Raw genomic sequence first — 69,055 nt, 5'->3', positions numbered from 1 at the left:
TTGACTCAGACGTCGGCGCTTGGAGGCTCGCTTAGCAATGCTAGGAGGGATGCCATCCGGAGAGCCGTCATCATCATCGTCTGCCTCACCGTGGTCGGATACTTCGTCTGCGTCATCATCCCCGTTGCCTCCGTCATATTCGTCGTCGACACCGTCATCCGGATCTTGCTGAGGGTTGTATTCTTCGTCCTTGTATTCAGCCTCGTCATCATCGTCGTCCTCGTCATCTTCGAGCTCGGCTGCGTCGGGATTGAGACTCGGGAGTGAGCCATCCCACTCTGGAACATTGTCGTCGACCTTGCGCAGACTGTCCAGAGCAACCGAGGCGACTGACAGGTAACGACGCGGCACATGCTTAGTCCACAGCGCAGTATCCAGACGGTGCCAGCGCATCATCGACACGAGCATGGCCACTAGGTGATACAAGGGGAACCTCGAGTGGAGACACTTGTCCTGATTGATCAAGTCCAGTACATCCGGGAATTCCAGACCATCCTTCATCAGGAGCTGGAGATCTGGACGCAAGTCCTTCCAGACGACCGGATAGTCCGCCAAGTGCGCCCGGGCCTTCGCGCTCGACAAAGGCAGAGGCGATTCCTCTGGACGGCACCGAGAGCTCGAGTCCGGAACCCAGTCTGTTGGGAACTCCTGCGCTTGGTCCGGAGCCACCTTGCTCGACTTGGACTTTGACTTGGGAAGGGACTCCGCTTGACCCGAACGCTTGCGCTTGGATCCGGACGCCTTGGACGGTGAACCCTGCGACAAGTCGATGACAGGACCCGGCGGAGGCGGCTCACTCTCCTTGGTCTCCTCGTCCTCGTCCGCAGGCGGGTCCAGCCGGACGAAGCTTGGTGCCTGGAAACCCAGGTTGTCGTTGGCCATGACCGTAATGACAGTCTGCCACTCTGGAGGGACTGGGGTTCCAGACTCCAGATGGTCCAGGAGATCGCGGAGCCTAGGCCAATTCATCATGACCGCCGCGTGCGCGTGGAGAAAGTTCATCACGTGAGCCGTTCGGAGACGCGGTCCTTGGGACCGTGGAGCCAGGGGCGGTCGAGACGCCCGCGCGACCTTCAACTCCGCTTCCAAAGTCTTGACTTGAGCGCGCAAGCCCCGGACGTCGCTCTCACGCTCCTCCATCAGAAGTAGGAAGTCAGCACGCGCTTGAGCCATGGCCGCGTTCTTCTCTTTCTGGAGCCCCGCCACTTTGGAAACCCAGTAGTCCGCTTGGAACTGCTGCGCGCGCTTGAGCCGAAGAACCTCCTCCTGAAGTTCGACCTCCGCCTTCACTGCTTCGTCCTGTCCCAGTCGACGCTTGATCATGTCGTACTTGGTTGTCACCTTCCGAAGGAGGGATACCGTTCCGAATGTGCGATAGGCCAGTTGCTTGGCGTCGAACTGAGACAGGATGCTCGCCAGCTCGCGCTTGACCCGGAAGCTCTTGAGTTGGGCCGTGAGCTCGGACTCCGAAAGCGGATCCTCGCGCGGAGTCAGGATGAAGTCGCTGATGACGTCGTCTTCCTCGAAGAAGTCGTAGAGGTGGGCCAACTCAGCAGCCCCCAGACTCTCCATCTGGACCAATGCCTCCAGACCGCCGAAGCCATCTTGCAGGAAGGTCCTGCCGTCGTTGTGTCTCTCGGTCGCCGGAATCCCGACAACCCGGACGGTGGTGTCTGGAGCCTCCCCTGGCGCGATGTCAAACGCCGCAGGCTGACTAGGCGAGGAGCCCTGCCCGGACGAAAGCCGACCCTGTCCTTGAAGAACCTTCGCTTGCTCTGTGTCGAGCGTTTGAAGGCTCTTGAGGACCGCGGCACCTGACCCTTGTGGCTGATTCGCCGGGCTCGAGGCTCTTCTGCTGGGTGGAGGCGTGGGCGTCTTGTTCTTGGATCCGGAGGCCGGAGTCCCCCCTTTCGGGGCGGGCGGCTGCCACTCCGTCTCCTCCTCCTCCTCTTCCTCCGCCTCGCTCTCATCGCTCGAGCTACGAGAGGCGCTCGGACGAGGTCCATCGCCTACGCCTGATGTGGCGGAGCCAGCCCCGGCTGGGGCGCTGCTCGCGGCGCTCGTTGCAGGCGCGACCACCATCGTCTTGTTTGGTTGATGGGAAATCGCGATTTGGCTGCGTTTCGACGAAAGAAGTTTCCGATTGATGTTTTGCGACCCGATTGGCTGACGCGACATGGGACAAAGAAAGGAGGCCACCTCTGCGAGCTGGGCTACCTTGCCGCCCTCCGGACCACTCCGACGTTTGGACATTTTCGTCCGCCTTGCTACGCGTGGTCTCATCGCAACCTATCAGTTCGGGAGTAAATTCCTCTATGAGAGATTGGGATGAGAGGGACGGTTGACGCGAAGCGGCTCCAGAAAATTTGCCCAAGTCTCTGCTCAGTGACCCGGCCAGCGACAGGCCCGTAAGACATGCGACGGAAGAGCACAAGAGAAGAGCGAAGACACAAGCGAGAAAGAAGACTCAAGCAAGTCCAGACAGAGAGCCGAAGAAGATTGTTCAAGATCGTCCAGACTCCCGCCATAGTGAAGTCAAGTCAAACTCCAGACTCATTGGTCTCCGGACCCCGGACGCAGGATTCCAGACACCAGGCTCCGGACGAAGATCTTCGATGGGCGACCGGTCGCGCCCTGCCCCAGCCTGATTTGTACCCAGAAAGGCCTTCCAAGTTTCAAGTATACTCCGACCAAGATGTTAACGACCGACCAAGACGACCGACCATGATATGTTATGCACTGACCAGATTCCTGCCCTATCCATGACCTGCTCGACATGCGACGTGATTACGCCACGCCCCGACTATAGTGAAACCAAGATAAAAGAGCTGATTCCAGAGAGAACAGTGGATACAGAAGCCTAAGAAAAGATAATCAGAGAGTTCAATTTGCCAAGAAGGGCGCAAGTGCTTCCCCGTCCCCAGGGACGAGGTGTGCTGTCAAGTAAGCGAGAGGAACAAGCCTCGACCGGAGGGATTAACCCTGCCGGCGGCCCTAAGCTACAAGACCTGCGTTTGGACGCGTCGTGACCGCGATACCGCCGTGGAACTCTCCCAAAGGCTAAGACCAAGTTAGGCGGTGATCGGGCGACGCGCGCTCCGAGGTGATCTGTCCTATTTCATATACCAGTTGTTGGTCCTTCGTTCGGAGGTCCCATTTCATATTAACTGCGTTTCTAGGAGGTTGTGTGTAGTCACCCCTAGATCCGATTGATTGACTACTGTGTGATAGGATTGTATATTGTCTGACCGGAGGTTGTTCTCCTTTTTTGGAGTTGAACATTTGGAAAGTCTTCCGCCTGGAGCTAATTATCTCCTTGCGGGAGCTGGTGCGCGTGAGTGAAGGGTGCTTTCGGACTCGACCGGTGGTCCGGAAGAAACTGCAGTAGACCGGTGTACGGGCCCCCCGCTCAAGGGCCCCCCAAAGAATAAGTAGCGGCTGTATATTTGTATATTTGCATATTAACTCTCTGATTTTGAAGGTTTGGCTGGAAGGATCTGCTTGTGATCTCAACCCCAGTCGTGGAGACCTACGTTTGAAGTAACGTAAGCGCTCTACACCCAAGACCTTATCATTGTGAAGACAACTCATCAGGTGAAGTTCGTTCTATCGAAGATAAACGACACCTACAGGGATTCACAAGGTCACACGCCACCTCCGTTGGGAGCACCTAGTGCTGCTATCGGAGTCTGACCCCATTGGGAAAATCCGTAAGGAGGAGTAATTCTCCGGACGGGCGGCCCCGTGGCATCGTGCTATACACCTGGGCGGCAAAAGGCGCTCACCCGCCTCGCCACACTGTGCTCGAGGGCTTTCAGTGCACGAGGTGCTTCCCAGGCGCGGTCCGCTTGAGCGACCGCGACCTGAACGGGTACACGTCGTTCCGTGTGCCCGAGAGTCTCAAAGAGCTCCGTGCTAAGTTCTTAGCACGTGAGGGTTCGGGCGCTAGCGATGATCGCAGCGCTCGCATTACTTCCGCTGCGCCAGCGCGTACTGCTCTTCGTACGCCCTCACCATATCCGGAACGTCCTCCAGCAAGACGTTCCGCGGCTCCCATGTATCTCGATGGGGAGGAAATCCTCTCCAACGAATACGAAAACGAGCCCCTTGAGGGTTCGTTTTCGGGATACTATGGTCAACAATCCGCTCAACCATCCAACGGGTTGAGCCGCGGGCGTCACGGATCGGCGGTGGCGGGGGTGGGAACACGCCCCGGGTATGATCAGCCCCGGGCTGATCAGTATGCGCCTCTCCACGACCGGGTGACCGCCGTGGAGCGTCTGCAGGGCGCTGAGTTCGCCGCCCTGAAACAGGAACTGGCGAACCAGAAGGCCCAAGTCGCGGCGGTCTCGCAGACCGCCTCGAATATCCAGGTCGAGCTGGGGACCCAGATGAAGGGGTTGCTCCAGCGCGTCCGCGCGCTAGAGGAGAGGCTGCTTGTCGCCGAGGCCAAGTCCTCCGCTTCTGCCTCGGCTCCTGCCGAGGCTTCGGGTCAGCCGAGCTAGATGGCTCGTGCTGCAGGTACGGCTTCAGCCGTCCGACGTAAAAGGTCGGATGGAGGCGCATGCTAGACGGTATGTCTAGCGTGTATGCGTTACCGTGCCGTGCCAACACAGTGAACGGCCCGATGAAGCGCGGAGCAAGCAAGCTTGCTCCGAAATCCGAAACTGCATGTTTAGGCAGGTTTTGTGTAGCTAACAAAACTAATGAACCAACTTTAAATTCATTTGTGTTGCCTCTGCCCACATTGTCTGCGTTCAGCTTCTGTTGATCAACAGAAGCTGCTATAGTGTCTTGGACAAACCGAATCACGGCTTGTCTTTTGGTGATGAAACTGATTGCATCCGAGCTGAAGTCATTCAGCTCGCTCTCCGCTAGAGGCCCGGCCTCTGCGTGGTTCTTTGCGGTGTCTGCGCCCTGCGCAGACCCGTGGTCGTTGACCTTGTTGGTGGAGGAGTCTGCGCCCTGCGCAGACTCATGTGGTTTGTTCATTGTTGCAGCCGACACTGTGCAAGTGTCAGCGGTTTTCTGCGGCTGCTGTATTGCAGTCGTAGATCCTCCCCCACTTAAAGTGGGAGCCATCACTCCGAGTAAACTCGGTAGACGTGGATGCCGCATGGCATTCACGTAGAACGGTGTATGCCCGGTCGAGGCATGCACTGAGTTATTGATGGCAAACTCTGCCATCGATAAGCACTCGCTCCAGTATTGGAACGAGTGAGCGTAGCTCTTCAACATATCGACGAGCACGCGATTCACGCGCTCGGTTTGACCGTCCGTCTGCTGATGATACGCAGTCGACATTGAAAGCTGGCTCCCAAGAAGTGTAAACACTTCTTGCCACAGGTGCGCTGTGAAGCGCGGGTCTCTGTCCGACACGATGTCGGACGGCATGCCATGGTGTTTAAACACCATATCGACGAACAGACGGGCCGTCTGTTTCGCGATCACTTCTGCCGGCACCGCAGCAAGATGTACCATCTTGCTGAAGCGGTCGATGAAGACCACAACACCGGTATTCCCTCCGCTGTCCGGGGGAAGACCAAAGATGAAGTCCAAAGACATGGACTTCCAACACTCCGACGGAGTCGGTAGTGATTGTAACGGAGCCTGCGCGAATGGCGCAGGCTTTATGCGTTGGCATACCTCGCAAGCACGGATGTACTTGCGCACCCACTTATACTGGTGGTGCCAGTAGAAGTCGCGCGTGAGAAGGACGTATGTCTTCTCACGTCCGAGATGTCCCGCAGTCGGGACATCATGATATTCGTACATGATCCTGAGTCGCAGATCATGGTCATTCGGCACGACAACGCGATCCGCGTTGTCGTCGACTGCATTATAAAGAAGCAGTCCGTCGTGCACCCGATATCGGTGTGCACGCGCACGAAGGTGTTTGGGCAACTTCTGACGAGCCTTGTCAGAAGGTGTTGTGCCATAGGCCAGCAAGAGCTTCGCGTCCGCGTCGTGCGCGTACGCGGCCTTCACGTCATCCAACAGGGACGATGTGGGTTTGCTCGATCGCATGGCGTCAATGGCATTGACGTCATCAGCTTCCGCGTAGTCCGGCCGACGTGATAACGCGTCGGCCACTACATTCAATCTTCCGGGTTTGTATTCGACCCGGAAGTTATACTCCGCAAAGAATTAGAGCCATCTCGCCATTCTTTGTGATATGTGTGGCGACTTCACTGCGGTGCGCAGTGAAGCATGGTCGGTGTAGACCACAAATGGTGTACTCCCAAGCAAATACACTCGGAACTTTGCGAGTGCGTACTTCATAGCAAGGCGTTCCTTGTCATGCACCGGACAGTTGCGCTCAGCTGGCTTCAGCTGACGCGATTGGTAGTAGACGACACGATCACGGCCCTCGTGATCGCGCTGCATCAACGCACATCCGATCGCAAAATCGGATGCGTCACACACTACGTGAAATGGACGATCTTGGTCAGCCACTGCCAAGATCAGTGCCTCAGTCAAGCCCCGCTTGACTGCATCGAATGTCTTTTGGCAATCAGTTGTCCAATTCCACACAGCTTCCTTCTTAAGAAGCTGTGACAGCGGGCGGATCTTGCCCGCGTAATCCTCAACGGACGTGCACAAGTACGTGACCAAGCCAAGGAACTGCCTCAGTTCCTTGACACTTGAAGGCGTTGACTATTCATTTATCACTCTAACATTTTCCGGGTCAGGGCGAACGCCATTCTTCCCTACGAGACACCCGAGGACGAGTATCTCGCTCGCCCCGAAGATACACTTCTTCAGGTTCGCGTAGAGCTTATGTTTTCGCATAAGCTCAAGTAGCTTCCGGAGATGCACCCTGTGCATCTCTACGTCGGTCCTCCCGTCCTCAGCCCGGCTGTATATGAACACATCATCGAAGTAGCTCGGTGCGAAATCGCGCACCGAGCGCAACAAGTGCGTCACGCACCTGTTGAAAGTCGCAGGGGCGTTCTTAAGCCCCTGCGGCATTACCAGCCATTCCCAGAGCATGCCGCTTGGCGTGCTCACTGCCGTGAGAGGGATATCGCTCTCACGCATTAGGATTTGATAAAATCCATCTCGCAAGTCGAGAGCACTGTAAACGGTGCTGCCGGCCATCGAATCGATGATAACATCTTTTCGTGGTATCGGCGTCTGCGCCGGTACCGTCGCATCGTCCAGCTTGTTGTAGGCATGAACGATGCGCCATCCGCCCTGTGGCTTCTTGACACAGAACGTCGGAGCACTGTGCGGGGACTTTGATTCCCGCACTTGTCCTGCTTTACGACGACTTTCAAAGAAGTCGTCGATCGCTTTCACTTGCTCTCGCGGCAGTGGCCACTGCCGCGTGACACAGTACTTCGTGCCCGGCACGAGATCAATCTCGTGCTGAATGCCCTTATCCTGCGGAAGCTCCGCAGGAATCTCTTCCGGGAGTACGTCTTTGTACTCCCTCAACAATTTGTAATAGGGACTCGACTTCAGCGAGTCCCAACCTTGTTCCTCGAAGCGCTCTCGCTTCGTCTTCGCACTGAGAGTGTCTTCACTCTCAGTGGTACTTCCCATGAAGAGCTGTCTCAGCTCTTCGCTCTCGCTCGCCGTTCTTTCGCTGTCCGAAAGAACGCAGACTTGCTCGATGCGTCCATCGTGCAAGTCGCGTGTGAAGCGCTTCCAGCTCATGGCTGGAAGCGAAGTCAACTCCGACGCCGTCGTCGGAGGACTAGCGAGTTCCATGTCGCGATGCTGGAATCCAGTATCGGTGCGCGTCAAGACGCTTAGCGTCTTGACATTCGGCGTCACGGCCGCAGTCTGCCCAGCAGACTGCTCTTGTTGCGTCTCGGTCCCGGACCGAGACTTGCGCAGCGTTTTCCGCTTGCGCCGTCTTCTTGTTGTGCGGAGCCCGGCTCCGCACAGTTGTTCTTCTGGTCCAGGCCCGGCCGTGGACTGTCGTTCGCCGGCGGACCCTGTCCGCGCGCCCGCGGTATCAAGCCTGGCTTGACCGCATGTTCCTTCGTGCAGCCCGACTGCACGGCAATGTGTCCTTTCGCCGGCAGACCCTGTCTGCGGGCGCGCGATATCAAGCCCGGCTTGATCGCATGGCGCTTCGTCGTGCAGCCCGGCTGCACGACAGCATGCAAATTGCGTCAGGGCGGTACGTTTGCAACCGTTCGCACTGTTTGCAGCGTCAACTCCCGGAGTTGACATGCCTTCGTCACCTCGACGCCATTCATTGGCGGAGCCCCTCATGACCGAGGGTGCGTCGGCTCCCGGAGCCGACGCGTCGTTGTCGACCTGACCTCTTCGGGTCAGGGACTGTCCCTTACACGCTTGAACGTGGGTGTTGGTTCCCGGAACCAACACATCTTTTTCTTCCGACGTCGGCAGCATTGCCGACGTGGGTCTCACTTTGTGCGCGCCCTCGCACACTCCTTGGGCACTCCGGGACAGCAGCATTAAGCGCTGTCTCGACTGGTGAGCCGCGCGCACCTGTTGGTGCGTGCGCTGCGGTAACAGGACCATCGCTCTCTGTTCCGCTGTCGCGGCCGAAGCGCACGAGCGTGCGCTTCTTCCAGTCTATCACCGGGTCATGCCGTGCAAGCCACGGCATACCCATTACCACTTATCGTCCAGGTCCAGGACGATAAAGTGTTCGACAAACACTCGTTGTTTGTACGAGAAGCGCGCGTTCACGACGCGCTTCTCGGTCTTTACGATGGCACCTGTTGCCAGTCGTACCTCCAGAAGACTTTGAGGTGTATCTACCTCCTCGAAGTCAAACTCGGCAGCTCCGTAGTCGAACAAAGTTGTTCGACGCGCCTGAATCTACCAAAGCCCGAAGAGAGTCACTCGCTCTCTTCGAGTAAACCTCAAGATGACTAGGTTTGGCCTGTCATCTTGTTTCTTACAGCGAGAGCTGGTCTCACTGGGGCTGCAGTCCTCAGTGTCGCGTGCCCGATGTCGGCACGCGCGACTGCATTACCAGTAGGGCGCCCAGCGCCTACTGGATGTTCGCGTTTTTGTTGGTCCGCGGCGATGCCTAGCATCGCCACGACGGCCACCTCCAGGGGGCATGGGAGCTGTGCACTCTCGTGCAAAGTGACCGATCCTTCCGCAACGGAAGCATCGCACGTTACCTCCCTGCTGCTGGTAACCAGCAGTTGTTGCGCTCGAGAGGTCCATTGGTTCCGGACCTCCCGTCCTCGCTACCGGGCGTGGTTGCGGCCTCGGCACGTTCACATGCAGTTTAGCCTGCCGCAGGCTAAACTCTTCTTGCATGGCAAGAGTGATCGCAGCTTCGAGAGTACTCGGGTACTCTCGGAAGAGATAGGTCTTCACGGGCCCATCTCTAAGTCCTTTCATGAACGTGACGACCTTGGTCGCCTCGTCAATCGGGTTAGTCACGAAATTTGAAACCAAATATCGTGCGCGCTGCGCGTAAGCATGGACATCATGCTTACCCTGCTGAAGGTCGAGAAACTCCGCCCTCGACCGGAATTCGTTTTGCGGGGGCTCAAACGCTTGTTTGAGCTCCTCCTTGAATACTTCGTACGTGCTGAAGCACGTAGGATCGGAGAGTCGGCGTCCATACGCCCAACTCCTTGCGCGTCCGCCAAGGCAGGACATGGCGAACGCGACCTTCGACAGCGGGTCGACGATGCGTCGAGCCGCTATGGCTGTCGAGTTCGACAAGCCATCGGAGGAGAGGCTCGCCCTGTCTTCCCACGTAATTGCTTACGCTCAACTTTAATGGTTGAGCACGCGGTGTCGTCCCTGACGACGCCGTCACTGAGGAAGCAGCATCACGTTGTTCCTTCATGATGAATCCCAGAGCAACACCATGTTGCTCCGTCGGCGATAGCGTACGCAGCATTGCAGCTATCGCCGCTTCTCCAATGACTGTTGACAGTCGTTGGAGGCCTCCACTCTGGGTCAGACAGGTGGGGGCAGTCAGCGCGTGCAACATGCGTTGCAGGCGTGTTGGAGCTCTCCATGGGCACCTCCATGCTCATGTGGTTCTCGGCTCCGCGTTCGTACACCGCGTACGAACGTCAACCAGTCGGTCGTCGGACGGACTACAAAGTGCTACCAGGTGTAGTAGGTCTAACTTGACTCACTACTTCAGCTTACACGTTGCGCAACGTGTATGAGGAAGCATAAGTACTTAGTAATTACTTAGGTTAATTATATTTGAATACATAAATATAAGTTAAGTAAGAAGAGGATTCCAAGTGACTTAGATTAGGTAAAATGAGAACTGTATTGTTTGTAAATTGATCTTCCTCTAAAATCTGCTAAAAACTGTTTATCATCTATGAAAGGGTTGGCAGCGGCTGGCTGTCAGAGCCCCGCTAATATGCATGTCTCTGATTGGTAGAAAGATGCTGCTTTCAACCAATAGGATCTTTGGGTAGGTGTGGACCACTCATTGTGGTGGCCCACTTCAATGTATCCATTGGTGTGTCTTACACCAAGGTGAGGAAGTATCCAAAACGTTTAACAGATAACCTATCTGTTAATTTCACAAGTGGCTTCCAGCCATTTGTACGTGTAACCCCGTTACATACTCAGAGTACCACTGATATTTCCACTCACCGTAAGACCAGTTAGCGCACCAACGGAAGTGATATTAGGTTGAGCCGATGTACTCAGAGTACCACTAATGTTTCCACTCACCCTAAGACCGGTTAGCGTACCAACGGAAGTGATATTAGGCTGAGATGATGTACTCAGAGTACCACTAATGTTTCCACTCACCGTAAGACCCGTTAGAGTACCTAACGACGTGATATTAGGCTGGGCTGCGGTTTGGATGGTTCCAGTAAGGTTTGCAGATGATAGCGAATTGATACCAGTGATATTGCCCGATGCATCAAGTACCAGTGATTTCTGTAACGGGGTTACACGTACAAGTGGCTGCAAGCCACTTGTGAATTTAACAGATAGGTTATCTGTTAAACGTTTTGGATACTTCCTCACATTGGTGTAAGACACACCGATGGATACATTGAAGTGGACCACCACAGTGAGTGGTCCACACATACCCAAAAGATCTTATTGGTAGACAGCAGCATCTTTCTACCAATCAGAGACATGCATATTAGCGGGGCCCTGCCAGCCAGCCGCTGCCAACCCTTTCATAGATGATAAACAGTTTTTAGCAGATTTTAGAGGAAGATCAATTTACAAACAATACAGTTCTCATTTTACCTAATCTAAGTCACTTGGAATCCTCTTCTTACTTAACTTATATTTGTGTATTCAAATATAATTAACCTAAGTAATTACTAAGTACTTACGCTTCCTCCTACACGTTGCGCAACGTGTAAGCTAAAGTAGTCAGTCAAGTTAGACCCACTACACCTGGTAGCACTTTGTAGTCCGTCTAACGACCGACTGCTTGACGTTCGTACGCGGCGTACGAACGCGGAGCCGAGAACCACATGAGCATGGAGGTGCCCATGGAGAGCTCCAACACGCCTGCAACGCATGTTGCACGCGCTGACTGCCCCCACCTGTCTGACCCAGAGTGGGAGGCCCTCCAACGACTGTCAACAGTCATTGGAGAAGCGGCGATAGCTGCAATGCTGCGTACGCTATCGCCGACGGAGCAACATGGTGTTGCTCTGGGATTCATCATGAAGGAACAACGTGATGCTGCTTCCTCAGTGACGGCGTCGTCAGGGACGACACCGCGTGCTCAACCATTAAAGTTGAGCGTAAGCAATTACGTGGGAAGACAGGGCGAGCCTCTCCTCCGATGGCTTGTCGAACTCGACACAGCCATAGCGGCTCGACGCATCGTCGACCCGCTGTCGAAGGTCGCGTTCGCCATGTCCTGCCTTGGCGGACGCGCAAGGAGTTGGGCGTATGGACGCCGACTCTCCGATCCTACGTGCTTCAGCACGTACGAAGTATTCAAGGAGGAGCTCAAACAAGCGTTTGAGCCCCCGCAAAACGAATTCCGGTCGAGGGCGGAGTTTCTCGACCTTCAGCAGGGTAAGCATGATGTCCATGCTTACGCGCAGCGCGCACGATATTTGGTTTCAAATTTCGTGACTAACCCGATTGACGAGGCGACCAAGGTCGTCACGTTCATGAAAGGACTTAGAGATGGGCCCGTGAAGACCTATCTCTTCCGAGAGTACCCGAGTACTCTCGAAGCTGCGATCACTCTTGCCATGCAAGAAGAGTTTAGCCTGCGGCAGGCTAAACTGCATGTGAACGTGCCGAGGCCGCAACCACGCCCGGTAGCGAGGACGGGAGGTCCGGAACCAATGGACCTCTCGAGCGCAACAACTGCTGGTTACCAGCAGCAGGGAGGTAACGTGCGATGCTTCCGTTGCGGAAGGATCGGTCACTTTGCACGAGAGTGCACAGCTCCCATGCCCCTGGAGGTGGCCGTCGTGGCGATGCTAGGCATCGCCGCGGACCAACAAAACGCGAACATCCAGTAGGCGCTGGGCGCCCTACTGGTAATGCAGTCGCGCGTGCCGACATCGGGCACGCGACACTGAGGACTGCAGCCCCAGTGAGACCAGCTCTCGCTGCAAGAAACAAGATGACAGGCCAAACCTAGTCATCTTGAGGTTTACTCGAAGAGAGCGAGTGACTCTCTTCGGGCTTTGGTAGATTCAGGCGCGTCGAACAACTTTGTTCGACTACGGAGCTGCCGAGTTTGACTTCGAGGAGGTAGATACACCTCAAAGTCTTCTGGAGGTACGACTGGCAACAGGTGCCATCGTAAAGACCGAGAAGCGCGTCGTGAACGCGCGCTTCTCGTACAAACAACGAGTGTTTGTCGAACACTTTATCGTCCTGGACCTGGACGATAATGGGTATGCCGTGGCTTGCACGGCATGACCCGGTGATAGACTGGAAGAAGCGTACGCTCGTGCGCTTCGGCCGCGACAGCGGAACAGAGAGCGATGGTCCTGTTACCGCAGCGCACGCACCAACAGGTGCGCGCGGCTCACCAGTCGAGACAGCGCTTAATGCTGCTGTCCCGGAGTGCCCAAGGGGTGTGCGAGGGCGCGCACAAGTGAGACCCACGTCGGCAATGCTGCCGACGTCGGAAGAAAAAGAGGTGCTGGTTCCGGGAACCAACACCCACGTTCAAGCGTGTAAGGGACAGTCCCTGACCCGAAGAGGTCAGGTCGACAACGACGCGTCGGCTCCGGGAGCCGACGCACCCTCGGTCATGAGGGGCTCCGCCAATGAATGGCGTCGAGGTGACGAAGGCATGTCAACTCCGGGAGTTGACGCTGCAAACAGTGCGAACGGTTGCAAACGTACCGCCCTGACGCAATTTGCATGCTGTCGTGCAGCCGGGCTGCACGACGAAGCGTCATGCGATCAAGCCGGGCTTGATATCGCGCGCCCGCAGACAGGGTCTGCCGGCGAAATTGCCGTGCAGTCGGGCTGCACGAAGGAACATGCGGTCAAGCCAGGCTTGATACCGCGGGCGCGCGGACAGGGTCCGCCGGCGAACGACAGTCCACGGCCGGGCCTGGACCAGAAGAACAACTGTGCGGAGCCGGGCTCCGCACAACAGAAGACGGCGCAAGCGGAAAACGCTGCGCAAGTCTCGGTCCGGGACCGAGACGCAGAGCAGTCTGCTGGGCAGACTGCGGCCGTGACGCCGAATGTCAAGACGCTAAGCGTCTTGACGCGCACCGATACTGGATTCCAGTATCGTGACATGGAACTCGCTAGTCCTCCGACGACGGCGTCGGAGTTGACTTCGCTTCCAGCCATGAGCTGGAAGCGCTACACGCGACTTGCACGATGGACGCATCGAGCAAGTCTGCGTTCTTCGGACAGCGAAAGAACGGCGAGCGAGAGCGAAGAGCTGAGACAGCTCTTCATGGAAGTACCACTGAGAGTGAAGACACTCTCAGTGCGAAGACGAAGCGAGAGCGCTTCGAGGAACAAGGTTGGGACTCGCTGAAGTCGAGTCCCTATTACAAATTGTTGAGGGAGTACAAAGACGTACTCCCGGAAGAGATTCCTGCGGAGCTTCCGCAGGATAAGGGCATTCAGCACGAGATTGATCTCGTGCCGGGCACGAAGTACTGTGTCACGCGGCAGTGGCCACTGCCGCGAGAGCAAGTGAAAGCGATCGACGACTTCTTTGAAAGTCGTCGTAAAGCAGGACAAGTGCGGGAATCAAAGTCCCCGCACAGTGCTCCGACGTTCTGTGTCAAGAAGCCACAGGGCGGATGGCGCATCGTTCATGCCTACAACAAGCTGGACGATGCGACGGTACCGGCGCAGACGCCGATACCACGAAAAGATGTTATCATCGATTCGATGGCCGGCAGCACCGTTTACAGTGCTCTCGACTTGCGAGATGGATTTTATCAAATCCTAATGCGTGAGAGCGATATCCCTCTCACGGCAGTGAGCACGCCAAGCGGCATGCTCTGGGAATGGCTGGTAATGCCGCAGGGGCTTAAGAACGCCCCTGCGACTTTCAACAGGTGCGTGACGCACTTGTTGCGCTCGGTGCGCGACTTCGCACCGAGCTACTTCGATGATGTGTTCATATACAGCCGGGCTGAGGACGGGAGGACCGACGTAGAGATGCACAGGGTGCATCTCCGGAAGCTACTTGAGCTTATGCGAAAACATAAGCTCTACGCGAACCTGAAGAAGTGTATCTTCGGGGCGAGCGAGATACTCGTCCTCGGGTGTCTCGTAGGGAAGAATGGCGTTCGCCCTGACCCGGAAAATGTTAGAGTGATAAATGAATGGTCAACGCCTTCAAGTGTCAAGGAACTGAGGCAGTTCCTTGGCTTGGTCACGTACTTGTGCACGTACGTTGAGGATTACGCGGGCAAGATCCGCCCGCTGTCACAGCTTCTTAAGAAGGAAGCTGTGTGGAATTGGACAACTGATTGCCAAAAGACATTCGATGCAGTCAAGCGGGGCTTGACTGAGGCACTAATCTTGGCAGTGGCTGACCAAGATCGTCCATTTCACGTAGTGTGTGACGCATCCGATTTTGCGATCGGATGTGCGTTGATGCAGCACGATCACGAGGGCCGTGATCGTGTCGTCTACTACCAATCGCGTCAGCTGAAGCCAGCTGAGCGCAACTGTCCGGTGCATGACAAGGAACGCCTTGCTATGAAGTACGCACTCGCAAAGTTCCGAGTGTATTTGCTTGGGAGTACACCATTTGTGGTCTACACCGACCATGCTTCACTGCGCACCGCAGTGAAGTCGCCACACATATCACAAAGAATGGCGAGATGGCTCTAATTCTTTGCGGAGTATAACTTCCGGGTCGAATACAAACCCGGAAGATTGAATGTAGTGGCCGACGCGTTATCACGTCGGCCGGACTACGCGGAAGCTGCTGACGTCAATGCCATTGACGTCATGCGATCAAGCAAACCCACATCGTCCCTGTTGGATGACGTGAAGGCCGCGTACGCGCACGACGCGGACGCGAAGCTCTTGCTGGCCTATGGCACAGCGCCTTCTGACAAGGCTCGTCAGAAGTTGCCCAAACACCTTCGTGCGCGTGCACACCGATATCGGGTGCACGACGGACTGCTTCTTTATAATGCAGTCGACGACAACGCGGACCGCGTTGTCGTGCCGAATGACCATGATCTGCGACTCAGGATCATGTACGAATATCATGATGTCCCGACTGCGGGACATCTCGGACGTGAGAAGACATACGTCCTTCTCACGCGCGACTTCTACTGGCACCACCAGTATAAGTGGGTGCGCAAGTACATCCGTGCTTGCGAGGTATGCCAACGCATAAAGCCTGCGCCATTCGCGCAGGCTCCGTTACAATCACTACCGACTCCGTCGGAGTGTTGGAAGTCCATGTCTTTGGACTTCATCTTTGGTCTTCCCCCGGACAGCGGAGGGAATACCGGTGTTGTGGTCTTCATCGACCGCTTCAGCAAGATGGTACATCTTGCTGCGGTGCCGGCAGAAGTGACCGCGAAACAGACGGCCCGTCTGTTCGTCGATATGGTGTTTAAACACCATGGCATGCCGTCCGACATCGTGTCGGACAGAGACCCGCGCTTCACAGCGCACCTGTGGCAAGAAGTGTTTACACTTCTTGGGAGCCAGCTTTCAATGTCGACTGCGTATCATCAGCAGACGGACGGTCAAACCGAGCGCGTGAATCGCGTGCTCGTCGATATGTTGAAGAGCTACGCTCACTCGTTCCAATACTGGAGCGAGTGCTTATCGATGGCAGAGTTTGCCATCAATAACTCAGTGCATGCCTCGACCGGGCATACACCGTTCTACGTGAATGCCATGCGGCATCCACGTCTACCGAGTTTACTCGGAGTGATGGCTCCCACTTTAAGTGGGGGAGGATCTACGACTGCAATACAGCAGCCGCAGAAAACCGCTGACACTTGCACAGTGTCGGCTGCAACAATGAACAAACCACATGAGTCTGCGCAGGGCGCAGACTCCTCCACCAACAAGGTCAACGACCACGGGTCTGCGCAGGGCGCAGACACCGCAAAGAACCACGCAGAGGCCGGGCCTCTAGCGGAGAGCGAGCTGAATGATTTCAGCTCGGATGCAATCAATTTCATCACAAAAAAACAAGCCGTAATTCGGTTTGTCCAAGACGCAATAGCAGCTTCTGTTGATCAACAGAAGCTGAACGCAGACAATGTGGGCAGAGGCAACACAAATGAATTCAAAGTTGGTTCATTAGTTTTGTTAGCTACACAAAACCTGCCTAAACGTGCAGTTTCGGATTTCGGAGCAAGCAAGCTTGCTCCGCGCTTCATCGGGCCGTTCACTGTGTTGGCACGGCACGGTAACGCATACACGCTAGACATACCGTCTAGCATGCGCCTCCATCCGACTTTTTACGTCGGACGGCTGAAGCCATACCTGCAGCACGAGCCATCTAGCTCGGCTGACCCGAAGCCTCGGCAGGAGCCGAGGCAGAAACGGAAGCCTTGGCCTCGGCAACGGGCAGCCTCTCCTCCAGCGCGTCCGCGCGCTGGAGCAACCCCTTCATCTGGGTCCCCAGCTCGACCTGGATATTCGAGGCGGTCTGCGAGACCACCGCGACTTGGGCCTTCTGGTTCGCCAGCTCCTGTTTTAGGGCGGCGAACTCAGCGCCCTGCAGACGCTCCACGGCGGTCACCCGGTTGTGGAGAGGCGCATACTGATCAGCCCGGGGCTGATCATACCCGGGGCGTGTTCCCACCCCCGCCACCGCCGATCCGTGACGCCCGCGGCTCAACCCGCTGGATTGTTGAGCGGATTGTTGACCATAGTATCCCGAAAACGAACCCTCAAGGGGCTCGTTTTCGTATTCGTTGGAGAGGATTTCCTCCCCATCGAGATACATGGGAGCCGCGGAACGTCTTGCTGGAGGACGTTCCGGAAATGGTGAGGGCGTACGAGGAGCAGTACGCGCTGGCGCAGCGGAAGTAATGCGAGCGCTGCGATCATCGCTAGCGCCCGAACCCTCACGTGCTAAGAACTTAGCACGGAGCTCTTTGAGACTCTCGGGCACACGGAACGACGTGTACCCATTCAGGTCGCGGTCGCTCAAGCGGACCGCGCCTGGAAAGCACTTCGTGCACTGAAAGCCCTCGGGCACAGCGCACGGCACATTTGCCTCCTCAGCAGCAACATGAAGTTGCTCCAGCTTTCCACGCTTCGAGTACGTCTCGAAGCGATCACGCGCTTGCTTAATCCGATCACGGTAAGCACTCGGCCTCTTGTTGAAGTTCTCAACAAATGCATTCCAGCTTTGACAAAGCGCCTGCCATTCGGGCACTTTGCTGCGAGAAGAGGTCTTCTTGCTCTGAAACCATCGGAGCTCATGAAAGAGTCCGATGTAGTAATCGCGCCTTTGATGCGTTTCCGCATCAAAGTGCAGCTCGGCAGCCACAGCGTCATCTTTGATGGCGCTGCATACGTACAGCGGCACCTCATTCGGAGGTACCGAGTTCCCAAACCGGTCCGCGATCTCGGACGCGGACGGCATCCATGGATCGCGCGCTGCAGGCGCAGCGCGCGGAGAGCCTTGAGCTTTAACATCACGCGCTGCAGCAGCAGCGCGCGGAGTACTGAGAGCCCCAGCTGAAGCGAGTGGGGTATCACTCTCAGTACGCGAACGCTTCGAACTCGAAGCGTCCGATTCGTCCCCTTCACGCGGGCGAACGTTCTTGGCGTGAGGGTCGAGCGATTCGCTCGACACTGAGTCTTTACGCTTTGAGGGCGAGTCCTCCTCGCCCTCCATGTCTTCATCGTCGTCGTCGACTTCGACGACGTCGCCATACTTCGCCTTCTGGCGTTCGAAGTAGTCGTCGATGGAGAGATGACTCCCCACCGACTTCGAGGTCTTCTTCTGAGGCGCGCTCATCATTGAATGAGCGCGGATTCCTTCTCCAAACGCGGAGAATTGACGAATGGTCAATTCCGAAAGATTGACGTGCGGGGACCCCGCGCGTCTAACCTTAAGGGGGGGATGGTGTAACGGGGTTACACGTACAAGTGGCTGCAAGCCACTTGTGAATTTAACAGATAGGTTATCTGTTAAACGTTTTGGATACTTCCTCACATTGGTGTAAGACACACCGATGGATACATTGAAGTGGACCACCACAGTGAGTGGTCCACACATACCCAAAAGATCTTATTGGTAGAAAGCAGCATCTTTCTACCAATCAGAGACATGCATATTAGCGGGGCCCTGCCAGCCAGCCGCTGCCAACCCTTTCATAGATGATAAACAGTTTTTAGCAGATTTTAGAGGAAGATCAATTTACAAACAATACAGTTCTCATTTTACCTAATCTAAGTCACTTGGAATCCTCTTCTTACTTAACTTATATTTGTGTATTCAAATATAATTAACCTAAGTAATTACTAAGTACTTACGCTTCCTCCTACACGTTGCGCAACGTGTAAGCTAAAGTAGTGAGTCAAGTTAGACCCACTACACCTGGTAGCACTTTGTAGTCCGTCCAACGACCGACTGCTTGACGTTCGTACGCGGTGTACGAACGCGGAGCCGAGAACCACATGAGCACGGAGGTGCCCATGGAGAGCTCCAACACGCCTGCAACGCATGTTGCACGCGCTGACTGCCCCCACCTGTCTGACCCAGAGTGGGAGGCCCTCCAACGACTGTCAACAGTCATTGGAGAAGCGGCGATAGCTGCAATGCTGCGTACGCTATCGCCGACGGAGCAACATGGTGTTGCTCTGGGATTCATCATGAAGGAACAACGTGATGCTGCTTCCTCAGTGACGGCGTCGTCAGGGACGACACCGCGTGCTCAACCATTAAAGTTGAGCGTAAGCAACTACGTGGGAAGACAGGGCGAGCCTCTCCTCCGATGGCTTGTCGAGCTCGACACAGCCATAGCGGTTCGACGCATCGTCGACCCGCTGTCGAAGGTCGCGTTCGCCATGTCCTGCCTTGGCGGACGCGCAAGGAGTTGGGCGTATGGGCGCCGACTCTCCGATCCTACGAGCTTCAGCACGTACGAAGTATTCAAAGAGGAGCTCAGACAAGCGTTTGAGCCCCCGCAAAACGAGTTCCGGTCGAGGGCGGAGTTCCTCGACCTTCAACAGGGTAAGCGTGACGTTCATGCTTACGCGCAGCGCGCACGATACTTGGTTTCAAATATCGTGACCAATCCAATTGACGAGGCGACTAAGGTCGCCACGTTCATGAAAGGACTTAGAGATGGGCCCGTGAAGACCTATCTCTTCCGAGAGTACCCGAATACTCTCGAAGCTGCAATCACCCTTGCCGTGCAAGAAGGGTTTAGCCTGCGGCAGGCTAAATTCCATGTAAATGTACCGAGGCCGCAATCGCGCCCGGTAGCGAGGACGGGAGGTCCAGAACCAATGGACCTCTCGAACGCAACAACTGCTGGTTACCAGCAGCAGGGAGGCAACGTGCGATGCTTCCGTTGCGGAAGGATCGGTCACTTTGCACGGGAGTGCACAGCTCCCATGCCCCCTGGAGGTGGCCGTCGTGGCGATGCTAGGCATCGCCGCGGACCAACAAAAACGCGAACATCCAGTAGGCGCTGGGCGCCCTACTGGTAATGCAGTCGCGCGTGCCGACATCGGGCACGCGACACTGAGGACTGCAGCCCCCAGTGAGACCAGCTCTCGCTGCAAGAAACAAGATGACAGGCCAAACCTAGTCATCTTGAAGGTTTACTCGAAGAGAGCGAGTGACTCTCTTCGGGCTTTGGTAGATTCAGGCGCGTCGAACAACTTTGTTCGACTACGGAGCTGCCGAGTTTGACTTCGAGGAGGTAGATACACCTCAAAGTCTTCTGGAGGTACGACTGGCAACAGGTGCCATCGTAAAGACCGAGAAGCGCGTCGTGAACGCGCGCTTCTCGTACAAACAACGAGTGTTTGTCGAACACTTTATCGTCCTGGACCTGGACGATAAGTGGTAATGGGTATGCCGTGGCTTGCACGGCATGACCCGGTGATAGACTGGAAGAAGCGTACGCTCGTGCGCTTCGGCCGCGACAGCGGAACAGAGAGCGATGGTCCTGTTACCGCAGCGCACGCACCAACAGGTGCGCGCGGCTCACCAGTCGAGACAGCGCTTAATGCTGCTGTCCCGGAGTGCCCAAGGAGTGTGCGAGGGCGCGCACAAGTGAGACCCACGTCGGCAATGCTGCCGACGTCGGAAGAAAAAGATGTGTTGGTTCCGGGAACCAACACCCACGTTCAAGCGTGTAAGGGACAGTCCCTGACCCGAAGAGGTCAGGTCGACAACGACGCGTCGGCTCCGGGAGCCGACGCACCCTCGGTCATGAGGGGCTCCGCCAATGAATGGCGTCGAGGTGACGAAGGCATGTCAACTCCGGGAGTTGACGCTGCAAACAGTGCGAACGGTTGCAAACGTACCGCACTGACGCAATTTGCATGCTGTCGTGCAGCCGGGCTGCACGACGAAGCGCCATGCGATCAAGCCGGGCTTGATATCGCGCGCCCGCAGACAGGGTCTGCCGGCGAAAGGACACATTGCCGTGCAGTCGGGCTGCACGAAGGAACATGCGGTCAAGCCAGGCTTGATACCGCGCGCCCGCGGACAGGGTCCGCCGGCGAACAACTGTCCACGGCCGGGCCTGGACCAGAAGAACAACTGTGCGGAGCCCGGCTGCGGAGCCCGGCTCCGCACAACAAGAAGACGGCGCAAGCGGAGAACGCTGCGCAAGTCTCGGTCCGGGAACGAGACGCATCAAGAGCAGTCTGCTGGGCAGACTGAGGCGGTGACGCCGGATGTCGAGACGCTAAGCGTCTTGACGCGCACCGATACTGGATTCCAGTATGAGAGATGGAACTCGCTAATCCTCCGACGTCGGCGTCGGAGTTGACTTCGCTTCCAGCCATGAGCTGGAATCGCTTCACACGCGACTTGCACGATGGACGCATCGAGCAGGTCTGCGTTCTTTCGAACAGCGAAAGAACGGAGAGCGAGAGCGAAGAGCTGAGGCAGCTCTTCATGGGAAATACCACTGAGAGTGAAGACACTCTCAGTGCGAAGACGAAGCGAGAGCGCTTCGAGGAACAAGGTTGGGACTCGTTAAGGTCGAGTCCCTATTACGAATTGTTGAGGGAGTACAAAGACGTACTCCCGGAAGAGATTCCTGCGGAGCTTCCGCAGGATAAGGGCATTCAGCACGAGATTGATCTCGTGCCAGGCACGAAGTACTGTGTCACGCGGCAGTGGCCACTGGCGCGAGAGCAAGTAAAAGCAATCGACGACTGCTTTGAAAGTCGTCGCAAAGCAGGACAAGTGCGGGAATCAAAGTCCCCGCACAGTGCTCCGACGTTCTGTGTCAAAAAGCCACAGGGCGGATGGCGCATCGTTCATGCGTATAACAAGCTGAACGATGCGACGGTACCGGCGCAGACGCCGATACCGCGAAAAGATGTTATCATCGATTCGATGGCCGGGAGCACCGTTTACAGTGCTCTCGACTTGCGAGATGGATTTTATCAAATCCTAATGCGTGAGAGCGATATCCCTCTCACGGCAGTGAGCACGCCAAGCGGCATGCTCTGGGAATGGCTGGTAATGCCGCAGGGGCTTAAGAACGCCCCTGCGACCTTCAACAGGTGCGTGACGCACTTGTTGCGCTCGGTGCGCGACTTCGCACCGAGCTACTTCGATGATGTGTTCATATACAGCCGGGCTGTGGACGGGAAGACCGACGTAGAGATGCACAGGGTGCATCTCCGGAAGCTACTTGAGCTTATGCGAAAGCATAAGCTCTACGCGAACCTGAAGAAGTGTATCTTCGGGGTGAGCGAGATACCCGTCCTCGGGTGTCTCGTAGGGAAGAATGGCGTTCGCCCTGACCCGGAAAAGGTTAGAGTGATAAATGAATGGTCAACGCCTTCAAGTGTCAAGGAACTGAGGCAGTTCCTTGGCTTGGTCACGTACTTGTGCAAGTACGTTGAGGATTACGCGGGCAAGATCCGCCCGCTGTCACAGCTTCTTAAGAAGGAAGCTGTGTGGAATTGGACAACGGATTGCCAAAAGACATTCGATGCAGTCAAGCGGAGCTTGACTGAGGCACTAATCTTGGCAGTGGCTGACCAAGATCGTCCATTTCACGTAGTGTGTGACGCATCCGATTTTGCGATCGGATGTGCGTTGATGCAGCACGATCACGAGGGCCGTGATCGTGTCGTCTACTACCAATCGCGTCAGCTGAAGCCAGCTGAGCGCAACTGTCCGGTGCATGACAAGGAACGCCTTGCTATGAAGTACGCACTCGCAAAGTTCCGAGTGTATTTGCTTGGGAGTACACCATTTGTGGTCTACACCGACCATGTTTCACTGCGCACCGCAGTGAAGTCGCCACACATATCACAAAGAATGGCGAGATGGCTCTGATTCTTTGCGGAGTATAACTTCCGGGTCGAATACAAACCCGGAAGATTGAATGTAGTGGCCGACGCGTTATCACGTCGGCCGGACTACGCGGAAGCTGCTGACGTCAATGCCATTGACGTCATGCGATCAAGCAAACCCACATCGTCCCTGTTGGATGACGTGAAGGCCGCGTACGCGCACGACACGGACGCGAAACTCTTGTTGGCCTATGGCACAACACCTTCTGACAAGGCTCGTCAGAAGTTGCCCAAACACCTTCGTGCGCGTGCACACCGATATCGGGTGCACGACGGACTGCTTCTTTATAATGCAGTCGACGACAACGCGGACCGCGTTGTCGTGCCGAATGACCATGATCTGCGACTCAGGATCATGTACGAATATCATGATGTCCCGACTGCGGGACATCTCGGACGTGAGAAGACATACGTCCTTCTCACGCGCGACTTCTACTGGCACCACCAGTATAAGTGGGTGCGCAAGTACATCCGTGCTTGCGAGGTATGCCAACGCATAAAGCCTGCGCCATTCGCGCAGGCTCCGTTACAATCACTACCGACTCCGTCGGAGTGTTGGAAGTCCATGTCTTTGGACTTCATCTTTGGTCTTCCCCCGGACAGCGGAGGGAATACCGGTGTTGTGGTCTTCATCGACCGCTTCAGCAAGATGGTACATCTTGCTGCGGTGCCGGCAGAAGTGACCGCGAAACAGACGGCCCGTCTGTTCGTCGATATGGTGTTTAAACACCATGGCATGCCGACCGGCATCGTATCGGACAGAGACCCGCGCTTCACAGCGCACCTGTGGCAAGAAGTGTTTACACTTCTTGGGAGCCAGCTTTCAATGTCGACTGCGGATCATCCGCAGACGGACGATCAAACCGAGCGCGTGAATCGCGTGCTCGTCGACATTTTGAAGAGCTACGCCCACTCGTTCCAATACTGGAGCGAGTGCTTACCGATGGCAGAGTTTGCCATCAATAACTCAGTGCATGCCTCGACGGGGCATACACCGTTCTACGTGAATGCCATGCGACATCCACGTCTACCGAGTTTACTCGGAGTGATGGCTCCCACTTTAAGTGGGGGAGGATCTACGACTGCAATACAGCAGCCGCAGAAAACCGCTGACAATTACACAGTGTCAGCTGCAACAATGGACAAACCACATGAGTCTGCGAAGGGCGCAGACTCCCCCAACAACAAGGCCAACGACCACGGGTCTGCGCAGGGCGCAGACACCGCAAAGAACCACGCAGAGGCCGGGCCTCTAGCGGAGAGCGAGCTGAATGATTTCAGCTCGGATGCAATCAATTTCATCACCAAAAAACAAGCCGTAATTCGGTTTGTCCAAGACGCAATAGCAGCTTCTGTTGATCAACAGAAGCTGAACGCAGACAATGTGGGCAGAGGCAACACAAATGAATTCAAAGTTAGTTCATTGGTCTTGTTAGCTACACAAAACCTGCCTAAACATGCAGTTTCGAACTTCGGAGCAAGCAAGCTTGCTCCGCGCTTCATCGGGCCGTTCACTGTGTTGGCACGGCATGGCAACGCATACACGCTAGACATACCGTCTAGCATGCGCCTCCATCCGACTTTTTACGTCGGACGGCTGAAGCCATACCTGCAGCACGAGCCATCTAGCTCGGCTGACCCGAAGCCTCGGCAGGAGCCGAGGCAGAAACGGAAGCCTTGGCCTCGGCAACGGGCAGCCTCTCCTCCAGCGCGCGGACGCGCTGGAGCAACCCCTTCATCTGGGTCCCCAGCTCGACCTGGATATTCGAGGCGGTCTGCGAGACCACCGCGACTTGGGCCTTCTGGTTCGCCAGCTCCTGTTTTAGGGCGGCGAACTCAGCGCCCTGCAGACGCTCCACGGCGGTCACCCGGTCGTGGAGAGGCGCATACTGATCAGCCCGGGGCTGATCATACCCGGGGCGTGTTCCCACCCCCGCCACCGCCGATCCGTGACGCCCGCGGCTCAACCCGCTGGATTGTTGAGCGGATTGTTGACCATAGTATCCCGAAAACGAACCCTCAAGGGGCTCGTTTTCGTATTCGTTGGAGAGGATTTCCTCCCCATCGAGATACATGGGAGCCGCGGAACGTCTTGCTGGAGGACGTTCCGGAAATGGTGAGGGCGTACGAGGAGCAGTACGCGCTGGCGCAGCGGAAGTAATGCGAGCGCTGCGATCATCGCAGCGCCCGAACCCTCACGTGCTAAGTTCTTAGCACGGAGCTCTTTGAGACTCTCGGGCACACGGAACGACGTGTACCCGTTCAGGTCGCGGTCGCTCAAGCGGACCGCGCCTGGGAAGCACCTCGTGCACTGAAAGCCCTCGAGCACAGCGCACGGCACATTTGCCTCCTCCGCAGCAACGTGGAGTTGCTCCAACTTTCCACGCTTCGAGCACGTCTCGAAGCGACCATGCGCTTGCTTAATCCGATCACGGTAAGCACTCGGCCTCTTGTTGAAGTTTTCAACAAAGGTGTTCCAACTTTGACAAAGTGCCTGCCACTCGGGCACTTTGCTGCGAGAAGATGTCTTCTTGCTTTGAAACCATCGGAGCTCATGAAAGAGTCCGATGTAGTAATCGCGCCTTTGATGCGTCTCCGCATCAAAGTGCAGCTCGACAGCCACAGCGTCATCTTTGATGGCGCTGCATACGTACAGCGGAACCTCATTCGGAGGTACCGAGTTCCCATACCGGTTCGCGATCTCGAACGCGGACGGCATCCACGGATCGCGCGCTGCACCTGCAGCGCGCGGAGAGCCTTGAGCTTTGAAACCACGCGCTGCAGCAACAGCGCGCGGAGTACTGAGAGCCCCAGCGGAAGCGAGTGGGGGTATCGCTCTCAGTTCGCGAACGCTTCGAGCTCGAAGCGTCCCCTTCACGCGGGCGAATGTTCTTCGCATGAGGGTCGAGCGATTCGCTCGACACTGAGTCTTTACGCTTTGAGGGCGAGTCATCCTCGCCCTCCATATCTTCATCGTCGTCGTCGACTTCGACGACGTCGCCATACTTCGCCTTCTGGCGTTCGAAGTAGTCGTCGATGGAGAGATGACTCCCCACCGACTTCGAGGTCTTCTTCTGAGGCGCGCTCATCGTTGAATGAGCGCGGATTTCTTCTCCAAACGCGGAGAATTGACGAATGGTCGATTCCGAAGATTGACGTGCGGAGACCCCGCGCGTCTAACCTTAAGGGGGGGATGGTGTAACGGGGTTACACGTACAAGTGGCTGCAAGCCACTTGTGAAATTAACAGATAGGTTATCTGTTAAAAGTTTTAGATACTTCCTCACCTTGGTGTAAGACACACCAATGGATACATTGAAGTGGGCCACCACAATGAGTGGTCCACACATACCCAAAGATCCTATTGGTAGAAAGCAGCATCTTTCTACCAATCAGAGACATGCATATTAGCGGGGCTCTGACAGCCAGCCGCTGCCAACCCCTTTCATAGATGATAAACAGTTTTAGCAGTTCTAGGAGGAAGATCAATTTACAAACAAATACAGTTCTCATTTTACCTAATCTAAGTCACTTGGAATCCTATCTTACTTAAATTATATTTGTGTATTCAAATATAATTAACCTAAGTAGTTACTAAGTACTTATGCTTCCTCATACACGTTGCGCAACGTGTAAGCTAAAGTAGTGAGTCAAGTTAGACCCACTACAGATGGCGCTGGAGGAAACGGTGAATGCCAGCTAGACGTCTCGTCACCACGACGCAAACGCGAGCTTTGTTTCGTCGGTTTGTCCTCTTCATCGTCGCTGTCATCGAAGAGACCCGTACCAGCATCTGGAGAAGCCTGATTGTCAGCCACAGGTTCAGCGGTGGAAGTCGAACCGTCTTCACCCGTAGCAGCAGCCGTCATCTCGTCACCACTCCATCCTTCAACCTCAAGTTCGAAAATCAACTCCTGAAGGCGCGATACCGGAGAGAGGCCACCTGAAGCAGCAGGAACCGCAGTAACAGCACCACCAGGAATCGCAGACGACGCTGGAGGAGACGCTAGAGGCGAGGAAGCCGGGCTTAATGGAACTGGGCTTTAAACAGCGAAATCAGGCTGTTGAGTGTCGCGGACGATCGCTTCCCACATTCGCTCGTCTTCTTCACCGAACTCGGAGTTGAGATCACTGGGGGCACGGGCAGGACTAGCAGGTCCACGGTTGGCGCAGCCGGAGTGACGCCCAAGGAGGCAGCGGGTGCTGCCGGCGAAGCAGCACCAAGCGAGGCGTCGAGATTTGCCGTCGCCAGAGGCGAGGCAAGCAGCGCGGCCGAAGCGTCAGGCAGGGGCGTCGCCGGGGGCGACGCGGACCGAGCAGGAGCAAGCGGCGACATGCTAGCAACAGGAGCAGCCACGGGAGGCACCACCGTCACCATCAGAGACCTACCCAAGCCTCCGCCAACCAGGCCGCAGCGTGGGGGACGAGAGGTCGGACGAATCCCTGAGGCAGCAGCGGGACACCAGCTCTCGCTCTTTTTCGGGAATGACACCCATGTTGCGCACACGGATCTACAATCCCAAGTAAGCCAGGTATTCTAGGTTGGAGCTGCTCGAGATTTCATTGAGTGTAACCGAGACTGGAGGAGTCCAAAGCTGGTTGTCAACTGGGCATGCAGTGCTTATGAGCTAGCGATTTCTTACCATGCGGCATGGCGTGCGTTGAAACAGTTACAGGAGGGATCGGTTCTCGGCCTACAACACAGCTATCCTTCAAAGTTACTTGGATATGTTTGTCGTAAATAACCCCGGAACGATTGCAGATTTCGAGCGAACCCACAACAACAAGTTCAAACGATTGTGTCTCGGTGGCCGTGATGCGTATGAGGTTTCCGGTAGCTCCATGACTTCCATGCTATATGTTGTGGAGTGGTGGATGGGCGTTGTATTACTGCAGGTTGGCTATTCTAATTTTAGGAGTGCCATAATTCTAAGTTTTGCGAGTCCTGACTGATCTGACCGAATTGCAAATTCCCAGTCAAACACCTGACCAAAATTGCAAATTCCCCTTATCCGGATTTTAATCTTTACTCCCCACAGAGCCCACGCGTGGGCTGTGGAGCCCACGCGTGGGCCCACCTATAAATATTTGTTTAGAAGCTACTGCAAATACCTAGTGTACGTAGTTCGTTTAAAAATAGAGAGGTAGGTCTGAGCTATCCAGCGCTTTTTTCGGTCACAAACGAAGCTGTCTTCATGGTAAAACTCGCTGTGGGAAATCGTGTTCAAGGAAAGTCTAAAGGGACACTGGGCAAGGAGGGTGTCGTTCTGTCGATCGACAACAGCATACGCCAGCCATGGTACAGCGTTCAGTGGAGCGATGGATCAGTACAGGCAGTGTCGGCGCGTGCAATACAGCTACTACAGCCCCTCAATAACGATGCAGCCACGCGAAACCAGCCTACGGCGTCTCTAGAGTCGATGACCGCTTTACTGTTAGCTGGTGCTGATTCGGGGCTTGGCTCGGGTGACTGGTCATCTTCTGAGTCGGAATCGTCTTCAGAGGAGGAGGAAGATGAAGAAGATAGCGTAGATGTTACGTCTACGATGGTCTCTGGTATTTCTAACGACGGAAAAGTACTTGCCCACAACCGCATCTGGGAATTTGCTCCGACCTTCTTGTCGACCCTGCAACGCTGCAACGCAAGCGCAAAACTTTTTTTCGTTGGCCATCGACGCTAGCGTTAGGAGAAAAAACCTTCGCCAAATATTTCTACTTGATGTACCCGTGGTCAACTATACAAACAACTCTACAGCAGGTTGGTGGAGCGTAAGCAGCGCCCAATTGCTGAAGGCGACTTGTTTCGCTTTCTAGGAGTTCGTCTTGCGATGACAGTCGAGCCTCGACGCGGTCCCTTGCGGACCTACTGGGAAAAAGCAGTCCCTGAGGGCATGGTTGGCATAGCCGCTAACTTTGGCGAGCGCTACTGCATTACCCGACATGCCTTTGAAAATATTTCGGCCGCGCTCTCTTTTTCCGATGATGTACCGTCAGATGACCCATGGAAATCTATTAGGCCGCTGAAAGATGGATTTAATTCACGCCGTCACGATGTAGTATCACCCGGGGAGATTATTTGTGTGGACGAGTGCATGAGCGCCTGGCACGGAAAAGAGGGGAAATACTGCCACGATGGCATACCTCACAAAACAAAAATCCCAAGAAAGCCAGAAGGCGTGGGTGCTGAACTCAAAGCTATAGCTGATGGTGATTCGGGCGTGCTATTGGGACTAGATTTGATGGAGGGAGCTGAGCACCAACGTCAGAAGCCATACCACGCGTTGTTTGGCGAGGGCACAGCGATTGTACTTCGGCTTTCTGAAGTTTACAAAGGTAGCGGGCGTACCGTTGTTGCAGACAGTGCGTTTGCTTCGGTTAAAACCCTTGTGCAACTTGAAAATCTTTGCGGCATTTACTTCATGGGAGTGGTAAAAACAGCATCTCGGGAGTATCCGAAAAAATATATGACGGAGTGGTTTGGCACTGAGCTCGCTCGCGGGTCATTTAAGATGCTACAGAGCAAAACTCCTAAAGGCACCACGATGTATGCTCTCTGCTGGGCTGACCGCAAAGCGAAGTGCCTCATCTCAAACCGCGGAACGTCACTTCCTGGCAATGACAGCGTTCGCCGTCGACACAAGCTCATCCTAGACAACGACCAGCTGAAAACTATACAGTACGATCGACGTATCCAGCGCCCGCAAATGGTGGAGCTCTTTTTCTCGAAGTTCTCGGTGATTGATGTTCACGATCATCTTCGACAGGGTAGCCTCGAGATGGAACGAACTTGGCACACAATGCAGTGGTAGCACCGTTTGCTCGCTACTGTGTTTGGCATGGTGGTAGTGGATGCTTTCCGTGCCTATCAGTATGAAGCAGTCGAATCTGGGTTCTTAGAATCGGCTATTGTCGACTTCAACACCTTCATCTCTCGATTGGCCTATCAACTGGTCTTCAATGACTTTGTGATGCACCGCTCGACGAGGGTCACTACTGCTGCTGATTTCCGTGACGACGTAGCGCCACCAACTCACACACTCTATGCATTCAGCACGCTCCCCCAGTACAAGCGTCTTAGCAGAACAATCTTGCGTGCTCAGCGCAAATGCAGTATTTGCGGGCGGAAGGCCTCGTTTTACTGCTCTGGGTGCTCGGACCCACTGCAGAACAATTTCTGTGGTGTTTGTGGCCTGAAGACAGGTCGGGACTGCCACTTGCTCCATTTAAACACTACATTGGGCTAACTAGTAGCCTTTAAACACTCTCTCTAATACATTTTCTTTTGCATTTAACTAATCCGCTAAAGCCCACGCGTGGGATATTTGCCGATCCCACGCGTGGGCTTTCAAGCTGGGTAGTAAAGGTTAAGTCGCTCCAACTCCAGAAACTACGTTCTCTCTTGGCTACGCGAACACGTAAATCATCATCATCATCTTGTGTTTCATATAGTTCTCTAATAATTATCGTCCATCGTCCGAAACAGTATCCAAAACTATAGCTCCTCGTACTGGAAGATCCTTTAGCAAAAGCTTTGACGGCTGGTAGTGAAGTATGGGTCAACTCTTACTCACTCTTTTCAAAAACAAAAGAACAAAATCGCGAAAATAAACAATTTATTCGCACACAACATAGCTACAGAAGACGACTTCCGTGGACGTCTTCGTAGCTAAATCAACATACTCCTATCCGATTCCGTTTACTGCTCGCGGCGCGAGTCGTACTCGGCCTGGATCTCCTCGGCCGACTTGCCCGACGTCTCCGGCACCAGCTTCAGCGCCAGCAGGTAGAAGATCGCCAGCAGCACCACGAACGGGACGTACGCGTAGTCATTCAGAGCGTCCGACACGTACGGGTACGACACACCCACGATGAGGTTGCACAGCCAGTTGATGCCGATGCACAGCGACGACGCACTGGCGCGGATCGAGTCCGGGAAAATGTCGGCCGTCATCACCCACACGAGCGGGCCCAGCGTCACGCCGAACACGATCACGTACAGCGCAGTGAACACGATGGACAGCGCAGACACGTCCACGATGAACGCCACCGTCATACCGATGGACATCACCACCATGCCCGACAGGCCCCACAGGATCATGTTGCGCGCGCCGAAGCGGTTGGCCAGCACACCCGTGAAGAAGGCGGGCCAGATGTTGATGAAGTCGATGATGAGCGTGCCCACGCGCGAGTCCGAGATACCGGCGTCCGAGAAGATGCTGCCCGAGTAGTAGAACACGGCGTTGATGCCGGACAGCTGCTGCGCCATCGACAGCATGATGCCGCCCAGAAGCTGCAGGCGGTAGCGAGGGTTGAACATCGACTCCTTCTTGGGCGCAGAGTCGATCAGACCCTCCTCGGCGCTCGCCTTGTTCACCTCCAGCCACGACAGAGCCGTCTGCACGTGCTCCTCGCCGTACAGACGAGCGATCACCTGCTTGGCCTCCTCCTTGCGGCCCTTGGTCAGCAGCCACGCGGGGCTCTCCACGCACATGGACGGCGCCAGGAGCAGGTAGATCACGGCCAGCACCACCGGGAACGCAGCCAGGTAGCGCCATCCAGAGCTCGTGTTGGCGAAGAAGAAGCAAATGGCCGGCACCAAAATACCGATGGTCGTGAAGATCTGCAGGCCCAGGCCCAGCGTGTTGCGCATGTGCGGCGGCGACAGCTCGTTGATGTAGCCGCCGATCGTGGCCGTGGCCGTACCCGACGACAGACCGGCGATGAGACGGCCCAGGGAGAACAGCCAAATGTTGGACACGGACGCCTGCACGACGCCGCCCACGATCATGAAGATACAGTTGCCCATGAGGGCCTTCTTGCGGCCGTACTTGTCGCTGAAGTGGCCGCAGCACAACGAGCCCACCATGGCGCCGAAGATCCACGCGTTCACGGCGAACGTCCACTCCAGCTTCGAGTGGCCCGGGAACATGAGGCACGTGTCCTCGGCCACGGGGCGCGCATTGCACTCGTCCGTGTCGTTGTATTGGGACAGGTTCATCTGCGAGGTGGACCAACCGCTCTGGAACGGCTGCATCCACGACAGGAGCGCGCTCGTGTACAGGATGGCCTTGGGCTTGATGAGGCGCGCCGCAGCCTTGTTGGCCTCGTCGAAAGCCGTGACGGGCTTGGGCGACACAGCCTCGGCGTAGGTGTTCGGGGTGCTTTCAGCCATGCTAATTAATGACTTGTTTGTCGGACCGACGCTTGCCTAGATTGAGGATTTGTCGGTGGAGCTTGTCCAAATGAAAACTGAGGGTCCAGTTGCGGTGAGACTTGCCGTGCCGATGCCCGTGCGGGTTCTTTGCCGAACCGCGACGAACCCTGTACAGCACTTGATTGAATTGACCGGCTTTTGCGGTGCTGCGTTTTTCATTGGAGTGTGTACTTACCTACGTTTTGTATTGAACGATTTGACGAAATCCCGATGTGTGCTTGAAGTTTGGGCAGTAGGGTTCTGGAAAAAGCGACTTATTGGGCTGTGTTAACAAGAGACATGGATGGTTGGGCCGGGCCAAAGGTCCCAAAGCGGCAGTAAACGAACCCCAAAGGATCGATCCAGAATCGATCTCTCGCCTGGTTGTCCTTTGTATTTGTCACCCCGGGACTTTCTCTTCTGCTTGCTCGAGGATGTTTTCTATCTCCTTCAACACTTGTGGGGACTCCCTATTGTAGAGTCATTCCACCAGAGTCTTCGAAGCAGGGCAGCTCGATGAGCACTCATCCACTTCACGCCCCTTGCAGCTAAGGAGGCACCTTTAAAAAACGACGAAGTGAATGGGGGGGCAAGGAAACTTTAATGCATGTTGCCAGATTGACAACCCTCGATTGTGTGGTTTCTGGGGGCTTATTTAAACATGCAAATGGGGACGGACTTGACTCCATTACGAGCGTATCGATGATATCTACATGTATTATTGATGCGAAGTAAATGCCGAGTGCTTCCTGCACTTTGCGTCAACTGTCGATGTGGCAATGTTGCATAGCGTAAGTGCTCCTTCGTCGAAGTCATACGCCAATTCGTGTGGCAAGCAGGTGTCAGTGCAATACAATTGCCGTGTTACGCCATTTGCTTCAATCAAACTAAAAAAATGGTAGTACAATTTGACCGTGAAGGTACAAAATATTACTAGTTAGGAATGCTCATAATGCGTACTATACTACGCTTTATATAGTAATAACAGTTGTAGCCGTATAAAAATACGACTTCTTTACATTTTTGTATGTAATATGCTTTATTAGATATGCAATATGTATTAATGCATGTATCTAGCATGTACGGCACTAACCGTAGTACTACGAGCAAACATAGTATTATTATAATGCAGTCTAATACTATAACCGAAGATTATACTGAGTACACTCCCAACCTCGTCTCTCTTCGCATACAAGCACAAACTACTCTTTTGCCTTCAAATTTGCCAAAATCGCGGCAAAACACATGAAACCATGCTACCTTGTAGTTTTATCTTTCTCAATGGCCGCTCGAAGTCCCATCATCCTCTTATCGAATAGACCTTTCAACTACTAGCAGCATTAGACTATGCAAAGTAAAGTAGTAGGGATGGATGCACCCGTCAAACAACTCATATTTCAAAAACAAAGAACAAAATCGCGAAAATAAACAATTTATTCGCACACAACATAGCTACAGAAGACGACTTCCGTGGACGTCTTCGTAGCTAAATCAACATACTCCTATCCGATTCCGTTTACTGCTCGCGGCGCGAGTCGTACTCGGCCTGGATCTCCTCGGCCGACTTGCCCGACGTCTCCGGCACCAGCTTCAGCGCCAGCAGGTAGAAGATCGCCAGCAGCACCACGAACGGGACGTACGCGTAGTCATTCAGAGCGTCCGACACGTACGGGTACGACACACCCACGATGAGGTTGCACAGCCAGTTGATGCCGATGCACAGCGACGACGCACTGGCGCGGATCGAGTCCGGGAAAATGTCGGCCGTCATCACCCACACGAGCGGGCCCAGCGTCACGCCGAACACGATCACGTACAGCGCAGTGAACACGATGGACAGCGCAGACACGTCCACGATGAACGCCACCGTCATACCGATGGACATCACCACCATGCCCGACAGGCCCCACAGGATCATGTTGCGCGCGCCGAAGCGGTTGGCCAGCACACCCGTGAAGAAGGCGGGCCAGATGTTGATGAAGTCGATGATGAGCGTGCCCACGCGCGAGTCCGAGATACCGGCGTCCGAGAAGATGCTGCCCGAGTAGTAGAACACGGCGTTGATGCCGGACAGCTGCTGCGCCATCGACAGCATGATGCCGCCCAGAAGCTGCAGGCGGTAGCGAGGGTTGAACATCGACTCCTTCTTGGGCGCAGAGTCGATCAGACCCTCCTCGGCGCTCGCCTTGTTCACCTCCAGCCACGACAGAGCCGTCTGCACGTGCTCCTCGCCGTACAGACGAGCGATCACCTGCTTGGCCTCCTCCTTGCGGCCCTTGGTCAGCAGCCACGCGGGGCTCTCCACGCACATGGACGGCGCCAGGAGCAGGTAGATCACGGCCAGCACCACCGGGAACGCAGCCAGGTAGCGCCATCCAGAGCTCGTGTTGGCGAAGAAGAAGCAAATGGCCGGCACCAAAATACCGATGGTCGTGAAGATCTGCAGGCCCAGGCCCAGCGTGTTGCGCATGTGCGGCGGCGACAGCTCGTTGATGTAGCCGCCGATCGTGGCCGTGGCCGTACCCGACGACAGACCGGCGATGAGACGGCCCAGGGAGAACAGCCAAATGTTGGACACGGACGCCTGCACGACGCCGCCCACGATCATGAAGATACAGTTGCCCATGAGGGCCTTCTTGCGGCCGTACTTGTCGCTGAAGTGGCCGCAGCACAGCGAGCCCACCATGGCGCCGAAGATCCACGCGTTCACGGCGAACGTCCACTCCAGCTTCGAGTGGCCCGGGAACATGAGGCACGTGTCCTCGGCCACGGGGCGCGCATTGCACTCGTCCGTGTCGTTGTATTGGGACAGGTTCATCTGCGAGGTGGACCAACCGCTCTGGAACGGCTGCATCCACGACAGGAGCGCGCTCGTGTACAGGATGGCCTTGGGCTTGATGAGGCGCGCCGCAGCCTTGTTGGCCTCGTCGAAAGCCGTGACGGGCTTGGGCGACACAGCCTCGGCGTAGGTGTTCGGGGTGCTTTCAGCCATGCTAATTAATGACTTGTTTGTCGGACCGACGCTTGCCTAGATTGAGGATTTGTCGGTGGAGCTTGTCCAAATGAAAACTGAGGGTCCAGTTGCGGTGAGACTTGCCGTGCCGATGCCCGTGCGGGTTCTTTGCCGAACCGCGACGAACCCTGTACAGCACTTGATTGAATTGACCGGCTTTTGCGGTGCTGCGTTTTTCATTGGAGTGTGTACTTACCTACGTTTTGTATTGAACGATTTGACGAAATCCCGATGTGTGCTTGAAGTTTGGGCAGTAGGGTTCTGGAAAAAGCGACTTATTGGGCTGTGTTAACAAGAGACATGGATGGTTGGGCCGGGCCAAAGGTCCCAAAGCGGCAGTAAACGAACCCCAAAGGATCGATCCAGAATCGATCTCTCGCCTGGTTGTCCTTTGTATTTGTCACCCCGGGACTTTCTCTTCTGCTTGCTCGAGGATGTTTTCTATCTCCTTCAACACTTGTGGGGACTCCCTATTGTAGAGTCATTCCACCAGAGTCTTCGAAGCAGGGCAGCTCGATGAGCACTCATCCACTTCACGCCCCTTTGCAGCTAAGGAGGCACCTTTAAAAAACGACGAAGTGAATGGGGGGGCAAGGAAACTTTAATGCATGTTGCCAGATTGACAACCCTCGATTGTGTGGTTTCTGGGGGCTTATTTAAACATGCAAATGGGGACGGACTTGACTCCATTACGAGCGTATCGATGATATCTACATGTATTATTGATGCGAAGTAAATGCCGAGTGCTTCCTGCACTTTGCGTCAACTGTCGATGTGGCAATGTTGCATAGCGTAAGTGCTCCTTCGTCGAAGTCATACGCCAATTCGTGTGGCAAGCAGGTGTCAGTGCAATACAATTGCCGTGTTACGCCATTTGCTTCAATCAAACTAAAAAAATGGTAGTACAATTTGACCGTGAAGGTACAAAATATTACTAGTTAGGAATGCTCATAATGCGTACTATACTACGCTTTATATAGTAATAACAGTTGTAGCCGTATAAAAATACGACTTCTTTACATTTTTGTATGTAATATGCTTTATTAGATATGCAATATGTATTAATGCATGTATCTAGCATGTACGGCACTAACCGTAGTACTACGAGCAAACATAGTATTATTATAATGCAGTCTAATACTATAACCGAAGATTATACTGAGTACACTCCCAACCTCGTCTCTCTTCGCATACAAGCACAAACTACTCTTTTGCCTTCAAATTTGCCAAAATCGCGGCAAAACACATGAAACCATGCTACCTTGTAGTTTTATCTTTCTCAATGGCCGCTCGAAGTCCCATCATCCTCTTATCGAATAGACCTTTCAACTACTAGCAGCATTAGACTATGCAAAGTAAAGTAGTAGGGATGGATGCACCCGTCAAACAACTCATATTTCAAAAACAAAGAACAAAATCGCGAAAATAAACAATTTATTCGCACACAACATAGCTACAGAAGACGACTTCCGTGGACGTCTTCGTAGCTAAATCAACATACTCCTATCCGATTCCGTTTACTGCTCGCGGCGCGAGTCGTACTCGGCCTGGATCTCCTCGGCCGACTTGCCCGACGTCTCCGGCACCAGCTTCAGCGCCAGCAGGTAGAAGATCGCCAGCAGCACCACGAACGGGACGTACGCGTAGTCATTCAGAGCGTCCGACACGTACGGGTACGACACACCCACGATGAGGTTGCACAGCCAGTTGATGCCGATGCACAGCGACGACGCACTGGCGCGGATCGAGTCCGGGAAAATGTCGGCCGTCATCACCCACACGAGCGGGCCCAGCGTCACGCCGAACACGATCACGTACAGCGCAGTGAACACGATGGACAGCGCAGACACGTCCACGATGAACGCCACCGTCATACCGATGGACATCACCACCATGCCCGACAGGCCCCACAGGATCATGTTGCGCGCGCCGAAGCGGTTGGCCAGCACACCCGTGAAGAAGGCGGGCCAGATGTTGATGAAGTCGATGATGAGCGTGCCCACGCGCGAGTCCGAGATACCGGCGTCCGAGAAGATGCTGCCCGAGTAGTAGAACACGGCGTTGATGCCGGACAGCTGCTGCGCCATCGACAGCATGATGCCGCCCAGAAGCTGCAGGCGGTAGCGAGGGTTGAACATCGACTCCTTCTTGGGCGCAGAGTCGATCAGACCCTCCTCGGCGCTCGCCTTGTTCACCTCCAGCCACGACAGAGCCGTCTGCACGTGCTCCTCGCCGTACAGACGAGCGATCACCTGCTTGGCCTCCTCCTTGCGGCCCTTGGTCAGCAGCCACGCGGGGCTCTCCACGCACATGGACGGCGCCAGGAGCAGGTAGATCACGGCCAGCACCACCGGGAACGCAGCCAGGTAGCGCCATCCAGAGCTCGTGTTGGCGAAGAAGAAGCAAATGGCCGGCACCAAAATACCGATGGTCGTGAAGATCTGCAGGCCCAGGCCCAGCGTGTTGCGCATGTGCGGCGGCGACAGCTCGTTGATGTAGCCGCCGATCGTGGCCGTGGCCGTACCCGACGACAGACCGGCGATGAGACGGCCCAGGGAGAACAGCCAAATGTTGGACACGGACGCCTGCACGACGCCGCCCACGATCATGAAGATACAGTTGCCCATGAGGGCCTTCTTGCGGCCGTACTTGTCGCTGAAGTGGCCGCAGCACAACGAGCCCACCATGGCGCCGAAGATCCACGCGTTCACGGCGAACGTCCACTCCAGCTTCGAGTGGCCCGGGAACATGAGGCACGTGTCCTCGGCCACGGGGCGCGCATTGCACTCGTCCGTGTCGTTGTATTGGGACAGGTTCATCTGCGAGGTGGACCAACCGCTCTGGAACGGCTGCATCCACGACAGGAGCGCGCTCGTGTACAGGATGGCCTTGGGCTTGATGAGGCGCGCCGCAGCCTTGTTGGCCTCGTCGAAAGCCGTGACGGGCTTGGGCGACACAGCCTCGGCGTAGGTGTTCGGGGTGCTTTCAGCCATGCTAATTAATGACTTGTTTGTCGGACCGACGCTTGCCTAGATTGAGGATTTGTCGGTGGAGCTTGTCCAAATGAAAACTGAGGGTCCAGTTGCGGTGAGACTTGCCGTGCCGATGCCCGTGCGGGTTCTTTGCCGAACCGCGACGAACCCTGTACAGCACTTGATTGAATTGACCGGCTTTTGCGGTGCTGCGTTTTTCATTGGAGTGTGTACTTACCTACGTTTTGTATTGAACGATTTGACGAAATCCCGATGTGTGCTTGAAGTTTGGGCAGTAGGGTTCTGGAAAAGCGACTTATTGGGCTGTGTTAACAAGAGACATGGATGGTTGGGCCGGGCCAAAGGTCCCAAAGCGGCAGTAAACGAACCCCAAAGGATCGATCCAGAATCGATCTCTCGCCTGGTTGTCCTTTGTATTTGTCACCCCGGGACTTTCTCTTCTGCTTGCTCGAGGATGTTTTCTATCTCCTTCAACACTTGTGGGGACTCCCTATTGTAGAGTCATTCCACCAGAGTCTTCGAAGCAGGGCAGCTCGATGAGCACTCATCCACTTCACGCCCCTTTGCAGCTAAGGAGGCACCTTTAAAAAACGACGAAGTGAATGGGGGGGCAAGGAAACTTTAATGCATGTTGCCAGATTGACAACCCTCGATTGTGTGGCTTCTGGGGGCTTATTTAAACATGCAAATGGGGACGGACTTGACTCCATTACGAGCGTATCGATGATATCTACATGTATTATTGATGCGAAGTAAATGCCGAGTGCTTCCTGCACTTTGCGTCAACTGTCGATGTGGCAATGTTGCATAGCGTAAGTGCTCCTTCGTCGAAGTCATACGCCAATTCGTGTGGCAAGCAGGTGTCAGTGCAATACAATTGCCGTGTTACGCCATTTGCTTCAATCAAACTAAAAAAATGGTAGTACAATTTGACCGTGAAGGTACAAAATATTACTAGTTAGGAATGCTCATAATGCGTACTATACTACGCTTTATATAGTAATAACAGTTGTAGCCGTATAAAAATACGACTTCTTTACATTTTTGTATGTAATATGCTTTATTAGATATGCAATATGTATTAATGCATGTATCTAGCATGTACGGCACTAACCGTAGTACTACGAGCAAACATAGTATTATTATAATGCAGTCTAATACTATAACCGAAGATTATACTGAGTACACTCCCAACCTCGTCTCTCTTCGCATACAAGCACAAACTACTCTTTTGCCTTCAAATTTGCCAAAATCGCGGCAAAACACATGAAACCATGCTACCTTGTAGTTTTATCTTTCTCAATGGCCGCTCGAAGTCCCATCATCCTCTTATCGAATAGACCTTTCAACTACTAGCAGCATTAGACTATGCAAAGTAAAGTAGTAGGGATGGATGCACCCGTCAAACAACTCATATTTCAAAAACAAAGAACAAAATCGCGAAAATAAACAATTTATTCGCACACAACATAGCTACAGAAGACGACTTCCGTGGACGTCTTCGTAGCTAAATCAACATACTCCTATCCGATTCCGTTTACTGCTCGCGGCGCGAGTCGTACTCGGCCTGGATCTCCTCGGCCGACTTGCCCGACGTCTCCGGCACCAGCTTCAGCGCCAGCAGGTAGAAGATCGCCAGCAGCACCACGAACGGGACGTACGCGTAGTCATTCAGAGCGTCCGACACGTACGGGTACGACACACCCACGATGAGGTTGCACAGCCAGTTGATGCCGATGCACAGCGACGACGCACTGGCGCGGATCGAGTCCGGGAAAATGTCGGCCGTCATCACCCACACGAGCGGGCCCAGCGTCACGCCGAACACGATCACGTACAGCGCAGTGAACACGATGGACAGCGCAGACACGTCCACGATGAACGCCACCGTCATACCGATGGACATCACCACCATGCCCGACAGGCCCCACAGGATCATGTTGCGCGCGCCGAAGCGGTTGGCCAGCACACCCGTGAAGAAGGCGGGCCAGATGTTGATGAAGTCGATGATGAGCGTGCCCACGCGCGAGTCCGAGATACCGGCGTCCGAGAAGATGCTGCCCGAGTAGTAGAACACGGCGTTGATGCCGGACAGCTGCTGCGCCATCGACAGCATGATGCCGCCCAGAAGCTGCAGGCGGTAGCGAGGGTTGAACATCGACTCCTTCTTGGGCGCAGAGTCGATCAGACCCTCCTCGGCGCTCGCCTTGTTCACCTCCAGCCACGACAGAGCCGTCTGCACGTGCTCCTCGCCGTACAGACGAGCGATCACCTGCTTGGCCTCCTCCTTGCGGCCCTTGGTCAGCAGCCACGCGGGGCTCTCCACGCACATGGACGGCGCCAGGAGCAGGTAGATCACGGCCAGCACCACCGGGAACGCAGCCAGGTAGCGCCATCCAGAGCTCGTGTTGGCGAAGAAGAAGCAAATGGCCGGCACCAAAATACCGATGGTCGTGAAGATCTGCAGGCCCAGGCCCAGCGTGTTGCGCATGTGCGGCGGCGACAGCTCGTTGATGTAGCCGCCGATCGTGGCCGTGGCCGTACCCGACGACAGACCGGCGATGAGACGGCCCAGGGAGAACAGCCAAATGTTGGACACGGACGCCTGCACGACGCCGCCCACGATCATGAAGATACAGTTGCCCATGAGGGCCTTCTTGCGGCCGTACTTGTCGCTGAAGTGGCCGCAGCACAGCGAGCCCACCATGGCGCCGAAGATCCACGCGTTCACGGCGAACGTCCACTCCAGCTTCGAGTGGCCCGGGAACATGAGGCACGTGTCCTCGGCCACGGGGCGCGCATTGCACTCGTCCGTGTCGTTGTATTGCGACAGGTTCATCTGCGAGGTGGACCAACCGCTCTGGAACGGCTGCATCCACGACAGGAGCGCGCTCGTGTACAGGATGGTCTTGGGCTTGATGAGGCGCGCCGCGGCCTTGTTGGCCTCGTCGAACGCTGTGGCGTTGCCAGCCTTGGGGGTGCTGGCCTCTGCGTAGTCAGCCATGGTTACTTGACTTGGTTGACTGTCGGCTTGGGGGTTGCTTGGTCAATTGGGAAGTGAGCCGATCCAGCATTCGTTACCTGCCCGAGGGCAGCCTCACGAGCGACGGCATGTGTTGTGAATTGTGTCGCCCTGCTAGGTTGAACTTGGGCAGGTATCCTGCTCGTGCTCTTGGCCCCGTGAGGAATTGGTTGCGGTGCTGGCAGTGCCTGCAAAGGTACTGCGCCGCTTGCCGCGACTCTTGTTGACAGGAATGGGACCAGCCTGCCCCAGAGAAGGGCGCAACTTCAGAATCGAACAGTTGTTGAGGAAGTCTCGCATCCGTCGGGATGGGAGGTCTCACCATTAGACTTGGTCAAACTAAAGGAGTGCTGCTTGGTGCACGAGTACCATCGCGGTGGGATCGAGATCAAGTAGAGTTCGGATCCCGCGTGGGCAGGGACGAGCCGGGACTCAAAGACTGTGTTAACACGAATTAACTCTAATAATGCCAGCTCAAATGCAGCGGCACTTGATTTCTGGGGAGATTCAGCGGCCGTCGCCATAGAGGTCTTGCATTTTGTAGGATTGTTTGGAGAGGGTTCGCCTGGATGGGATTCCTGAGCCCGGGCGTGACTTGCCGCGCCTGCCAGGCTGAGGCCGTCAGCGTGCCAGTGTGTCAAACAGATCCGACCGAGAGCTGCGAGGACAAGCCTGCTGCACACGTAGGATAACGTTACATGTACTGTACTAACGTTAACATTAGGTAGCTGAACCGAATACACGTGCTGTAACGTAACGTTTTATACAGCAATTCTTAAATATTTTACTGTACCGAGTGGCCGACACTATTGCTCTCAACCGAGCCACCTTGCCAGGGGGCCTGCCTCATCTTGACCGGTACAGTACCTAATGCTGTGGGGATGTACACTCATAAGAGCGAAATGGGTTACTCCGGAAGCATGTTCTGGAACCTACTCTGCTTTTTAAAAGGTACCGGTACAGTGTACTACGTGTATGTACATTTACATGCAAGACGTAGGCGCATGTACAGGTACAGTCAGGCCTCTCAAAATTAGGTAGTGTGTGAAGGGAAAGTGCAAAATGCCTAATCCTATTTTTTCAAAATACCTAATTGCGGACATGCCTAGCTCGCAGTCTATTTGCGTCGATGCCTGTGCATTCCACCTTTCGGTGCTCTCCACCTCCCAACACGAATGGGGAAGACAAAAGGATCAAGGCGAGGGTCTAAGAAGTGTGCTCGTGGAGACCGCACCACAGTCTAAAGTCACTGGTGCAAACCGCTGTGTCAACACTGCCCTTGTGCAAACTAAAATCACCCCTCTACAGCAGCGACAAAAATGGATCCCCATCAAGAACCCGCAGATAACAGCTCTAACCAACTATGTAATGAAAGGCCAACTCCAGTCGCTGCAGTACTTCTTTTTGCTCGATCTAGCTGAACGCGTCGCTAGGACTCCATGTAGCTAAGACAATTCACTTGAATAAAGTATACCACCTGCATGCCTAACTTGGATTTTGAGCCATTTGTATCAAACTACAATTCACTTGAATAAATTATACCACCTGCATTCCTAATTTGGATTTTGAGCCATTTGTATCGAACTACTTAAGAACCACCTATTCAGACTTTTCCCAAAATGCCTAATCGAGATCAAATTAGGTAGGTAGGTATTTCTGCCTAATTTTGAGAGGCCTGGGTACAGTAGCTCCGCTCAGGGTGTTTGTTGTCTGGCTCTTGCTCGGTTCGGATGTCAATTGTAAGGTTCTACTTCGAACGCACAAGAAATCGCACGATCGTGTAGTGTCTCTATTTTTTCTAACGTCTGCACTAGGGATGAGAGGAAATCCTACAAACACTTGTAGATTCAGTGCTGATCACTGCAAATCGTGCATTACCACCTTGCAAATCGAACACACCCTCTCCGAGCAAGCACACCAGAAGCCCCCCCCCCCCCCAAAGACATACGTATTCGTTTAGAAAGGGCAAACCGTGGCTGGCTCTGATTCTGCCCACATCTCCCCCTTCGTCAAAGCAGATAACCGCGAGACACGCTCCAGCTGAAGTCAAGGGCGACGACACCATGAAGGCGAAGGTGCTGGGCGGCGACACGACGGCGAGCTGGAGGAGGTGAGGACATGAAGCATGCGGACCGCTTCCACGCCCTCCACGGCCAACTGGACGACGCCAAGGGGGAAGCACCTGGAACGTCCGCGACTTGCTGGACATCGGCGCCGCCCTCTCGGCCCAGAAACCTGCTCGGACTTGCTTGGCGGTAACGCTGCCGGCCAGGAGCGCCGTAGCGCCAGGGCAGCGGGACCAGCCACAACACAAAGGCGGCGGGGCGCAGGATGACTACACGAAGCAGTGGACCGCGGCCATGCCCACCCCGACTGGCGCGACCTGGAGGACCGCGGCCACGCCCACCCCGACCGGCGTGATCTGGGGCACCGCGGCCAGTATCAGCCAGCGTCGCGCAACCGCTTTAGGCCCACGCCGTCTCTCCCTTCGCGTGCAGGTGCAGAAGGGTGGTGCGGTCTTCGATCCTGCCCAAGACTTGCTTGATGCTGGAGTCTAGCGATCAAACAAACACGTGCGTAAAGCAAAGGTAATGGTAGCTGTTATTGTTTTGTTATCTACCGTTCTCGCATTCATCTACTATTATCTCACTCCATCGATAGTGCAGGTCCGTTGTGCGTAGGCGGACCAGCACCTGGACCAAGGCGCGCGCGCTTCCGCTTGCTCGGTCCTCGGTAGACCAGCGTCTCACGACCGGAGGTGTCGACGCCACCAACAACCCCTAACGCGTAGAGGAAATGCACGCAGCTGCCTCCCTTGAAGAACGCGCGGCAGGGGCACGTTCGCGCAACAATGTCGACTTCCCACCCAGTGACAGGCATGTTGAGGTGCTCCATCCGCGCAGTTTCGACGCCAAGCTGGGCTGTCACAGGAAGGTCCTCGCGTGAGCGCTTGTCATGTACGTCGTAAATTCTCGGTGCTGGTAGCGCAACCACGTTAATAACTTCCCTCGTTCCCTCGTCTGCTGTGTTACCAAGTAGGTATGCGATGCTATTGCGGTCTGGACGACATTCACGCAATAGGCCAGCTTGCGCAAGAGCATTGGCACGCCTCACGAGGCGATCGTCGAACGCCGGAGCGGTCAGGATAGGTAGCGTGCGCACACTCTCAGCTCGGCAAAGGATCAGCAGGCGGTCCATTAGCATTCCCACCTTTAGCTTGCGCCGCAGCGTGACGTCACGCTTTAGTGCTGCATTGTAGGTTTCGCAAGGGTTGTTGGTGGTGGCGAAACCACTCGGCGTGTGGTAGCACTGCCACCGCCACGTCCTTTCGTTTAGCCATACCTTCTTGAAGTAGGCAGCAAATTTTGATAGCTGCGGCCATTTTCCCCACTCTTCTTGCACCTCAGCTAGTTGGCCATTGTAAGCCCTCTCATCGCGAGCAAAGTGTAGCTCGTGTAGATGACGGAGAACCATCGCACCTGACTCAGAGTCTAGCGCCCTTGTCTTCTCGAACACCTTTTTGGCTACATGGAAATAGCACATCAGGACACGGAGCGAGCTGGCTTCGCCACCAAACACAGCCTGTAGCGCATTCCATTGCGCACTATCGGCATCGCCCATGGCCCACTTGATGCTAAGAGAGTTCCCAGTCACAGATGCAAAGACCCGAGAAAGGAGGGATAACACCTCCGAATATTGCTCTTCTTGTTGTTGCGACACGATGAAAATAGCCAGCAAGTGAAAGCGGCGTGCTTGATCTGAAATTCCGATGACAATGACAGGGTAGCCAGCCTGCGTTAGCTTGTAGGTGGCGTCCAGATGTAGCACAAACGAGCTAGGGTCACGATGCGCTTGGCGCAGTAGCTTCTTCGTACTGATGCCAACCACGAATGGGTTGGCATCGCTACCGTTCCCGACCACCGGCTTGCCTTCTCTATCCGTGCGCCAAGAGAAGGTAAACGCTTCGTTTTCCTCCTCTTGGCCCGTAAAACCTGCGCTCCGCGCTTTGGCGCGAACAGCCGCCATCAGATCGCTGCCCCCTAGTTGCTTCGCGACGTAGTGGTGCACAAAGCGCTGCACCACCGACAGCGACGGCGCGCTGGTTTCGTCGAGGTTGTAGCGCTGTAGGAGTGAGTGCCAAATTCGTGCTGGTCGTAGCCCTTGTCGCGCCCAGTCGCGCGCAGCTTGCTTCATCGGTTGCGTCAAGCGAGCTGGTGCTGGCGCACGGACTGGTGTCACATGCGCGTGGAGCTCGTCCAGGTTCACCACATCCAGCAGCTGGCACGACCGAACTCGGCCGCGCCAAGGGCATGGCAAGGCGGGCGAGGAAGCGGCACAAGCAGCGCAACCACATTGCAGTCGCTGCGTGCGCATGGCGTGCGAGGAGGCGTCACTGCAAATGCAGCACTGCCCCACGTCGCTCCTGGCCACGGTGAATCTCTTGAGCGTCTCGAGCAGCATGTCCGCATCGGCGCGGGACAGCCCGACGGCGAGGTTGTTCCAGAGGAGGTGACGAGGCATGGGGGGCAAAGGCGGTGGGGAGCGGGGGACTGCGAACTAGGTGGTAGATTCGATTCTGCCAGATTTTTCGAGGGAGTAGTGTATCTATTGGTTAAAAGTAGGTCCTCAGCCATCATTTGATTGGTTCAAAGTGGTTTGCCGTGTGAATGAGGACTTAGTGGTGGAGGCGGCAAATTAATGGCTGCTGTGGGTTTGTTGTAGTGCAAATCGTCAGTTTATCGTCTGGGCGGAGGACTTTGTGGTGTTAATGTACTGTTTCAGTGCTCGTGGCATAAATTGTTGTGGAAAAGGCAGGTCCTCTAGGGATGACCGAAATGATGCTTAGAGCGACTTGGATGTTAGCAGAATCCAACGCGCGCGGAGGTGCAACCTGAGTGTCTATAATAGGGGTAGTCAATGTCCGCAGCAGCAGCTCAGTTTTTTTTCGATTCAGCAAGTCGGATTTTTCCTGGGCTGTGATTGGTCAGAAAAAAAAATCCGCTAAGGGAACGAAAAGTCGTTCCCAGCAGCAGCTCACGTTTTTTTTCTAGCAGCCCCAAGGTCCAACAGGGCCGCAATGGCCACGTGCAAGGTGAAGACATGCCGCCGCGTGGAGAAGACCACCGCTGAAGACTCCTGCGATGTCAGCAATTGTGAGCAGAGCATTCATAAGGTCTGTCTATCCATTCTACTCGTGTCATTCGACGCCGAGGGCTCGTTTAATCGGGTTGTATGCAGCTAACGTTGCTACAACGCGACTCTAAAGGCGCACCGCAAGGCCTCAGCGCAAGCAGTCGGAAAGAGTCCCCTAGCACAAAGACTAAAGCTGCGCGCAGCTCTCGCAGCACCTCTGTCGGGCGTGGCATCCGAAATCTTGATCTGCTGCTGCGCAGATCAAAAAGGGGGTGGTCAAAGCTCTCTGCTCGCGATTGGTCAATAAACATTTTGACAAAAAAAAATTTCGTTGCTGCTGCGGGCATTGACTACCCCTAATAACTACGTACGGTAGGCACCGGTACATATTCACAACATGCTATGAATGATTTAGGTATTACATGTTTTACGTGAAACTCACACGGAACGCGCGAGTGCCCTCTCTCTCTCGTTACGGACATGTACGTGTACAGACACAGTACTGTATTGTACAATTCAAAAGGTTAGATTAAAGGTTGGTGTTGCAGCGTGCAGCTACTCGCGCCGTGACGTTTCGAATGTCGTCCTAGTCAGAGTTCGATTTACATGAACAGTACGTGGCGTCTTAGAGATCTATCAACTTATGACCTGTAAATCAAATGATTATAAAGTATTCGAAGTATATGTGAAATTACTGATTCTAGTTAGACGGTTTTATGGTTTCTCTGTTCACATATCGCTTTCTGCTTTATGGACCGATACAAATCTCGCACTGACTCAGTACATAGCCGTCTAAACTAGCCTTTCAGAACGCAATCCCCGCCAAACTCGGATATATCGGCTCAAGCCGCCACGTACTGTACCACGATTTTTCCCACTTTGTACAGTGCAGCACGCGAGCGGTCCAATCATGAGAATGCGTGACCCGGACCAGGCTTCCCCTGGGTGGATACGTACACGAAATCAGCGAGGTTTCTTGACAGGAATGCTGTTACCATTACTACATGTATTAATACTTGTACATGTATACAGTAATATAATATCTGTACCGGTAAGAGGTTCTCACCATCAGCACAGCTGCAAGGCAGGTAATGATGTCATGGTCTCTCCATTCGATCAAACATCCATGGTATTAATACATGTACCATGGTAGGTGTACCTTATTGCTGTCTGTATTTATGTTTGTGCGCGAGGCAACTAGCGCGCTCAACTTGAAGTGAACTCTCTTTCTATTGCTCGAAATGTTCTCAACGGTCCACCATTGGCCCAAGAGGAACATCATTGAAAAATGTATTAATACACGTTCGAGTTGTGTAAAAAAAAATTTGGTCTACACAGTAGCCATTAAAATCCTAAAGCAGATTTTATCATCGCCACTAACTAATGGTTATGAACTTGAGCATATATAAATTACAATTTGGCAAGGAGCAATAACACATATTCCCGTAATTTAAATATATTGGAGGTCGTATTTGGTATCGGTAAACTAAGTGTGCATCTTTCTCGGTAATATATAGTACCCTTAGAGCAGTTCCACCGGTAGAGGTAAACATGGACTAAAAGCTATATTTCCCCACAGAACACAACAACACCCTGGTACTGGTCTGAGAAAACTCAGCTTCAGTCACGGGATAAGCCAAGGATACTACAATTTGGTGCAGCCTTCATATGGAGCCGGATCGGTTGGTGCGTTATCAAGAATAATTGGTCCATGTTATCGTATAAGATAAGAGATGACAGAAAGTAGTGAGAGTACTGTAAGGACTTATTGGTTTTGACAGCAGGTCTCGGTTGCCCTTGGCCAACCGGTGAAAATTTTCACTCAATTCAATATAGTAGTGGATTTTCTGACTCTGCTACCAGAAGATGTGTTCTAGTATCTCCTTGAACCCCCGACAGTGTGCACTGTGCTCGCGACCTGGGAAGTACAGACTGAGTTGGCTCACTGCCCCAATACATCGTCCAAGCTTGAAACTCTGTAAGGGCATTCTGACGAGCCCACAACTTTGGTGCGTCACCTGTACCCACTCAGACTGCTCTCCATTGGTTTGGAGTCTGGTCACCGTTTGACCTAGATGTTTGCAAAGACTTAGTCGGGACTGTCGAAAAGGCTGTTTCTTGATAGCTTGTAGCACCCTTTTGTCCTTCACGTTCTTCGGAACGTCCCAGAGAAACTCATAACGAAGAGGAGTTGCCTCGATGACATAAATTATTTCCATAATGGTAATGTATATCAGATTACATGTACTGAGTAGTTTGCCTTAATCCCGAACAAGCAAGTACCCCGGGCTACTAGCCCGGTCATTTCTCCAGGCATGATTATTAGTCGATCTTCAGGGCCCGACGAGCTTGACTCCAAGCGATGTGATTTTACTCGACAGCTCCACGGAACCAAGCAAGCTGGACTTTTGGTATTGGGATCGCGTTTCGCGAGCCGTCTAGCCACCGGAGTGGTTCAAGCTGGACTAAGTCGAGTTTTTGGAACAAACATGACAAACGTCTGAATCCTACTAGTCCAAAAATAGGTTCCTAGTGGAGCATCGCGACCCTTCGATATTCTACAGGACTTGAGTATTGGGACAACCGCAAGTAATCTATCCGGATTTTTATCCACTTTTCGTTGTTCCAAGTCCGAAAGTGATCCAAGATATGAAGACCTCTCTACTGGTTCCGTGAAGGCCGTTTTCGATCGGAAATGAAAACTCATTCGCTAAAGTACGTCGGTACTGAGCGCTAGAGAAAACCATTGACACCCAAGTCGGCGTTAGCATGCTCCCATGGCCGATTAGGCAACGCCTAAGACATGCAAGTTTCAGGCTTTTATAGTTGGCAATTAACATAAGTAGAGGTTATCTTCACCCGCGCATACTCGTTATTTGCCACCTACACAGTGCATTATTAGAGGCCGACTCGAGCATTGTCTAGCTACCGTCGATTTCGAAATCTTTCAGGGGCGACTGGGCGCTGCTGTGCGGTGCACGTGAATATAACAGTTACTGTGTAGTAAATTATGCTAGCATGTGATTACAGAACGAAAAACATCAATTTTCGGACAAAAACCCGATCATTACCGAAATGTCTTGATATTTGAACCCGGCAAGGCCAGAATACATTCCTCTCGAAGACGGACCATAAAGATGCAGAGTGTTTAGATTCCTTCAGCAAGTCGTAGTTGCAATCAACCTTTAATGTTCATATATTGCATGAATATGTTTCTGCAACTAACTCGTTCACACACAGTTAGCAAGCATACCACTTACGTGTGTAGTAAATTTTACTAACCGCAAGACACCCCACACTTCTATGAATTCTAGGGTCAGCACTTATTCAGTACGTGCCAGATCGTACGGATATGCTTTTATATAATTTCACCCGACGGCACGTGGGACCCGAAATGTGGTGTCCTAAACGTACTGCAATCCTTGAGCTCTCGTTTCAGATCATATACTATCCTTTCGCAACAGCTTGCATTTGACGAAGGCAAGTCGCCCAAATACTTCCACGTGTTGGAGTGCTTTCCACTGTTCGTTGTGAGCACTACATGGTTCTGATTTGCCATAGTAGTGTGTATCCGATGCTACACGTTGCCCACCTAGAGCGCTGGAGAGATGCTTCGCAATCAGTTCCATAGAGGGGTAGGCAGTGACGCCCTCATGATATTGATAGTACGATCATATCAAAATATACGTTTGCGATGCTCCTCGAAATCTTATCGCCTGCCGCGTGATTGACCGATCATTTCGTTTCGGCGAGACCGTCGTCTCGATGACTCCGTGTTTCGGGGGATCAAGCGATAGCAGAAATATATTTTGTTTTTATGAACTTTGGTGTTGCTTTGCATAAAGAGAAAATTGGTTGCAATATGCTGTACTTCGGCGGGATGTTGTTGGTTTTATTGCTGGTGCTGCTGAGCCTCACTAGCAACCTCATCGTGGGTGTGTCGTACCCGTACGTGTCGGACGCTCTGAATGACTACGCGTACGTCCCGTTCGTGGTGCTGCTGGCGATCTTCTACCTGCTGGCGCTGAAGCTGGTGCCGGAGACGTCGGGCAAGTCGGCCGAGGAGATCCAGGCCGAGTACGACTCGCGCCGCGAGCAGTAGAGCGAGCGGCACGGCAGTACCTAGTTGTGGGCAGTGGTGTGTCAGGTTAGCTTTCGTTCGACCGAGAGATCAACTGGTCGATCTGTCGACCATTGGGGCATCGAGCGTTGGTAGGAATATATTTTGTTTTTATGATCTACGCTGTAGTACTTTGGTGTTGCTTTGCTTCAAGAGCAAATTGTTTGTAGTATGCTCTGCTCGGACAGGATGCTGTTGCTGCTGGTTTTTCCCACTCGATGGAGTGGTTAACTCGGTTATATCATTCCTGTCAGTGGCTCGTTATCGTGAGTGGTTCTTGCGGTGGCTAGCGGCGGCAAAGGTGGTTTGTATCTCAGCGGAAGCAAGCACTAATGTGCGCATCTACGATGCCCGATGAAGTGTAGCATTATAACTGCCGTGGGCCGCCTGCATGGTATCTTTATGGGTGACAAATTGTGCACGCTATGAATCGGTGCTGCACCTGGGCATGTATACAGTTGTGAGCAGCCTATGTGTGGCAACTTACTACATGTAGATCCGACCGAATCCAAGTTGTGGATTTCGAGCCGAAAGTGGCATATGTGACGAGGCAGCAACTCTTCATGATCTTGATTGGACATGTCAATGTCAATGGATCAGGTTTGTGTGGAATAGATCAGGTAAGAGCCATGCCGCATACAGTTTTAGGCATTCCCAGGCAGTGCCCAGCGTGGCTTCGCTGAACGGGCTCTGGCGAATGATCTCACCTGGCCGAGGCTGCACAAACTTCGCAGTACAGGCCGAGTGCCGACAGTACGGAGTCAGAAGAGTTCTAGGACCCCTCCAATATAAGAGTGGGTCGCGAGATGGGGGGCGTGGCCGGCCAAGGCTTGTTGTATGAGCTGACGGTTCACTCGGCATGCACATGCAGTTGAGCAGGGGTCTTGACATGGGGTAGAGTAGCACGAGAGTGACGACAGCTTCAGGCGACTCGACTTGATTCCATCCAGGCCCTGGCCTGAATCAGGGCCACCGGAGGATTGCTCGTGGAGACCGCCCGCTTTGCTTGACTCCGCTGTCAACTGAAACGCACGGGCTGCTTTCTGCACCGCGCTGCAAAGAGCATTTCTATTCGGCCCCCGAAACTTCAAGATACACCGCCCAACGTCACATTGCGATCGGCCCCGTGCCTATCCGATAGGACCCGCCATGCGGTAGAACGCGGAAACGCAGGCACCAGTCTCACGAGAGAGCAGCGGGACCAAGCAGAATGGCGACTCGGAATCAATCAGGTGAATCAAGTGACCCCGCGACCCAGACAGCCCGCCCCAGCACTTGAAGCGCTGCGGACTCGGCTTTCTCTCGTCCCGTTAAGAGCCACGACGGCCCGCGTCGCACCGCTTGCTGCACCACGCGCAAAGCGAGTCACACCCGATCGGTCAGAGTCGCCGGCTTCCGATCCTCACTTTCCATTTGGACAAGCACCAGGCAAGAAGACAAGACCGTCTCGCAACCAGCAAGCAAGCATGGCGGACAACTACGCCGAAGCTGCATCGCCCAAGACCGCCAACGCCACGGCGTTCGACGAGGCCAACAAGGCCGCGGCGCGCCTCATCAAGCCCAAGACCATCCTGTACACGAGCGCGCTCCTGTCGTGGATGCAGCCGTTCCAGAGCGGTTGGTCCACCTCGCAGATGAACCTGTCGCAATACAACGACACGGACGAGTGCAATGCGCGCCCCGTGGCCGAGGACACGTGCCTCATGTTCCCGGGCCACTCGAAGCTGGAGTGGACGTTCGCCGTGAACGCGTGGATCTTCGGCGCCATGGTGGGCTCGTTGTGCTGCGGCCACTTCAGCGACAAGTACGGCCGCAAGAAGGCCCTCATGGGCAACTGTATCTTCATGATCGTGGGCGGCGTCGTGCAGGCGTCCGTGTCCAACATTTGGCTGTTCTCCCTGGGCCGTCTCATCGCCGGTCTGTCGTCGGGTACGGCCACGGCCACGATCGGCGGCTACATCAACGAGCTGTCGCCGCCGCACATGCGCAACACGCTGGGCCTGGGCCTGCAGATCTTCACGACCATCGGTATTTTGGTGCCGGCCATTTGCTTCTTCTTCGCCAACACGAGCTCTGGATGGCGCTACCTGGCTGCGTTCCCGGTGGTGCTGGCCGTGATCTACCTGCTCCTGGCGCCGTCCATGTGCGTGGAGAGCCCCGCGTGGCTGCTGACCAAGGGCCGCAAGGAGGAGGCCAAGCAGGTGATCGCTCGTCTGTACGGCGAGGAGCACGTGCAGACGGCTCTGTCGTGGCTGGAGGTGAACAAGGCGAGCGCCGAGGAGGGTCTGATCGACTCTGCGCCCAAGAAGGAGTCGATGTTCAACCCTCGCTACCGCCTGCAGCTTCTGGGCGGCATCATGCTGTCGATGGCGCAGCAGCTGTCCGGCATCAACGCCGTGTTCTACTACTCGGGCAGCATCTTCTCGGACGCCGGTATCTCGGACTCGCGCGTGGGCACGCTCATCATCGACTTCATCAACATCTGGCCCGCCTTCTTCACGGGTGTGCTGGCCAACCGCTTCGGCGCGCGCAACATGATCCTGTGGGGCCTGTCGGGCATGGTGGTGATGTCCATCGGTATGACGGTGGCGTTCATCGTGGACGTGTCTGCGCTGTCCATCGTGTTCACTGCGCTGTACGTGATCGTGTTCGGCGTGACGCTGGGCCCGCTCGTGTGGGTGATGACGGCCGACATTTTCCCGGACTCGATCCGCGCCAGTGCGTCGTCGCTGTGCATCGGCATCAACTGGCTGTGCAACCTCATCGTGGGTGTGTCGTACCCGTACGTGTCGGACGCTCTGAATGACTACGCGTACGTCCCGTTCGTGGTGCTGCTGGCGATCTTCTACCTGCTGGCGCTGAAGCTGGTGCCGGAGACGTCGGGCAAGTCGGCCGAGGAGATCCAGGCCGAGTACGACTCGCGCCGCGAGCAGTAGAGCGAGCGGCACGGCAGTACCTAGTTGTGGGCAGTGGTGTGTCAGGTTAGCTTTCGTTCGACCGAGAGATCAACTGGTCGATCTGTCGACCATTGGGGCATCGAGCGTTGGTAGGAATATATTTTGTTTTTATGATCTACGCTGTAGTACTTTGGTGTTGCTTTGCTTCAAGAGCAAATTGTTTGTAGTATGCTATACTTCGGCGGGGTTGATGGTGATGGTGTTATTGCTACTCCTGCTGCTGAGTTTATTTTCTTGGCGTAAGTGGCTTGCAGCAATGGCTGGGGCGAGGTCTGGCATCACCGTGGTAGTACTGCCTCAGTAACTGCGGTGGTGGCGGCTCCAAGGGGTGGTTTGTATTTCAGCCACAGTCAAGCAGCAAGGTGTACATCTACGTTGCCCAATAAAAAACTCTTCTGACTCCGTGCTGTTGGCACTCGGCCTGTACTGCCGCAGTTATACTACGAAGTTTGTGCAGCCTCAGCCAGGTGAGATCATTCGCCAGAGCCCGTTCACCGCAGCCACGCCGGTCTCTGCCTGCCTGGGAATGCCTAAAACTGTATGCGGCACGGCTCTCACCTGATCTATTCCACACAAACCTGATCCATTGACATGTCCAATCAAGATCATGAAGAGTTGCTGCTTCGTCACATATGCCACTTTCGGCTCGAAATCCACAACTGGATTCGGTCGGATCTACATGTAGTAAGTTGCCACACATAGGCTGCTCACAACTGTATACATGCCCAGGTGCAGCACCGATTCATAGCGTGCACAATTTGTCACCCATAAAGATACCATGCAGGCGGCCCACGGCAGTTATAATGCTACACTTCATCGGGCATCGTAGATGCGCACATTAGTGCTTGCTTCCGCTGAGATACAAACCACCTTTGCCGCCGCTAGCCACCGCAAGAACCACTCACGATAACGAGCCACTGACAGGAATGATATAACCGAGTTAACCACTCCATCGAGTGGGAAAAACCAGCAGCAACAGCAACCTGTCCGAGCAGAGCATACTACAAACAATTTGCTCTTGAAGCAAAGCAACACCAAAGTACTACAGCGTAGATCATAAAAACAAAATATATTCCTACCAACGCTCGATGCCCCAATGGTCGACAGATCGACCAGTTGATCTCTCGGTCGAACGAAAGCTAACCTGACACACCACTGCCCACAACTAGGTACTGCCGTGCCGCTCGCTCTACTGCTCGCGGCGCGAGTCGTACTCGGCCTGGATCTCCTCGGCCGACTTGCCCGACGTCTCCGGCACCAGCTTCAGCGCCAGCAGGTAGAAGATCGCCAGCAGCACCACGAACGGGACGTACGCGTAGTCATTCAGAGCGTCCGACACGTACGGGTACGACACACCCACGATGAGGTTGCACAGCCAGTTGATGCCGATGCACAGCGACGACGCACTGGCGCGGATCGAGTCCGGGAAAATGTCGGCCGTCATCACCCACACGAGCGGGCCCAGCGTCACGCCGAACACGATCACGTACAGCGCAGTGAACACGATGGACAGCGCAGACACGTCCACGATGAACGCCACCGTCATACCGATGGACATCACCACCATGCCCGACAGGCCCCACAGGATCATGTTGCGCGCGCCGAAGCGGTTGGCCAGCACACCCGTGAAGAAGGCGGGCCAGATGTTGATGAAGTCGATGATGAGCGTGCCCACGCGCGAGTCCGAGATACCGGCGTCCGAGAAGATGCTGCCCGAGTAGTAGAACACGGCGTTGATGCCGGACAGCTGCTGCGCCATCGACAGCATGATGCCGCCCAGAAGCTGCAGGCGGTAGCGAGGGTTGAACATCGACTCCTTCTTGGGCGCAGAGTCGATCAGACCCTCCTCGGCGCTCGCCTTGTTCACCTCCAGCCACGACAGAGCCGTCTGCACGTGCTCCTCGCCGTACAGACGAGCGATCACCTGCTTGGCCTCCTCCTTGCGGCCCTTGGTCAGCAGCCACGCGGGGCTCTCCACGCACATGGACGGCGCCAGGAGCAGGTAGATCACGGCCAGCACCACCGGGAACGCAGCCAGGTAGCGCCATCCAGAGCTCGTGTTGGCGAAGAAGAAGCAAATGGCCGGCACCAAAATACCGATGGTCGTGAAGATCTGCAGGCCCAGGCCCAGCGTGTTGCGCATGTGCGGCGGCGACAGCTCGTTGATGTAGCCGCCGATCGTGGCCGTGGCCGTACCCGACGACAGACCGGCGATGAGACGGCCCAGGGAGAACAGCCAAATGTTGGACACGGACGCCTGCACGACGCCGCCCACGATCATGAAGATACAGTTGCCCATGAGGGCCTTCTTGCGGCCGTACTTGTCGCTGAAGTGGCCGCAGCACAGCGAGCCCACCATGGCGCCGAAGATCCACGCGTTCACGGCGAACGTCCACTCCAGCTTCGAGTGGCCCGGGAACATGAGGCACGTGTCCTCGGCCACGGGGCGCGCATTGCACTCGTCCGTGTCGTTGTATTGCGACAGGTTCATCTGCGAGGTGGACCAACCGCTCTGGAACGGCTGCATCCACGACAGGAGCGCGCTCGTGTACAGGATGGTCTTGGGCTTGATGAGGCGCGCCGCGGCCTTGTTGGCCTCGTCGAACGCCGTGGCGTTGCCGGCCTTGGGGGTGCTGGCCTCCGCGTAGTCAGCCATGGTTACTTGACTTGGTTGACTGTCGGCTTGGGGATTGCTTGGTCAATTGAGAAGTGGGGATCGGAGCCGCTGGCTCTGCTCGATCCGGATCCCGACTCGCAGCGCCGGAGCCGCGACTCGCGGTGCAACGCGCTCGGTCGTGCGACGAGAGAAAGCCGTCGTCTAGCTTCAAGCGGGGGCCGTCTGAGTCACGAGGCCACTTGATTTCTGCTTCGTGCTCATTCCTGCTCTCTCGTGTACAACACTGGCACGTATGTTTGTCAATCTTGCTGATTAGCAGCGATGTAACGTTCGGCTAGTGTATCTTGAAGTTCAGGCGTCGAATAGAAACGCGAGTCGGTGTAGAGCGTCCACTTTCTGTTGACAGGAGGCGTCAATTGCCGCCGATACAGACTACAGTATTGTATCCCCGGGTGATACTGTACACTTACGGCAAGGTAAGAGATCTCACGGCTTTAGGCGCCGCTACGCTGCATGAAGGGCTCACTAAGTGCGCAGTGTCTGTCAGCCTGCCAGCCGTGACCATCCATTGTCGTTGCGCGTGAGTGTTTCTTGCCTGCTGTACGACGGAGCGGGCACATTTCCGTTCTGGAACGCCTCTGGGGCGGGTGCATTCTCTTGCATATGTATCTACAGTACGAAAACATATTCGATCTCGTTTAACGATTCCCGGCTGGATTGAGGAGCTGCTCGCCCAGCGCAACGGACGTGTGGTCGAGGCTTAATGCAGAGCTATAATGCGCCAGTCTGGTTCTACACGTGTGCATCGTGTTTGTGCGAGCCGCGGGCGACAATCTCGCATTAGCGAGCTCGCCTGTAGCGATGGCAATGCCCTCGTGGCATCATTCCAACCTCCGCCGGAGGTGCACGAAGGGTGTCGCCGCACTGGGGGCTCAGCGTCTGACCCTCTCAGACTGGAGTCTTGTGTTGTCGACCCGGGGCTTGCGCACACGCACCAGGGGGAGCTGCCCCTGGTCACGCGCCCGACGGTGAAGGCGAAGGTGTACGTACATGTGTGGAGAGTCAGGTCGCACGCGTGGTAAATCGAACGCTTCATGTGGATCGGGAGGCGTGCAGCTTGAAGTTGGCGCGTCGAGGCGGGAGCGCGGGATCCTGCCCGACCGCTGGGCCCAATGGCGGACGCGGCAGCGCGGCGCGCGTGGCGCTGCTTCCAACGAACACCTACCCTACTGAAGCGCAGACTGAGCCAGTCGAGATTAGGTGGCGAGAGAGCGGACGTGAGGCCACCTCCCTTGTCGTGCGCCCTCTTGATTCACTGGAGGCGAGAGATGTGGGAATGTCGTTGGTCGTTGGCAGGTTGGTCAATACATGTACACTACGTGCATAATGATACATACATGTACAGCAATGCTTAAATGCTGAAGGGTACAGTGGTCTAGCTAGGTTAGCAGAGTCTACGATCAAAATAATATGCAATTCTGTTAACTAGTAGACCATAAAAGATGGTACACAGAATTACATTTTTTAACTTTTAATACTCACACGCGTCTCTTGTCCTAAAGCAAAACTAACATCTGCACGGCATTTCTGAACGAGTCGTTGGACTCTCTCACCACCTAATCTCGACTGGCTCAGTCTGCGCTTCAGTAGGGTAGGTGTTCGTTGGAAGCAGCGCCACGCGCGCCGCGCTGCCGCGTCCGCCATTGGGCCCAGCGGTCGGGCAGGATCCCGCGCTCCCGCCTCGACGCGCCAACTTCAAGCTGCACGCCTTCCGATCCACATGAAGCGTTCGATTTACCACGCGTGCGACCTGACTCTCCACACCGCTGGCGGTGCACTGTGTACCGCCAGCGGTGTGTACTACACATGTACGTACACCTTCACCTTCACCGTCGGGCGCGTGACCAGGGGCAGCTCCCCCTGGTGCGTGTGCGCAAGCCCCGGGTCGACAACACAAGACTCCAGTCTGAGAGGGTCAGACGCTGAGCCCCCAGTGCGGCGACACCCTTCGTGCACCTCCGGCGGAGGTTGGAATGATGCCACGAGGGCATTGCCATCGCTACAGGCGAGCTCGCTAATGCGAGATTGTCGCCCGCGGCTCGCACAAACACGATGCACACGTGTAGAACCAGACTGGCGCATTATAGCTCTGCATTAAGCCTCGACCACACGTCCGTTGCGCTGGGCGAGCAGCTCCTCAATCCAGCCGGGAATCGTTAAACGAGATCGAATATGTTTTCGTACTGTAGATACATATGCAAGAGAATGCACCCGCCCCAGAGGCGTTCCAGAACGGAAATGTGCCCGCTCCGTCGTACAGCAGGCAAGAAACACTCACGCGCAACGACAATGGATGGTCACGGCTGGCAGGCTGACAGACACTGCGCACTTAGTGAGCCCTTCATGCAGCGTAGCGGCGCCTAAAGCCGTGAGATCTCTTACCTTGCCGTAAGTGTACAGTATCACCCGGGGATACAATACTGTAGTCTGTATCGGCGGCAATTGACGCCTCCTGTCAACAGAAAGTGGACGCTCTACACCGACTCGCGTTTCTATTCGACGCCTGAACTTCAAGATACACTAGCCGAACGTTACATCGCTGCTAATCAGCAAGATTGACAAACATACGTGCCAGTGTTGTACACGAGAGAGCAGGAATGAGCACGAAGCAGAAATCAAGTGGCCTCGTGACTCAGACGGCCCCCGCTTGAAGCTAGGCGACGGCTTTCTCTCGTCGCACGACCGAGCGCGTTGCACCGCGAGTCGCGGCTCCGGCGCTGCGAGTCGGGATCCGGATCGAGCAGAGCCAGCGGCTCCGATCCCCACTTCTCAATTGACCAAGCAATCCCCAAGCCGACAGTCAACCAAGTCAAGTAACCATGGCTGACAACTACGCCGAAGCTGCATCGCCCAAGACCGCCAACGCCACGGCGTTCGACGAGGCCAACAAGGCCGCGGCGCGCCTCATCAAGCCCAAGACCATCCTGTACACGAGCGCGCTCCTGTCGTGGATGCAGCCGTTCCAGAGCGGTTGGTCCACCTCGCAGATGAACCTGTCGCAATACAACGACACGGACGAGTGCAATGCGCGCCCCGTGGCCGAGGACACGTGCCTCATGTTCCCGGGCCACTCGAAGCTGGAGTGGACGTTCGCCGTGAACGCGTGGATCTTCGGCGCCATGGTGGGCTCGCTGTGCTGCGGCCACTTCAGCGACAAGTACGGCCGCAAGAAGGCCCTCATGGGCAACTGTATCTTCATGATCGTGGGCGGCGTCGTGCAGGCGTCCGTGTCCAACATTTGGCTGTTCTCCCTGGGCCGTCTCATCGCCGGTCTGTCGTCGGGTACGGCCACGGCCACGATCGGCGGCTACATCAACGAGCTGTCGCCGCCGCACATGCGCAACACGCTGGGCCTGGGCCTGCAGATCTTCACGACCATCGGTATTTTGGTGCCGGCCATTTGCTTCTTCTTCGCCAACACGAGCTCTGGATGGCGCTACCTGGCTGCGTTCCCGGTGGTGCTGGCCGTGATCTACCTGCTCCTGGCGCCGTCCATGTGCGTGGAGAGCCCCGCGTGGCTGCTGACCAAGGGCCGCAAGGAGGAGGCCAAGCAGGTGATCGCTCGTCTGTACGGCGAGGAGCACGTGCAGACGGCTCTGTCGTGGCTGGAGGTGAACAAGGCGAGCGCCGAGGAGGGTCTGATCGACTCTGCGCCCAAGAAGGAGTCGATGTTCAACCCTCGCTACCGCCTGCAGCTTCTGGGCGGCATCATGCTGTCGATGGCGCAGCAGCTGTCCGGCATCAACGCCGTGTTCTACTACTCGGGCAGCATCTTCTCGGACGCCGGTATCTCGGACTCGCGCGTGGGCACGCTCATCATCGACTTCATCAACATCTGGCCCGCCTTCTTCACGGGTGTGCTGGCCAACCGCTTCGGCGCGCGCAACATGATCCTGTGGGGCCTGTCGGGCATGGTGGTGATGTCCATCGGTATGACGGTGGCGTTCATCGTGGACGTGTCTGCGCTGTCCATCGTGTTCACTGCGCTGTACGTGATCGTGTTCGGCGTGACGCTGGGCCCGCTCGTGTGGGTGATGACGGCCGACATTTTCCCGGACTCGATCCGCGCCAGTGCGTCGTCGCTGTGCATCGGCATCAACTGGCTGTGCAACCTCATCGTGGGTGTGTCGTACCCGTACGTGTCGGACGCTCTGAATGACTACGCGTACGTCCCGTTCGTGGTGCTGCTGGCGATCTTCTACCTGCTGGCGCTGAAGCTGGTGCCGGAGACGTCGGGCAAGTCGGCCGAGGAGATCCAGGCCGAGTACGACTCGCGCCGCGAGCAGTAGAGCGAGCGGCACGGCAGTACCTAGTTGTGGGCAGTGGTGTGTCAGGTTAGCTTTCGTTCGACCGAGAGATCAACTGGTCGATCTGTCGACCATTGGGGCATCGAGCGTTGGTAGGAATATATTTTGTTTTTATGATCTACGCTGTAGTACTTTGGTGTTGCTTTGCTTCAAGAGCAAATTGTTTGTAGTATGCTCTGCTCGGACAGGTTGCTGTTGCTGCTGGTTTTTCCCACTCGATGGAGTGGTTAACTCGGTTATATCATTCCTGTCAGTGGCTCGTTATCGTGAGTGGTTCTTGCGGTGGCTAGCGGCGGCAAAGGTGGTTTGTATCTCAGCGGAAGCAAGCACTAATGTGCGCATCTACGATGCCCGATGAAGTGTAGCATTATAACTGCCGTGGGCCGTCTGCATGGTATCTTTATGGGTGACAAATTGTGCACGCTATGAATTGGTGCTGCACCTGGGCATGTATACAGTTGTGAGCAGCCTATGTGTGGCAACTTACTACATGTAGATCCGACCGAATCCAAGTTGTGGATTTCGAGCCGAAAGTGGCATATGTGACGAGGCAGCAACTCTTCATGATCTTGATTGGACATGTCAATGTCAATGGATCAGGTTTGTGTGGAATAGATCAGGTGAGAGCCGTGCCGCATTCAGTTTTAGGCATTCCCAGGCAGAGCCCAGCGTGACTTCGGTGTAAACCGACGCCAGGACTGCAGAAACTCCGCAGCAGGAGACGCCAACCCCTGCGGAAGGGCTACCCCATTCCCGAGTGCCGAAGTCGACAAGTAAGAACGCCCTCAAATGTAAGAGCGGGTAGCGACTGAGGCCGGCCAATGCTTGTTGTACTGTATGTGCTGACGATACACTCGGCATGCACATACACGGGCGCAGGGGTCTTGACATGGGGTAGAGTAGCACGAGAGTGGCGACAGCTTCAGGCGACTCGACTTGATTCCATCCAGGCCCTGGCCTGAATCAGAGCCACCGGAGGATTGCTCGTGGAGACCGCCCGCTTAACTTGACTCCGCTGTCAACTGAAACGCACGGGCCGCTTTCTGCACCGCGCTGCAAAGAGCATTTCTATTCGGCCCCGAAACTTCAAGATACACCGCCCAACGTCACATTGCGATCGGCCCCGTGCCAATCGGACAGGACCCGCCATGCGGTAGAACGCGGAAACGCAGGCACCAGTCTCACGAGAGAGCAGCGGGACCAAGCAGAATGGCGACTCGGAATCAATCAGGTGAATCAAGTGACCCCGCGACCCAGACAGCCCGCCCCAGCACTTGAAGCGCTGCGGACTCGGCTTTCTCTCGTCCCGTTAAGAGCCACGACGGCCCGCGTCGCACCGCTTGCTGCACCACGCGCAAAGCGAGTCACACCCGATCGGTCAGAGTCGCCGGCTTCCGATCCTCACTTTCCATTTGGACAAGCACCAGGCAAGAAGACAAGACCGTCTCGCAACCAGCAAGCAAGCATGGCGGACAACTACGCCGAAGCTGCATCGCCCAAGACCGCCAACGCCACGGCGTTCGACGAGGCCAACAAGGCCGCGGCGCGCCTCATCAAGCCCAAGACCATCCTGTACACGAGCGCGCTCCTGTCGTGGATGCAGCCGTTCCAGAGCGGTTGGTCCACCTCGCAGATGAACCTGTCGCAATACAACGACACGGACGAGTGCAATGCGCGCCCCGTGGCCGAGGACACGTGCCTCATGTTCCCGGGCCACTCGAAGCTGGAGTGGACGTTCGCCGTGAACGCGTGGATCTTCGGCGCCATGGTGGGCTCGCTGTGCTGCGGCCACTTCAGCGACAAGTACGGCCGCAAGAAGGCCCTCATGGGCAACTGTATCTTCATGATCGTGGGCGGCGTCGTGCAGGCGTCCGTGTCCAACATTTGGCTGTTCTCCCTGGGCCGTCTCATCGCCGGTCTGTCGTCGGGTACGGCCACGGCCACGATCGGCGGCTACATCAACGAGCTGTCGCCGCCGCACATGCGCAACACGCTGGGCCTGGGCCTGCAGATCTTCACGACCATCGGTATTTTGGTGCCGGCCATTTGCTTCTTCTTCGCCAACACGAGCTCTGGATGGCGCTACCTGGCTGCGTTCCCGGTGGTGCTGGCCGTGATCTACCTGCTCCTGGCGCCGTCCATGTGCGTGGAGAGCCCCGCGTGGCTGCTGACCAAGGGCCGCAAGGAGGAGGCCAAGCAGGTGATCGCTCGTCTGTACGGCGAGGAGCACGTGCAGACGGCTCTGTCGTGGCTGGAGGTGAACAAGGCGAGCGCCGAGGAGGGTCTGATCGACTCTGCGCCCAAGAAGGAGTCGATGTTCAACCCTCGCTACCGCCTGCAGCTTCTGGGCGGCATCATGCTGTCGATGGCGCAGCAGCTGTCCGGCATCAACGCCGTGTTCTACTACTCGGGCAGCATCTTCTCGGACGCCGGTATCTCGGACTCGCGCGTGGGCACGCTCATCATCGACTTCATCAACATCTGGCCCGCCTTCTTCACGGGTGTGCTGGCCAACCGCTTCGGCGCGCGCAACATGATCCTGTGGGGCCTGTCGGGCATGGTGGTGATGTCCATCGGTATGACGGTGGCGTTCATCGTGGACGTGTCTGCGCTGTCCATCGTGTTCACTGCGCTGTACGTGATCGTGTTCGGCGTGACGCTGGGCCCGCTCGTGTGGGTGATGACGGCCGACATTTTCCCGGACTCGATCCGCGCCAGTGCGTCGTCGCTGTGCATCGGCATCAACTGGCTGTGCAACCTCATCGTGGGTGTGTCGTACCCGTACGTGTCGGACGCTCTGAATGACTACGCGTACGTCCCGTTCGTGGTGCTGCTGGCGATCTTCTACCTGCTGGCGCTGAAGCTGGTGCCGGAGACGTCGGGCAAGTCGGCCGAGGAGATCCAGGCCGAGTACGACTCGCGCCGCGAGCAGTAGAGCGAGCGGCACGGCAGTACCTAGTTGTGGGCAGTGGTGTGTCAGGTTAGCTTTCGTTCGACCGAGAGATCAACTGGTCGATCTGTCGACCATTGGGGCATCGAGCGTTGGTAGGAATATATTTTGTTTTTATGATCTACGCTGTAGTACTTTGGTGTTGCTTTGCTTCAAGAGCAAATTGTTTGTAGTATGCTCTGCTCGGACAGGTTGCTGTTGCTGCTGGTTTTCCCACTCGATGGAGTGGTTAACTCGGTTATATCATTCCTGTCAGTGGCTCGTTATCGTGAGTGGTTCTTGCGGTGGCTAGCGGCGGCAAAGGTGGTTTGTATCTCAGCGGAAGCAAGCACTAATGTGCGCATCTACGATGCCCGATGAAGTGTAGCATTATAACTGCCGTGGGCCGTCTGCATGGTATCTTTATGGGTGACAAATTGTGCACGCTATGAATTGGTGCTGCACCTGGGCATGTATACAGTTGTGAGCAGCCTATGTGTGGCAACTTACTACATGTAGATCCGACCGAATCCAAGTTGTGGATTTCGAGCCGAAAGTGGCATATGTGACGAGGCAGCAACTCTTCATGATCTTGATTGGACATGTCAATGTCAATGGATCAGGTTTGTGTGGAATAGATCAGGTGAGAGCCGTGCCGCATTCAGTTTTAGGCATTCCCAGGCAGAGCCCAGCGTGACTTCGGTGTAAACCGACGCCAGGACTGCAGAAACTCCGCAGCAGGAGACGCCAACCCCTGCGGAAGGGCTACCCCATTCCCGAGTGCCGAAGTCGACAAGTAAGAACGCCCTCAAATGTAAGAGCGGGTAGCGACTGAGGCCGGCCAATGCTTGTTGTACTGTATGTGCTGACGATACACTCGGCATGCACATACACGGGCGCAGGGGTCTTGACATGGGGTAGAGTAGCACGAGAGTGGCGACAGCTTCAGGCGACTCGACTTGATTCCATCCAGGCCCTGGCCTGAATCAGAGCCACCGGAGGATTGCTCGTGGAGACCGCCCGCTTAACTTGACTCCGCTGTCAACTGAAACGCACGGGCCGCTTTCTGCACCGCGCTGCAAAGAGCATTTCTATTCGGCCCCGAAACTTCAAGATACACCGCCCAACGTCACATTGCGATCGGCCCCGTGCCAATCGGACAGGACCCGCCATGCGGTAGAACGCGGAAACGCAGGCACCAGTCTCACGAGAGAGCAGCGGGACCAAGCAGAATGGCGACTCGGAATCAATCAGGTGAATCAAGTGACCCCGCGACCCAGACAGCCCGCCCCAGCACTTGAAGCGCTGCGGACTCGGCTTTCTCTCGTCCCGTTAAGAGCCACGACGGCCCGCGTCGCACCGCTTGCTGCACCACGCGCAAAGCGAGTCACACCCGATCGGTCAGAGTCGCCGGCTTCCGATCCTCACTTTCCATTTGGACAAGCACCAGGCAAGAAGACAAGACCGTCTCGCAACCAGCAAGCAAGCATGGCGGACAACTACGCCGAAGCTGCATCGCCCAAGACCGCCAACGCCACGGCGTTCGACGAGGCCAACAAGGCCGCGGCGCGCCTCATCAAGCCCAAGACCATCCTGTACACGAGCGCGCTCCTGTCGTGGATGCAGCCGTTCCAGAGCGGTTGGTCCACCTCGCAGATGAACCTGTCGCAATACAACGACACGGACGAGTGCAATGCGCGCCCCGTGGCCGAGGACACGTGCCTCATGTTCCCGGGCCACTCGAAGCTGGAGTGGACGTTCGCCGTGAACGCGTGGATCTTCGGCGCCATGGTGGGCTCGCTGTGCTGCGGCCACTTCAGCGACAAGTACGGCCGCAAGAAGGCCCTCATGGGCAACTGTATCTTCATGATCGTGGGCGGCGTCGTGCAGGCGTCCGTGTCCAACATTTGGCTGTTCTCCTGGGCCGTCTCATCGCCGGTCTGTCGTCGGGTACGGCCACGGCCACGATCGGCGGCTACATCAACGAGCTGTCGCCGCCGCACATGCGCAACACGCTGGGCCTGGGCCTGCAGATCTTCACGACCATCGGTATTTTGGTGCCGGCCATTTGCTTCTTCTTCGCCAACACGAGCTCTGGATGGCGCTACCTGGCTGCGTTCCCGGTGGTGCTGGCCGTGATCTACCTGCTCCTGGCGCCGTCCATGTGCGTGGAGAGCCCCGCGTGGCTGCTGACCAAGGGCCGCAAGGAGGAGGCCAAGCAGGTGATCGCTCGTCTGTACGGCGAGGAGCACGTGCAGACGGCTCTGTCGTGGCTGGAGGTGAACAAGGCGAGCGCCGAGGAGGGTCTGATCGACTCTGCGCCCAAGAAGGAGTCGATGTTCAACCCTCGCTACCGCCTGCAGCTTCTGGGCGGCATCATGCTGTCGATGGCGCAGCAGCTGTCCGGCATCAACGCCGTGTTCTACTACTCGGGCAGCATCTTCTCGGACGCCGGTATCTCGGACTCGCGCGTGGGCACGCTCATCATCGACTTCATCAACATCTGGCCCGCCTTCTTCACGGGTGTGCTGGCCAACCGCTTCGGCGCGCGCAACATGATCCTGTGGGGCCTGTCGGGCATGGTGGTGATGTCCATCGGTATGACGGTGGCGTTCATCGTGGACGTGTCTGCGCTGTCCATCGTGTTCACTGCGCTGTACGTGATCGTGTTCGGCGTGACGCTGGGCCCGCTCGTGTGGGTGATGACGGCCGACATTTTCCCGGACTCGATCCGCGCCAGTGCGTCGTCGCTGTGCATCGGCATCAACTGGCTGTGCAACCTCATCGTGGGTGTGTCGTACCCGTACGTGTCGGACGCTCTGAATGACTACGCGTACGTCCCGTTCGTGGTGCTGCTGGCGATCTTCTACCTGCTGGCGCTGAAGCTGGTGCCGGAGACGTCGGGCAAGTCGGCCGAGGAGATCCAGGCCGAGTACGACTCGCGCCGCGAGCAGTAGAGCGAGCGGCACGGCAGTACCTAGTTGTGGGCAGTGGTGTGTCAGGTTAGCTTTCGTTCGACCGAGAGATCAACTGGTCGATCTGTCGACCATTGGGGCATCGAGCGTTGGTAGGAATATATTTTGTTTTTATGATCTACGCTGTAGTACTTTGGTGTTGCTTTGCTTCAAGAGCAAATTGTTTGTAGTATGCTCTGCTCGGACAGGTTGCTGTTGCTGCTGGTTTTTCCCACTCGATGGAGTGGTTAACTCGGTTATATCATTCCTGTCAGTGGCTCGTTATCGTGATTGGTTCTTGCGGTGGCTAGCGGCGGCAAAGGTGGTTTGTATCTCAGCGGAAGCAAGCACTAATGTGCGCATCTACGATGCCCGATGAAGTGTAGCATTATAACTGCCGTGGGCCGTCTGCATGGTATCTTTATGGGTGACAAATTGTGCACGCTATGAATTGGTGCTGCACCTGGGCATGTATACAGTTGTGAGCAGCCTATGTGTGGCAACTTACTACATGTAGATCCGACCGAATCCAAGTTGTGGATTTCGAGCCGAAAGTGGCATATGTGACGAGGCAGCAACTCTTCATGATCTTGATTGGACATGTCAATGTCAATGGATCAGGTTTGTGTGGAATAGATCAGGTGAGAGCCGTGCCGCATTCAGTTTTAGGCATTCCCAGGCAGAGCCCAGCGTGACTTCGGTGTAAACCGACGCCAGGACTGCAGAAACTCCGCAGCAGGAGACGCCAACCCCTGCGGAAGGGCTACCCCATTCCCGAGTGCCGAAGTCGACAAGTAAGAACGCCCTCAAATGTAAGAGCGGGTAGCGACTGAGGCCGGCCAATGCTTGTTGTACTGTATGTGCTGACGATACACTCGGCATGCACATACACGGGCGCAGGGGTCTTGACATGGGGTAGAGTAGCACGAGAGTGGCGACAGCTTCAGGCGACTCGACTTGATTCCATCCAGGCCCTGGCCTGAATCAGAGCCACCGGAGGATTGCTCGTGGAGACCGCCCGCTTAACTTGACTCCGCTGTCAACTGAAACGCACGGGCCGCTTTCTGCACCGCGCTGCAAAGAGCATTTCTATTCGGCCCCCGAAACTTCAAGATACACCGCCCAACGTCACATTGCGATCGGCCCCGTGCCAATCGGACAGGACCCGCCATGCGGTAGAACGCGGAAACGCAGGCACCAGTCTCACGAGAGAGCAGCGGGACCAAGCAGAATGGCGACTCGGAATCAATCAGGTGAATCAAGTGACCCCGCGACCCAGACAGCCCGCCCCAGCACTTGAAGCGCTGCGGACTCGGCTTTCTCTCGTCCCGTTAAGAGCCACGACGGCCCGCGTCGCACCGTGTTAAAGTTGCGCATCTCCGACGTGCTGATGCTTTGCAGGAGAACATGGGACTCGCTCACAGAGCTGTCCCGTACAATGTAGACCACTGATTTAGTTGCAGAATAAGGGGGATTATCTCCCCCGCCAGGGACCACCAGTCCTCACTCCGTCTTTTGACTGCTAATATACAAGCACCTCCGGGCATCCTTCCTCCTCCAAGACCTCTTCCTTCGGCACCTTCACGCTGTCCTCCGCTGTTATATTCCTCTGCTATTCCTTCCTCTAACATGTCCGATCCAAAACCTTAACAGGTCATGCGCCCAACGCTAACAAGAGGACCCGCGCGAAGCTGCCACGTGTCAAGCAAGTCCGACGGACCACGTCTGCTCGACGGCTGCCACGTGGCAAGCCACTTCCGCTACGAGGCCATGCTGCCCTTACGAGGCCATGCTGCCCCCCTTGCGCCAGCCACTGAGCTGCAGCGCCGCACGAGTCACATACATACCGTGCTAGCCGGCTACTGCCGAGCTGTGAGGCCACGTTGCCCACTGCGCCAGCCACCGTGCTGCTGCGCTGCGTTGAGCAGGACGTCTGCCACGCTATGCATAAGAGCCAGTAGAACTTCGCTGGACTCCGCGCCAAACGCGCTACATGCTGTGCCGGCCACAGGCCGAGCCCCTATGAGCTGTAAGACCGCCTGACAAGGCAGGCAAGCCTTTTGTACTCATGTACTGGTACTTCAAAGCGAGATACTATACCGCTGCTTCCACCTTTTCATGCGAAAGCTACCTTAGAGAGCTTTCATGTAGTAAATACGCCCATGAGAGACTTGCACGACATCGCAAAGTCACAGGCCTTCAGCACGAATATAGTACTAGTAGTAGTGGACATGCTACCCAATGCCCCTGTCCATCTATACTGCTGCTACCTGAAAATGAACGACAAGCTCACATACACGAAGCCTCTGTCAATAAATTGAATTGCCTACTACTACAGTAGTACATGACATGCTACACAATGCCTCTGTCAAAATAACATATCACATGACTATGAACAACAAGCAAACCAAATACAAAATCAAAATCATGAAGCCTCTGTCCATGAACTAAAATTAAGATCTACCCCCTTGCAATGAGCGACAAGCAACACACAGCCTCTGTCGATAGCGTACGATTTCGATAACATACACGACAAGCACACAAAGCCTCTGTCAAGTCAGATTCTGAAAAAAAAAGAAGAGATAACATGAAATGAAATACTTGATGTACATCACAATACAGGGAAAATAATCATTGCTCTCAACGACAAGCACACAAAGCCTCTGTCCTATGTCTCCACTATTGTAATACCCACGACACAAAAACCAAAAGCGAAATCCGCCGATCACAACGACATGTAAGGCATGAACCATGAACAGCCAAAGCATTAAAGCAAAAAATAGCTGTCGAGAGTCGCCACATTATGGTGATCCAGGAATGCCACAAAGGCTCTGCCGGTGGATTAAACTCCTAAAC

The 69,055-nt window shown here is 55.3% G+C and overlaps 13 protein-coding genes across 15 annotated transcripts; 6 read left to right on the top strand and 7 right to left on the bottom strand.

The window, feature by feature from the left end:
• Window positions 1–29,365: 29,365 nt before the first annotated feature.
• Window positions 29,366–29,710, top strand: IUM83_02927 (Bifunctional aspartate aminotransferase; the record flags this gene model as incomplete). Its single annotated transcript, XM_067926889.1, has 2 exons — window positions 29,366–29,524; window positions 29,579–29,710. 2 exons carry the CDS (start codon window positions 29,366–29,368, stop codon window positions 29,708–29,710), a joined length of 291 nt encoding a protein of 96 aa, XP_067784111.1.
• Window positions 29,711–30,597: 887 nt separating this feature from the next.
• Window positions 30,598–32,073, bottom strand: IUM83_02926 (putative glucose transporter; the record flags this gene model as incomplete). Its single annotated transcript, XM_067926888.1, has 1 exon — window positions 30,598–32,073. The coding sequence occupies one exon, from the start codon at window positions 32,071–32,073 to the stop codon at window positions 30,598–30,600; it is 1,476 nt and encodes a 491-aa protein (XP_067784152.1).
• Window positions 32,074–33,610: 1,537 nt separating this feature from the next.
• IUM83_02925 (putative glucose transporter) lies at window positions 33,611–35,086 on the bottom strand (the record flags this gene model as incomplete). 2 transcript variants are annotated; one of them, XM_067926887.1, is made up of 2 exons in its annotated part: window positions 33,611–33,827; window positions 33,912–35,086. In XM_067926887.1, the coding sequence occupies 2 exons, from the start codon at window positions 35,084–35,086 to the stop codon at window positions 33,611–33,613; spliced, it is 1,392 nt and encodes a 463-aa protein (XP_067784112.1). The 2 variants fall into 2 exon arrangements, with proteins under 2 accessions (XP_067784112.1, XP_067784113.1); XM_067926886.1 differs by having other exon boundaries at window positions 33,611–35,086.
• Window positions 35,087–36,624: 1,538 nt separating this feature from the next.
• Window positions 36,625–38,100, bottom strand: IUM83_02924 (putative glucose transporter; the record flags this gene model as incomplete). The annotated part of the gene is made up of 1 exon (XM_067926885.1): window positions 36,625–38,100. The coding sequence occupies one exon, from the start codon at window positions 38,098–38,100 to the stop codon at window positions 36,625–36,627; it is 1,476 nt and encodes a 491-aa protein (XP_067784299.1).
• A 1,537-nt stretch (window positions 38,101–39,637) lies between these two features.
• IUM83_02923 (putative glucose transporter) lies at window positions 39,638–41,104 on the bottom strand (the record flags this gene model as incomplete). The annotated part of the gene is made up of 1 exon (XM_067926884.1): window positions 39,638–41,104. The coding sequence occupies one exon, from the start codon at window positions 41,102–41,104 to the stop codon at window positions 39,638–39,640; it is 1,467 nt and encodes a 488-aa protein (XP_067784114.1).
• Window positions 41,105–43,768: 2,664 nt separating this feature from the next.
• Window positions 43,769–45,643, bottom strand: IUM83_02922 (uncharacterized protein; the record flags this gene model as incomplete). Its single annotated transcript, XM_067926883.1, has 1 exon — window positions 43,769–45,643. One exon carries the CDS (start codon window positions 45,641–45,643, stop codon window positions 43,769–43,771), a length of 1,875 nt encoding a protein of 624 aa, XP_067784300.1.
• A 4,492-nt stretch (window positions 45,644–50,135) lies between these two features.
• Window positions 50,136–50,357, top strand: IUM83_02921 (Solute carrier family 2; the record flags this gene model as incomplete). Its single annotated transcript, XM_067926882.1, has 1 exon — window positions 50,136–50,357. One exon carries the CDS (start codon window positions 50,136–50,138, stop codon window positions 50,355–50,357), a length of 222 nt encoding a protein of 73 aa, XP_067784301.1.
• Window positions 50,358–51,841: 1,484 nt separating this feature from the next.
• IUM83_02920 (putative glucose transporter) lies at window positions 51,842–52,664 on the top strand (the record flags this gene model as incomplete). Its single annotated transcript, XM_067926881.1, has 2 exons — window positions 51,842–52,590; window positions 52,643–52,664. The coding sequence occupies 2 exons, from the start codon at window positions 51,842–51,844 to the stop codon at window positions 52,662–52,664; spliced, it is 771 nt and encodes a 256-aa protein (XP_067784115.1).
• Window positions 52,665–52,779: 115 nt separating this feature from the next.
• Window positions 52,780–53,112, bottom strand: IUM83_02919 (uncharacterized protein; the record flags this gene model as incomplete). The annotated part of the gene is made up of 1 exon (XM_067926880.1): window positions 52,780–53,112. The coding sequence occupies one exon, from the start codon at window positions 53,110–53,112 to the stop codon at window positions 52,780–52,782; it is 333 nt and encodes a 110-aa protein (XP_067784388.1).
• Window positions 53,113–54,521: 1,409 nt separating this feature from the next.
• IUM83_02918 (putative glucose transporter) lies at window positions 54,522–55,988 on the bottom strand (the record flags this gene model as incomplete). Of its 2 annotated transcripts, XM_067926879.1 has the most annotated exons (2): window positions 54,522–54,738; window positions 54,823–55,988. In XM_067926879.1, 2 exons carry the CDS (start codon window positions 55,986–55,988, stop codon window positions 54,522–54,524), a joined length of 1,383 nt encoding a protein of 460 aa, XP_067784386.1. The 2 variants fall into 2 exon arrangements, with proteins under 2 accessions (XP_067784386.1, XP_067784387.1); XM_067926878.1 differs by having other exon boundaries at window positions 54,522–55,988.
• A 2,840-nt stretch (window positions 55,989–58,828) lies between these two features.
• On the top strand, window positions 58,829–60,298 carry IUM83_02917 (putative glucose transporter; the record flags this gene model as incomplete). Its single annotated transcript, XM_067926877.1, has 1 exon — window positions 58,829–60,298. The coding sequence occupies one exon, from the start codon at window positions 58,829–58,831 to the stop codon at window positions 60,296–60,298; it is 1,470 nt and encodes a 489-aa protein (XP_067784382.1).
• A 1,483-nt stretch (window positions 60,299–61,781) lies between these two features.
• IUM83_02916 (putative glucose transporter) lies at window positions 61,782–62,604 on the top strand (the record flags this gene model as incomplete). Its single annotated transcript, XM_067926876.1, has 2 exons — window positions 61,782–62,530; window positions 62,598–62,604. 2 exons carry the CDS (start codon window positions 61,782–61,784, stop codon window positions 62,602–62,604), a joined length of 756 nt encoding a protein of 251 aa, XP_067784092.1.
• Window positions 62,605–64,733: 2,129 nt separating this feature from the next.
• Window positions 64,734–66,202, top strand: IUM83_02915 (putative glucose transporter; the record flags this gene model as incomplete). The annotated part of the gene is made up of 2 exons (XM_067926875.1): window positions 64,734–65,195; window positions 65,279–66,202. 2 exons carry the CDS (start codon window positions 64,734–64,736, stop codon window positions 66,200–66,202), a joined length of 1,386 nt encoding a protein of 461 aa, XP_067784030.1.
• Window positions 66,203–69,055: the final 2,853 nt, after the last annotated feature.

This window comes from Phytophthora cinnamomi, assembly GCF_018691715.1.
Source record: "Phytophthora cinnamomi strain GKB4 chromosome Unknown Contig92, whole genome shotgun sequence".
Lineage (NCBI taxonomy): Eukaryota > Oomycota > Peronosporomycetes > Peronosporales > Peronosporaceae > Phytophthora > Phytophthora cinnamomi.
Note: the sequence above shows the minus strand (reverse complement) of the source record. Positions and strands in the feature narration are given on the sequence as shown.